This window comes from Mustela erminea, chromosome 18, assembly GCF_009829155.1.
Source record: "Mustela erminea isolate mMusErm1 chromosome 18, mMusErm1.Pri, whole genome shotgun sequence".
Taxonomy (NCBI): Eukaryota; Metazoa; Chordata; class Mammalia; order Carnivora; family Mustelidae; genus Mustela; species Mustela erminea.
This window is the reverse complement of record NC_045631.1, coordinates 33,308,021-33,380,109: the sequence shown is the minus strand read 5'-3', so window position 1 is coordinate 33,380,109 and position 72,089 is coordinate 33,308,021. Positions and strand designations below refer to the sequence as shown.

At 39.2% G+C, this 72,089-nt stretch overlaps 1 protein-coding gene across 1 annotated transcript; it reads left to right on the top strand.

Moving 5' to 3' along the window:
• The first annotated feature begins 49,706 nt into the window (after positions 1-49,706).
• Positions 49,707-52,083, top strand: KIF2B (kinesin family member 2B). Its single transcript, XM_032321441.1, has one exon. It carries the CDS (start codon positions 49,716-49,718, stop codon positions 51,903-51,905), a length of 2,190 nt encoding a protein of 729 aa, XP_032177332.1. The 5' UTR covers positions 49,707-49,715; the 3' UTR covers positions 51,906-52,083.
• Positions 52,084-72,089: the final 20,006 nt, after the last annotated feature.

Genomic DNA, 72,089 nt, shown 5'->3' with positions numbered 1-72,089 from the left:
CTCCTGGCCAGAATCATCAAAAAGAAAAGAGAAAGGACCCAAATTAATAAAATCATGAATGAAAGGGGACAAATCCCAACCAACACCAAAGAAATACAAACAATTATAAGAACATTATGAGCCACTATATGCCAGATAATTTCACAATCGGAAGAAATGGATGAATTCTTAGAAACATATAAACTACCAAAACTGAATCAGGAAGAAATAGAAAACCTGAACAGACCCATAACCAATAAGGATATTAAAGCAGACATCAAAAATCTCCCAACAAACAAGAGCCCAGGGCCAGACGGCTTCCCAGGGGAATTCTACCAAACATTTAAAAAAGGATTAATACCTATTCTCCTGAAACTGTTCCAAAAAATAGAAATGGAAGGAAAACTTCAAACTCATTTTATGTGGCCAGCATTACCTTGATCCCAAAAGCAGAGAAAGACCCATGCAGAAAGGAGAATTACAGACCAATATCCTTGATGAACACGGATATGAAAATTCTCACCAAAATACTAGCCAATAGGATCCAACAGTACATTAAAAGGATCATTCACCACAATCAAGTGGGATTTATTCCAGGGAAGCAAGGTTAGTTCAACATCTGCAAATCAATCAATGTGATACAATACATTAATAAAAGATAGAACAAGAAACATATGACACTCTCAGTAGATGCTGAAAAAGCATTTGACAAAGTACAGCATCCTTTCTTGATCAAAACTCTTCAGAGTGTAGGGATAGAGGGTATATACCTCAATATTATCAAAGCCATCTATGAAAAACCCACAGCAAATATCATTCTCAATGGAGAAAAACTGAGAGCTTTTCCACTAAGGTCAGGAACATGGCTGGGATGTCCATTATCACCTCAGCTATTCAACATAGTACTAGATGTCCTAGCCTTAGCAATCAGACATCAAAAAGAAATTAAAGGCATTCGAATCAGCAAAGAAGGAGTCAAACTATCACTCTTTGCAGATGATATGATACTTTATATGGAAAACTCGAAAGACTCCACTCCATATCTGCTAGAACTTGTACAGGAATTCAGTAAAGTGTCAGGATATAAAATCAATGCACAGAAATCAGATGCACTTCTATACCAACAACAAGACAGAAGAAAGAGAAATTAAGGAGTTGATCCCACTTACAATTGCACCCAAAACCATATGATACCTAGGAATAAACCTAACCAAAGAGGCAAAGAATCTGTGCTCAGAAAACAATAAAGTACTCATGAAATAAATTGAGGAAGACACAAGGAAATGGAGAAATGGAGAAATGTTCCATGCACATGGATTGAAAGAACAGCTATTGTGAAAATGTCTATGCTACCTTAAGCAATCTACATGTTTAATGCAATCCATATCAAAATACCATCAATTTTTTTCAAAGAAATGGAACAAATAATTCTAAAATTTATATGGAACCAGAAAAGACCTTGAATAGCCTGAGGAGTGTTGAAAAAGAAAGTCAAATTTGGGGGCACCTCAATTTCAGACTTCAAAAAGCTGTCATCATCAAGACAGTATGGTCCCGGCACAAAAACAGATACATAGATCAATGGAACAGAAGAGAGAACCCAGACATAGACCCTCAACTCTATGGTCAACTAATCTTTGACAAAGCAGGAAAGAATGTCCAATGGAAAAAAGACAGTCTCTTTAAAAAATGGTGTTGGGAAAATTGGACAGCCATAGGCAGAAAAATGAACCTGAACCATTTCCCTACACCACATACAAATATAGACTACAAATGGATTAAAGACCTCAATATGAGTAAGGAATCCATCAAAATCCTTGAAAAGAACACAGGCAGCAATCTTTTCGACCTCAGTCACAGTAACTTCTTCCTAGAAACATTGCCAAAGCCAAGGGAAGTAAGGGCAAAAATGAACTTGACTTCGTCAAGATCAAAAGCTTTAGCACACTAAAGGAAACAGTCAACAAAACCAAAAGACAGCTGACAGAATAGGAGAAGATATTTTTAAATGACATATCAGATGAAGGGCTATTATCCAAAATCTACAAAGAACTTATCAAACTCAATACCCAAAGAACAAATAATCCAATCAAAAAAATTGGGCAGAGGACATGAACAGACATTTCTGCAAAGAAGACATCCAGATGGCCAACAGACACATGAAAAAGTGCTCCACATCACTTGGCATCAGGGAAATACATATCAAAACCACAGTGAGATACCACTTTACAACAGTCAGCATGGTTAAAATTAACAAGTCAGGAAACAACAGATGCTGGCAAGGATGTGGAGAAAGGGGAACCCTCCTACACTGTTGGTGGGAATGCAAGCTGGTGTAGCCATTCTGGAGAACATTATGGAGGTTCCTCAAAAAGTTGAAAATAGAGCTACCTTACGACCCAGCAATCACACTACAGGGTATTTACCCTAAAGATACAAATGTAGTGATTCAAAGGTGCAAGTGCACCCGAATGTTTACAGCAGCAATGTCCACAATAGCTAAACTATGGATAGAACCTTGATGTCCATCAACAGATGAATGGATAAAAAAGGTGTGGTATATATTTAAAATGGAATACTATACAGCTATCAAATGAAATGAAATCTTGCCATTTGTAACAACAGGGAGGGAACTAGAGGGTTTTATGCTGAGCAAAATAAGTCAATCAGAGAAAGATAATTATCGTATGATCTCCCTGATATGAGGAATTTTAGAGGCAGGGTGGGGGGTTTGTGGGGTAAGGAAGGGAAAAATGAAACAAGATGGGATTGGGAGGAAGACAAACCATAAGAGACTCTTTATCTCACAAAACAAACAGTGTTGAGGGGTGGAGGGAGGACGGGGTAGTGGAGAGGGTGGTGGGGTTATGGACATTGGGGAGGGTATGTGCTATGGTGAGTGCTGTGAAGTGTAAGCCTGATGACTCACAGACCTGTATCCTTGGGGCTAATAATATAAAAATAAATAAATAAATAGAACAAAAGATGCTCCTAGTGCTCTCATAACTTAGGAATTAATCAGGGCTTTAGGGGCCCTGTATGTGATGGAGTCAAATATCAAATATTAGACAAGAGATGTCCCTAGCATTCTTATTTCTTACAAATACTCTTCAAATACTTACAAAGGTTTTTTCTACTATCCTAAAGTAAAGCATTCTTAAGTGACCTTTCCTAAGCCAAAATGGTGTAAGGTGAAAAGCAGTTAGCATTAATTTATGTGAAAAAAAATTTTAAATGCTCCCAAACCCTCTTTTAGGCTTTTTTGATAGTTGAGGACAAAGCTTGCTAACAGATCACAAAATAAATCAAGATAAAACAGATGTTCGCAGACATTCCAAAGCCATGGAGGCTTGATGCTGAGATGCTGAGCCTAGGTTCAGGGGAAGGAACTCGACAGAGCCACTCTTCCTGCTTGGGTACACATACCTGCAACATAACAATGAGAGCTATTTTCACTTTCTGCCCTTTTTTCATAAAAGCAAAAATCTTCAAATTTCTTTAGGTTGGTGAAACAGGTACTAACATTTTTTGCAAAAGTGAAGTGGTGTAATACAAATGTTCAACAATTGAGGAATACCTATATAAGTGTTTTAGACTTCTGTGCCAGGAATGAGGGCCAGAGACATTATATATATATATATATATATATATATATATATATATTCCCCCCCCCAATATCCCATATTCACCCTTCTACCAGAGCGATAATTTTAGTATGAAAATCTAATCACATCGTCTCCTTCCTTAAAACTTTTCAAATACTTACACATATGCTTCTTTACTATCTCGTTTAGGACTCTGTAGACACAGGTCTTTATTTATCTAGTCTCATCTCCTACCACACTCTTGCTCATACTAGCTACAGTAAACTTTTAACCATTCATTCTTACTATGTTTCCTTTGTACGTGCTGTTCCTGCCTAGAATACTGTTCCCTTCCCTGTTCACAAAATAAACCACTCTCATCCTTCAGGGATCATCTTCACCGTTACCTCATTTGGGTTAGTGGTGTGTTGGGATGAGGGCCTCTGTAACTAAAAAACAGTTTGGAAATGAGAGACTAATTCATGATTTGAACAGTTACTAAAATAAACTTGGGACAGCATCATGACTTCCCAAAGCATCCGTTTTCTCATCTATAAAGTTGGGATAATATCTACTTTACTGGATTGCTTTGAGAGTTAAAAATAATCATTGCTCAGCAGAGTTTCTGACATATGGCATGGCTCAAAAAATGTAGTATATTATTTTTTTATGAGGACTCTAGTCTTGACAACATAATTCAGAACAAACAGGTTATTAAAATTGTAATCCATTGTATTTGTTGATACAGAAGCTGTCCTGCTATAACAAGACAGAAGTCAATTTCTCTCTTAAATCTAATCATCTTGTAAGGCTTTCCAGGGTGTTTGGGAGAGTGTTAGCATGTTGAGAAGGCAGGATTCTTCCATCAGGAATGTTTAGGTATTGTTCTTGTCTGAAAAGTCAAAAAGGACTTGCTACCACACCTATAATGCCACCCATAGGAACACTTCCCATTTAAGGGCATGACTGAGAAGTTGCCATAAAGTATCACTTTATCAATCCACAGACCACAACTGAGACCTTGTTGGATGGCCATGGTCACCAGCAAAGAACTGTGAGAAATATATTCCTTTCGGGAGCAGCCATGTGCCAAACTAAAGTTTTACCATTACAGAAAGCACAAAGGAGAATGAAAAATTAAGGGGACAGACAAGGGTTTTCTATGCACCTTCTGAATTCTAAGGCTTCAAGGTAAAATAATTTCCTCACTGGAATACGAGAGGGGAAGAAAAAAAGATTAAAGTGGGGAGTTTAAGAAATGGGATGAGTACCCCAAAAAATTGTTATTTAAAAATCTGAATACTGATCCCATATTTTTGCCAATACAAAATGAAAGACAATGAAACAACAGGATCCCTTTGAGCTAAAGAAGAAAAGGCTTCTAAGGCTCCTGGTCTCTAATCTCACTCACCCTTGTGGCACCTGAAATCCGGAGATGGTGATCACCACACAAGGCACATAGTGACCTCCTGGCACGGCTGGGGTTAAAGGTCAAGCTGCCTGCCTCTTTGTGCTTCCCACTTTGCCTTAACCAAATATTCAGGAAGGCTGGTTTCTCTCTCTCTCCCCTAGATAAGGTATCCGGTGAAGGACTAAGTGAATAAATGGGATAAATGCATTTGTCTTCATATTTGCCATCACAAATGTCATCATCATCATCATCACCATCCAACATATATGTAGTGAGTGCCTAGTAGGGGTCACACTGTGTTCTAGGGCTTATGGATATAAACAATGATCAAAAACAGACCCACACCCTTGACTATAGGGAACTCACCACCTCCCCATGAGGAGACACAAAACAGCAGAAGTAGTAAGAAATGTGTCCCGGTTAACAGAACAGTAAATAGCGCTGGGAAAAACAAAGCAGATAAAGGGATATAGAACCTTATCAGGAGGAAGCCTGCAACTTTAAATCAAGGGGTCTGGGAAAGCCTCACTGAGGGCTGGTAAGTAAATACCTACCGGAAGTAAGGGAGCACGGCCCCTCAGCTATGTGGGAGCACGGAAACAGCAAACACAGACCTCCTGCCCCAGGAGTGTGTCTGACCTTGAGGGACAGCCAGGAAGCCGACGTGACCAGAGCAGGGAGTGATGCCAGCCTGAGAAGAGATGACTTCGGAGCAAAAAGGAAGGGCGATGGGAGGGGGATGGCCAGAGTGGAAATGGCCTCCTAGACCTTGTCAGGACTTTGGCTCTCTCTCTATGGAAGGGGCACCCTTAGAAGTTTTCAAGCAAGAAGTGGCATGATCTGATGTTCACTTTAGCAGATTAATAATATTAATATTAATGGAGCTTCAGCTTATGGAGTATGGTAGTTTCCTCCTCATCTGCGAGGGATATGTTCCAAGACCCACGCTGCATGCCCGAAACCAAGGACAGTACCGAACTCCATGTACACTGTTTTTCCCTATACATCACATACTTTTGATAAAGTTTAATTTATAAACTAGGCATAGTAAGATATGAACAACAACGAATACTAAGAACAATTATAACTGTAATAAAAGTTATGTGAATACGGTCTCTCTCTTCCTCAAAATACCTTATTGTACCATACATACCCTTCTTCTCGTGATGAAGTGAGATGACAACATACCTCTATGATGAGATGAAGTGAGGTGAGTGACAGAGACACCATGGCACAGTGCTGGGCTGCCATGGAGACTTTCCAACAATGGTCAGGAGGATCATCTGCTCCCAGACGGTGGTTGATCATGGGTAACTGAATCTGTAGAAAGCAAAACCATGGATAAGGAGGGACTACTGTCCTCTGTTCCTGGCAGTCTAATGAGAGCTTTATGTACATCACATCATGTAGTTCTCATGGCCCTGCAAAATAGCTCATAATGTCCCCATTTTTATAGATGGACAAACTGAGTCTCACAAAGGTGGAATGTTTCTCCGCTCATAAATGGCACTCTCAGGAGCTCATCTCAGGTACATCAGCTGCAAGATATTCGTGGTTATTCATATTATTTTATTTTGATCACTACTATGACAGCTCATTTGAAAGGTTTATGTTCTCTTGTCTCTCCATAAAATTGTTCCCTATTATATTCTGTCCATGGATCCCGAAAATGGATATGATATGAGGCATTCTACTGTGTCGTTATGAAGAGTAGTATTACTTATGATAGCAATTATTACTCATTAGCATTTGATGAAAACAAGCTCTGTGCCCCTGCACTCTTAATCTAAACAGTGATCATAAATAACAAACCCTTGCAATTGGAGTAGAACTCCTAAAGGTGTTTCCTTTTTAATACCAGTAATGAGGCATTTAAATTAACAACTTATTTCCATAGTTACATGAGTTTTTCTCAGGTCTCTTGCCTCCCTTTCTTTCAAATCTCATCTTTTTTTTGAAGCCTTCCTCCATAGATGTTGACTTTGCTTATTTGCATTCTGTCTATGCATATGGCCCCTACCCAATGGTCAGGTGTAACATTTCCCATAGATGGGAGTGACAGTCACCAGTGGATATTCCAAATGTTGCTACTTTGTATTACTATCAACTCCCTCCTACCTGCAGATCAACCCCACCTCTGTGGGGCTCAGAGCAAGAGTACAAATGGAGGTTACATATCTTATGTCTACTTAGAAGTTAGAAATCAAGCTAACAAAATGGTTAAATCAAATATGCTCTGTAGGTCTACACTGATAACTATAAAAGTATATTTTTTTCAGTTCTTTAGAAAATTTTTATAAGCCCCCCTTTTTAGATTTTAAGCATGATCTTAATTTATACTCATTCTCAATGTTAGATAAGGAATGAAAAAAGTGAAATCAAATTATATGAAAAAGGTACAAAATTTAATATATGTTATTAAAATGTACATTAAGTAAATGTAAAAATTTTAAAAATTAAAATTATTTTTCATATATATCTTCTAAAAAGCTATTTTATCTAAATAGTCAATGTTTAAATTTAAAAGGCAAAATATAAATTATGTAATTAGGGATATATTCACATGTTAATTATATTATAATACAAACAATGAATATATTAAATTATGTAAATTAGGCTGAATCTATTGTTTCCCTTTTAAAAAAATAATCAACTATAAATATTTTAGGAAACAAACTACTTACAATTCTAGCCCTCGATGTTCATCTAGTTACAAACATAAATATAGTCGATCCTCACTGTTTGCAGATTCCGTATTTGCAGGCTACTTGGTGAAAATTTATTCATGACCTCAAAATCAGTATTGCTGCTATTTCAGTCAGTCCTAGGCAAACATACATATACCACCAAATAGTGATTACTTGAGCTATCTGAGATGCAGGTTCCAAGCTGGCATCCCTTTTGCTGTCTATGGTGATTTTGCCATTTAAAAGGGCCCCCAACCACATTTCTGAAGTGCTGTCCCATGTTTGTAAGTCCAAAGAGGTCATGATTTGGCTACCTAGTCTCATACGTACCAGATGGGTTTTGTTCAGGCATGAGTAACAGTGTGTCTGGCAATGATTTCAATGTTAATGAATCAAGAATGCATATTAAATAAGGTGTCTTTAAACAGAAATATACATAAGCAAGGTTATGTTGATTGGTTGACAGAAATATTCTCAGAGGTTCATGGTAACCTAACACTGTATTTCACATAGGAGTGATGATTCACTATTGGTTATTACAGTGTTCAAGGGAACATCATTACTACAGAAAAATTTTCTAATCTTTTGTCTTACCAGGCAAAAGTATGTAGGTGTTTCATGTGTTAAAGTAGATGTTGAATAAACATCCACCATGGCTTTTATGGAAATGAACTTTGGATTGTTTTAAAAAATTATACTATAAGACTCTTAGTTTGCCTTCCATTTAATTAAAGATAGCAGAATAAAGATTCTAGGTAAAGAGAGAAGAATAGAAATTAATCATTCTGTGATAAAGTAAATAAAAATAGTAAAACTCAACAAAATTTTTTTTATTAGTAGCTGCGAAACAAGAAAAGTAATTCAGCCTCTTTCATAAATTTGAAAGTAGTAGCCAAGGAAAGAAAAAGAAGATTCTGCCAATTTTCTTAATACTAATATTACAGTCCAAAAGAAATACAGGAAACAAAATCTGGAAAAAATCATGAGGATTCCCACTACTTGCCCTTTATTTCAAGGGAAATAGGTCCTAACTATAGAACCCAGGAAGCAGTAGGAAAAATAAGTGCTTACCATTTCCAAGAAACCACTTTAAAGTGGTGCATTATCACAAACCCAGGTATCTCTACCTCCTGAAGTAAGATAAACCCCCAATTGGGGAGTAAGGTGGGACTAAATTGTAGTATACGGTATTTCACAAAGTATCAGTGTCTAGCTTTAATTCTCTTTTTCCATTGACAATACCACCACCTATAGTGTACTTCGGTTATAGGAAAGTGAACAGAGAGCAATATTCAACCTTACAGTTGTAGGTCAGAGGAGAATATAAATAACTGAGTTGAAGTAGAAAAAACTTCAAGGAGGATCCATCAAGAAAACATCAAAGCAGAGTTATTCCGGATAGAGTTGACCACACTGAAGAGAAATGGTTCAGATTTTCAAACATAACTGGGATGTACAGAGAAAATACAGCTTTATTTTTTCTAAAGTATTTTCTTCTTTATTTTTTCTAAAAATTTGTTTCTAAGCTGGTGATTTTTACAATTATTCATGCAATGATTAGCTCAGGGGAAGAGGAATTTAAAGCTTCATCTAAGAGAATAGATCTGAAAAGTTCTCATGGTAAGAAAAAAAAATTGTAATCCTCTATGGTGACTGATTTTTTTGTTTGTTTTGGGTTTTTTTTGTTATTGTTTTTTTTTTTATGATGACTGATCTTAATTAGACTTACTGTGCTGGTCATTTTGCAATATACACAAATATTGAATTATTATGTTGTACACTTGAAACTAATTGAATTTGTATGTCAATTACACCTAAATTTAAAAAACAAAAACAAACAAAACCTTCATCAGATCCAAGATTATAAGAGTCCCTTTCAGATAATGTTCAGTCTCTGTGATAAAAATCTCTCAGGTGGCCTCTCTCTTCCCATAAAAGGAGAAGGATGTGTTTTCTTGAATGTATGATTGTAAAATAGAGTCAAAATCCTCAAGCTTGACATTGTCTTGTGCTCTGGTTTATAGAGAATCTCTCTCATCCACTTTGGTATTGCTTGCCCCGCTGATGCTGGCAACTTCTTGAAGTTTATAGTTGGTGTCACCCATGATTTGGTATCTCTGCACTTCATCAAGGACTAGTACAAACAGATGCCTGATTTGGCAGCTATTTTAATGCCATCAGTGTCATTTCTTGGTCTGTTTCTATTGGTTAATTTTTCTTCTGACTATGGGTCATATTTTCTGCTTCTTTGAATGCTGTGTAATTTTTGACTGGATGCACACATTATGGATTTCACATGTTTGAGTGTTGAACTTCCGAAAATACTATTGGCCTTTTTTCCCTAGGATAAACAAATCTGAAATTCTTTCAAACTAGCTGAATCATGTTGAGATTTTTTTTTACAGATCTGTTATGACAGGTCCAGGGCAAATTTTAGTACATGACTAATTTGATCCATTATGAAGAAATGCTCTTCTGTCTAATCATGAGCTCTTTCTACGCTGGATGAGAACAGGAACCCTTCCAACCCTGTATGATCTTTGAGGGTTGTCCCACCTACATGTGCACATTGGTTCTCAAAGACTCAAGGGCAACCCACTGAAGATCTCTAGCATTTTCTATTCCTCTCTCTCTGTGAAGCTCTCTAGAGCTTTCTTTTCTGGTGACTGTCGACAAATTTTAGCTGCCTTGATCTCCTCAAACACCAAATTCTGTTTTCTTAACTTACCCAGACTACCAGGTTTTGTTCAGCTTCTCCCTCTCTGTGCTGTTGTTTGGGAAAATCCGGGTAACTCGGGCAATCACAGGGCTTAACTTCTTTGTGTCCCTTCTCTCAGGAGTCTCTGTTTCCTGCAATGCCTGTTGTCCAATGTCTGAAAACAATTTCATATATTTTGCCTAGTTTTCTAATTGCTTGAGCAGGAAATGTAAATTTGTTTCCTTGCTCTATCATAGCTAAAAGAGGAATTTAAGTGTTATTTCTAATTGTAGAGTGAAACTTAATGTTCTCTAGAAAATGAATTTCAGGCCTTGGTGGGCAGATGAGAGAAGTAATGTTTGTTTTGTGGTTGTTTTCTCTTCTTTGGTTGGGTTTTCCTACTTCCATAGAAATGGCAGACTATTCTGTTTTCCTATAAGACCCTTCTTGTTGTCACTTGTTTCTACTTCCTACAGTTACTAAAACATTATATATGTATTGCTGATCATACTAGTATCTGAAATCAAATGGCTTACCATTTTTCCTTTAAATAAAAGAGATCTAAATGCTATAATTTGGGTCTATCTGGTCTCTCTCTCTCTCTCGGCAGGGGAGTGATATTTGTTGATTGATAGGCTTCTGAAGTACCTTTGATAACAATTTTAAAAGAAAATGAATATGCCTGCCATTCTGAACATTCTATTTCAGAATAGACTGGGGCAGATAAAGCTTCTAGAAGTTATTCTGATGCAATCCACAGTTGGGAATTATTTATTTTCTTGGTTATCCTTTTAATGTTCTGTTGATCAGTGTTCTATTTTTCAGAACTATCTTTGAGTAGGAATTTCCATAAAATCATAAATGTTGAGATTAATGACTACATAGTCAAAAAAAAGTCCTCTTAGGGATCAAAGCACGATCACTTTTTATGTTTAGATCAAATTTTTTTTTTGTTTTAATTTTGAAAATTAGCATGCCTATTGTAGAATGTTGACTAATTCTTTTTCCTGAATATTTGGGAACTAACCTTTCCCAGAACCGACTGGATAACAGAGTTCCTTTATGAAAATCTAGATTGCTAAACATTCTTCACTTACATAGCAGTTCTTCACTTAAAGAAAAAAAGGAATCATGGAAGCTTCCTTTAGTTGATGACCTCTCACCCAGGTAGTGATTGAGTGATACATTCATTTATTCATATGCAATATTGTAGGCACTGGGTTTGCTGCTGGATACAGATTCGACGGACAGCTAATCCTCTCTAGCAGATAGCCAGCAAATCAAGCAAGATCCAAGAGTTGTTAATGGAAGCTAAGAGAGTTAAACATGGCCCTAGCAAACGATATCATTTCTTATTAAAACAAAAGAAAAGTTCAATTTAAAAAGTCTGCTTTGATTCAACTTTGAATCAACTTTGATTCAGATAACTTTAGTGTAATTTAACACATTTTGGAGTCAAAATAAAGTTCTGTCAGTATGTGTAAATACAGCAATTGTACCTGCATCACCACAGATGTTTACTTTAGATCTTTTACAATACTTCTGGACATGCACTTTTTTTTTCCCCTCAGCAGTCACAGAGATGTAATAATTGGAAGAAAAATATTCTGCAATTACAAGTTTAAGTCCTTCACCTCTGTGGCAGGTATCTGCTGTAGATAGGGTACTTGGAAGGTACAGGGAGATGCCATCTTAAGAATGTAAAACTAAGATTGCTCTCTGTTAAGCAACAGGCAGTCAAAAAGGTAAAGATATTTGGAAAAAAGAAACCTTAAAAAGACAAAAAGACTCACAGTCCAGGGAGTCCTCAATAATGATAGACTGGAGGTGCCTGGGTGGCTCAGTCGTTAAGTGTCTGCTTTCCGCTCAGGTCACGATCCCAGGGTCCTGGGACCGAGCTCCACATTGGGCTCCCTGCTCAGCTGGGAGTCCACTTTTCCCTCTGCTTGCTGCTCTCCCTACTTGTGCACTCTCTCTCTCTGACAAATAAATAAATAAAATCTTAAAAAAAAAAACAAAAAACGGATAGACTCTAATTTGTTTTTCTTCAAATATGTCAATCAGAAAAAGAGGCTAACTTGCCTCAAAGGATCTAATGAAAAATAAAGACCTCAGTGTCTTCGTCAAACCCATCCAGGAAAAGAAAAAACCTTAGATAGCAAGTTTTATAAGTAAGACTATTTTTTAATGAGATGAGTACATTAAGCTAGTAAACAATTTATTTAATTCTTTTTAATCTGGTATGCTTCAAGCAGTACTCTGATCATAATTTAGTTTTACATATAGATGTGTCTACAGTGAGAGAATATGTGAATCATGTGGCCCAAAATATTTCTGATCCTTTGACAGTTTTCCTCATTATGAATGAATACATTAACATTATTTTTCAACAGGTAAGTTTCATGAGCTCAGCTGATATAAAACTTTGCCTGAAAAATGGGTCCATTTTTCATGAGAAGACTAACGGAAGTTCCAGAGCCAAAAAGACTGAGAGGCAGACTTAGTAAATTCACCTAAGTAGATAATACACATCAGTCATTATGGCTTAACAATATTCATCTTTGTACACTCTTGAACTGCCACGTAGAATGGAAAATTTGTCTAACACAAGGGTTGAATTACATATAGCTCAGCCTGCCAGCCAATCTTTTACACCAGGAAATATAGCTAGACTCAGAGAGATGCCATTAATATATGTCACTTAAATGTTAATGGACAAGTACAATGTGGATGAACCTTGAAAACATCATGCTAAGAAAAAGAAGCCAAATATAAAGGTCACATAGTGTATGATTGCACTTATATGAAATGTCCAAAACAGGCAAACACATATTCACAAAAAGTAGATTAGTGTTTGCTAGAGTCTAGAGGAAAAGGGGTAGGGGAGAACAGACTAATAGGTACAGAGTTTTGTGAAGGGTGCTGAAATGTTTTAGAAATATATAGTGTTGATGGTGGCACACCCATATAAATATACTAAAAACCACTGAGTTGAACACCTCAGAAGGGTGAATTTTATGGTGTGTAAATTATGTCTCAATTTAAGAAATATTAATGGAGGTCATATTAAGGTCAATGAATTTCAAGTGACTCTTATTTTTAAAATTTGCATTTCTGTCTGGATTATTTACTTATTTTATAGTGAACAAAATCAGAACTGATAAAGCAGGTTTCATTAGAAAGAGGGAAAAGCTAGTTCAAACCAGGTCCCTTAGAAATTCTGGTATACATATTTGACCAATACCATATACAGCCTGGACAAGTAACTGTCAAAATTCCATTTCAGTTCTCTTCTGCTGGCACTGGTTCTTATCACACTAAGCAGAAAGTTGTCTAAATTTTTGGTCTGCCCCCATATGGAATGGAAGATGCTGATGTAGATATTTATATGGGATTACTAAAATTTAAGGACTAATTTAGTCACTGATTTCTTCAGTAAATATTTTTTGAGCAGCTATTCTGTGACAAGAACTCTGTGAGATACAGAGATTAAAAAACAATATGAGCAACCACTAGGTTCTTCCCCAACATGTTCCTTATATCAGGACTGGATCGGAAACTAGATTGGAAAACCTACTGAATAAACCTGTCACAGTTTTTGATAAAATTTTCTGATTTTAAGGTGAGTGTTAAGGGAGATGATTTCTTTTGTTTTTCTTCTCAACAGCCATCAGTTTATATAGACATTGGAAGTAGATGGGGGAGGTAAACCCATTGGTGACCTATTTATAATGAGAGGAAAATCTTCAGAGATGAATTAGCATGTTCTGTGTTACTCACAGAAATCAAGATAATGATAACGTTAGGAATGAATTAGCCATTTTCTGAACTTCACACACCTTGCCCCACACAGTTACAAGAGGCACCAAAGCAATAATCTTTGGCTGTGATTCTTTATCTACTTGGAGGTGTACAGAAACTCTTTGAAAATCTGATTGCTTTACCACCCACCTTTCTGAAAAATGCATATGGGAACATAAAATATAAAAATTACATACATTTCAAGGAGTGTTATTTTCCTTGAAAACCATCCATGGATTCCAGAAGTATCACAGAGACCTTAAGAATAGCTCACTTATAAAAAGAATATCTTATTAATATAGATTATTCTTAGTTCATCCAATCAAGTAAATAAGTAATCATACATAAAATGCTTAGAATTGTATCTGGCTCATAGTAAGTATCCACTGAGTGTTAAGGAATTTTTAAAAAACTATTGTTCTATGTTGAGTTTCTCATATACTAGGCACTTTCTAAAGTGCTAACTAACATTTTCTGGTTTTATTTTAGGTCAGACACATATTTAATTTAATACTTCTAATTACCTCATGCAGTAGATACTGTAATGCTGACTGCTTTACAGATGAGGAAACTGAATGTATAGAAGTGAAGTGATCTTGCCCAACGTTGGCAGGATTTGTATTCAAAGTTAGTACTTTACTCCTATTACCACTACTTCAATTCATTACCAATATTGTAGTGCTAATATTTGTACTCAAATCTGGTACCTCTGATTCCAGAACCCAGCCTTTTATTTGCTATGATAGGCCACTGTTGGTTGGTTTCATACAATCTATTCAAAACTTGTCTGGGATGATTCACTTAAGATCACCAAGGTGAACACATATATCTTATAGGAATAATTTTAGTTAATATAAACCTAGATCAAAGCTAAAATCAGAGAGAGAGGAAAACTCTCTACTTGAAGTAAATGTCATAAATTTGCATTGGCAGGGCAGTGTGCTCTGACTGCTACCTTTCATAAAGTCAAGGAATAGATAAATTACCATACATTTTCTTTGTCAAATGAACTTTCACCCCTACTCACCTCACTAGAAAGGGCTGAATATTTCAATTTCTATAATTTTAATATGAAGAGTTCTAGGCCACACTGAAAAGGTTATATAGTTTGTGGCTGGAATGAGTCTTTGAACCTTGTTTTGCCTTATTAGGATATAAATCAAAGGTACTATAGTCTAAAACACTCTTAGTTAAATCTCAGAGTTGGGCATTTAAAATCTAGAGAGATGGTTAGCATTCTTCTTTTCCCTAAGAGTCAAGACAAGCTTTTAAAATTTATCTAAGACATTCAGGTTTTGAATACTCCTTAGATGAAAAAGTTCCCGAATCTTAAATGCTGAGATGTAGAAAGAGAGGGCAGGGAGTGGGGTGGGGGGCAGGGAGAGATCTATCTACATTTGAATCTTTAGGAAGGCAGAACAATTTATGGAATTCAGGTCTTTAATCACAGTGCATTTCTGGTCCAGTGATAAAATTAAAATAACAATGAAACGATAACCAGGCTTATCCATCATAATCAACTGAATCTCTAGGAATCTGAAAAGTTAGGAATTTGGGATTTAAAGGGTTAGGTGAGAAAGCAATGGAAGCTTCTATATTAAGTAGGTTTCTGCCTGTAGGATGTTTAGGATTTTTCCCCTACCTCTTCCAGTCAACAGCATCAACAGAATTCCTTTTTTCTTATCCTCTCCTACTCCTCAGAAACCACTTATGATCCCAACTGCCCAACCAACTAAACTGTTATCTTCCCATAATCTGCAGGCATTTCATTTTTAAAGCAGTCCCTGGAACCAATACTTTTGTGGGTGGCTACACGATGTTCAAAAGGGTACAGGAGGTTAAAATACCTAGGAGTGAGTATGGGGGCAGGGAAACTCATGAGAAGGAAAAACAGGAAAGCCTCTCACTGTGGTCCTCCTTGCCAAATACAACTCATCAGTAAGAGAAAGATGCCTGCCCCTGGGGAGGGAGGTACACAAACAGTATGCCCTAAAGCACCGAGTTTCCTGGCATCCTTACTCTTGGTTCTACCCTGAGTTGTGTCTTGGGCAGGGTCTGAGCTGACCAAGAGCCTGGTAGAGAAGAATGGCTATAGCCATTTCTCTGGGCTCTCTCTCAGTTTAATGGGTGTGGAAGCAGGTGAGTTCTCGTACAAGGCTATGCTAGTTGCCAGAGTTCTCAAGAAAAAGAAGCCAGAGGCTTAAGAAAGGGTCTGGAAATGAGGGACTGGACATTTTTGAGTGCCAGAGAGGCAAGTAAAGCCAGCATATAGTACTTCTGTGCCCTTCCCTCCCACCCAGCATGCCCTGGCATTCTGGCGTGACCCATATAGATCACAAATGGGCCCAGATACAGATCCCCCAGCCCATGAGGCAGCTGGATAATGTTTACCCCGTTTTCTATGAGCCCAGTGGTGTGAATTACGTTGGGAAGTACAGCCCCTCTAGCATACGATCCGTACCTCTTTCATGTTGCTAGGCGATTTTTGTCAATCAAGCATATTGGTTGTGTATTCCAGGAACTTAACATATATTCACTCATTTAGCCCTCATGGCAACTTACAAAATACTTATCATCCTTATTTTGTATATGAGGAAAGAGAGGCCCATAAGTATAAATGATGAGGGAGCAGGAGGCTGGCTGAGGACAAAGCAAAAGCTGGCGCCTTGCACCCCCTCTTCACCCGCTCCCCTCCATATGTGTAGCATTCCTCAGGAACCCCTGACTGTCATAAAACAATAAATAGTTAACTTGCAGGGATCGCAATCCTGCAGAACAGGAATCTCCCTTGCTCTACAAGATGTCCTAGAGACCTAAACAGGGAGGTTACCTTATCAATAGCACAAATTTCCAGAGGCAAATAACTCTTGGTTCCTGAAGCCCTAATGTCTCCCTCCCACCATAAACTAGAGGAGACTGAGGTAGAAGGGAATGTGAATGATAGCAGGATCATAATACCCCACCAAGAATCTCCCAATTATCTTGATGTTAATGCCTGACCTAAAGACAACACTGATCAGGCCATAAGGGCAAGGACTCCCCCCGGCACCTTGTAGGCCCTCCCTAACATGTGAAAACTCTGTTGAAATCTCCCGTTCCTTCACCACCTCCCCCCCAACCGTGGGGTATATAACATGCCTACCCTCACAACCTGGGGCAGCAGCTCTTCCTGCCCACAGGTCCTGTCCCCATGCTTTAATAAACCAGCATTTTGCACCAACAACGTCTTAAGAATTCTTTCTTTAGTCGTCAGCTCTGAACCTCCTCACCCCACCGAACCTGACTTAGGTTTGGGACTTCATCATAAAGAAACACACCGAAAGCCATGTAGCTAGTGAAAAGCAGAACGGGCAAGAGGGAAACTCGACTGCACTTCATTGCAGAATCTGTGAACTTCCGACACTCCTCATTGGTCTGACTCAAGCAAACTGCTTCTTAGAATGCTTCCTTTTTGCCTAGACTCGGAGCTTCCTTGGGAGAATGAATGTGTCACCATCATATCTGGCTTGTTAGAGCCTGGCATATATATCCATGTTACTTAAACACTGAAGACTTGCTACATAAAGCCTCCAAGCATGCAAGCGATAAATGGTTTCCTGTAGACAGATCCAATTAGACACTTCCCTACTATACAGGTTGCAGGAATACAAGGGCAGGCACGTTCCTTCTTTTTTCCTGATTTTTTTTCTTTCATCTAAGCTGGTAAAAGCACATATGGCAAACTGCTCTGAGTATTGTTATACCCTGAAATCTGCTGAAAAGGCATCTCTTTCTAGATAGCTACGTGCACGCACACGCGCGCACACACACACACACATACACACACTCAACAGAAGGGAATTATTCCTCTCATCCATCCTGAATTCTACTGTGGCCACTGCCCTGGGATGCAAAACCTTTGGACACCAAACGCAGTAAAGATCCAAGAATATAAGTCTCCTGAAAGACAATTCCATCACACCAAAGCAAAATGAGCCCAAGTAAGAAATACTTCAACGGCCGTACCTTATTTCATCCAGATGATACACACATTGTAAGACTCTAGGACTTATCTACCCACCCTTCTTATAATTAGAATAGAGGAGCGAGGTGGTTGTCAAGGAGATCCCTATTAACACATTTATCTACTTTGAAAAATGAACTCAGATACAGTCAGTCAGAAAATAACTCTGATTTGGCTGAATGGTTGGCCAATGAAGTCTGGCTTCCCTCCACCCCTTGGATTATACAATGAATATTTCCCATAAACTGAAAGAGGGAAATCAACAACTCAAAGTTTTGAGGAAAATGTATGTAACACATGTAAACAGGATGTTGGGAATTATAATTTGCTGTTACTGAAGGTTTAACTAAGGTTTAACTAAGCTACCTCATATTTGTTGCCTCGGCATCAACTTTGTTTGGCTAAGCAGGCTCTGGGGGTCTTCAAATGGCATCAGCCCAACAAGAAGTGCATTCCTTGGAAAACAGCCCACAGAGTTATAAGTAAATAAAAGTTCCCAATACAACTTCCCCAATACCCTTGTGATAAACAGTCTTCCCACCTTCTACTGCAACCCTTAGATAGGACCCTTTGTGGAGCTTACCCAAACCTGAATGTTTTTGATTTGAATTGACCAATCTGCCCTTAGTCCATGAACTCCAAAGCACTCTACCCACAGATCCTAATAAAGGCATGTGCCCCAGTTCCTGCTCCTTCTGCTTGCCCCCTGCCTTGACCTCTCCTTGTGCTCTCTTGAAGCACACTCTGTAATTCCTCTAGGACCTATGAGTAATAAACTCCTCTGTTTCAGTTCCTATGGTCTTGCACTGAAACCTTGCTCATCATCCAACATCCAAGGGCTCTGAGTAAGAAATATTAATTTAATAAAATAACAACAGCAAACATAAAATGAGAAGTCAATTTAAGTGTATAAAAGGGGAAATGTTTATTTAAAGTGTAGTTTCATGAAATCTACAAGCAAAAAAAAAAAAAAAATGTGTAGGCAACTTGCTTAGACCTCCACCAAACCTGCCCTGAGAGTGGAGTGGCACAGCTTAAAAATGAGGCTTATGCCTTTAGGAGAAACGGGTGAAGGTGATCCAAACTTGTATCAAAGGCACTACCTTCCAGTTACAAAATAAATAAGTCATGGGGATATAATCCACAATGTGGTGACTGTAGTTAAATATGCTGGAGTGCATATTTGAAAGTTGCTGGGAAAGTAGATCTTAAAAGTTCTCATCACAACCACCACAAAAAAGTATAACTCTGTAGGTTGATGGATGCTAGCTAGATCTATTGTGGTGATCATTTCATAATTTATACAGAGAGTGAATTATGTTGCACCTGTGGAACTAATGCAATGCTCAATGAGTCAAATACACCTCAATTAAAAAAAAAAAAAGAGGAGGGCATGTGGGTGGCTCAGTCGGCTGAGCATCTGACTCTTGGTTCTGGCTCAAGTCATGATCTCAGGGTCATGGTATCCAGCCCCGAGTCAGGCTCTGCACTCAGCACGGAGTCTCTTTGTCCCTCTCCCTCTGCTCCTGCCTGCTGCTCTCTCTCCCTCTCTCTCAAATAAATGAATTCTTTGAACATAAACATGTTAACAAGTGACTTTTCAGAACAGAGCAGCCCTACATAAACTGAGCAAATGAAGATTGTTCAGCTGTTCAGCCTAAAGAAGAACCAACCCTGATTATTTTAAAAACTATTTTGGGGGACATGGAATTTCCTGCTTCCAAATTTTCTAGGAGACAGAGCTAGAACCATAGGTTAATTACTTCCACAAAATCAGATTTCAGCTCTCTATGAGGTATATCTCCCCAACCATGAGAGCTGTCCAAAAACATTGTGGACTATCCAAAAAATGGAGTGAGTTTCCAGTTCTGGACATGTTTGAACACAGGCTAGAGAAACACCTGGCAGGAGCAGTGTGGTAAGCTAGATCAGGCTAGCCTAGCGTCCAGGCATGAAAAAATGCAGCAAGTACAGTGACTAGCTAGTTATTGAAGCTGGCCTTAAACTCTAAAGAAGGAAAGTAAATCAAACTCTTCTTAATAATGACCAGTGTTTTATCCTTTCCAGATGATCCAGTAGTGAAGAATCAGTGACATCTGTTTTCTTTATTCTATGGCAATGCCTATAGGCAAATGAATTGGGTATTTATGAGGTCCTTGTAGATGCCCCAAAGCAGAGGAGCTTGGAATGCAATCATTCTTCCACTGCAAAGGACCCTCACTATACACATTTCACGGATTCTTCTTCTCTGTCATCAAAGAGATTTTCCAAGTTCAATGTTTTCTGTTTGGGGTATGGGTGTTATTTATTCCGCACACTCAAAACACAACCTCACAGCTAACACCCTCACAAGCAGCCCTTTGTTCACTCCATTTAACTACAAATAACCTCTTCTGTGGGCTGAAAGTCCTCAGCTACCTCCCCTGCACAACCTGTGTTCACTGTCCCCTTCAGTTTCAGGGTCTCGGTTTCTGACTCCTTTGGTGTTTAATTCTCTCAGAAATTATTCCCACCATGTTTGTTTGTTTGTTTTGTTTTGTTTTGTTTTGTTTTTAATTTTTTTTTTAATTTCCAGCATAACAGTATTCATTATTTTTGCACCACACCCCGTGCTCCATGCAATCCGTGCCCTCTATAATACCCACCACCTGGTGTTTGTTTGTTTTTTAAACACACATGAGGAAGGGGAAAGGGTAAGGATGAGTGAGAAAACAGGGGGAGAGAGAAAGAAACTGAAAGTCTCCAAGCTAAGTCCTAAATGTGTGCTCCCAGATGATGTTCTAGCTCTGTTAGATTTCTGAAAATGGAAGAGTGCCTGAATTATGATCTATCCGTATTTCACATCTATTGCTAAGTGCCTAGCTTAGTTGGGTGCGTATCATTTGGTGTTTAAACCACACAGAACGGTGAGAACTGATGGCTACATGTATTAAATCAGTAAACATTCATCAAGTTCCTTGTAGCTGTATTTTAGGTGCTGGTGGTAGGGAAGAGGGAGGTCTCTGTCATCTTAGGGCTTGTTTTCTAATGGGCAGGTGCCCTAAATGGGTTTTATAACACTCAAAGTCAATGTTGAAGTTGGGGGAATGAGGCATAGTAAGATAAGTAACTTCTAGTTCTTTTAAGTTAAATTACTCATCCCCAGTGGCAAGTCAGGGCAAAATACTCACCCGCTCTACTCCTATTATTATTTTATGATCATTTCCTCTCAACTCATGGTGAGGAAATGTTTTGTGCTTGGAAGAAAAGCACTGGAATTAGATGAATGTAAGTGTGAGTTTTATTTATAACACTTTACTGTCCATCCACAGCGGTCTGTTTTCCTCTTCCTTTATGTGCAGATAAGAATAAATACTTCCACAAAGTAATGCAGATTTAGTGAGACAAAATATGCAAAATATATAGAGTGACTTGGACATAGTACGTGGTCAGTAAATCCTGCTTCTGGTTTTCCTTCCTCTTCCTTTTCTTCCTTCCATGGTTCTTTGCTACCATGAAAGACAGACATAGTCAACACTGAAGGTGGGGCAATGCGATTTAGCCTTCTTTCTTCTCCCTCTTTATCAGCCCAATGTGCAGACGATGAAGCACCCAGGAGACATTCCCCACAAAACAATTGTTTCATTTTAAGTATTTCTTCCAAAAGGTTTTTCCCCACCTCAATTTAAAGTTTGTTTCATTTCCAAGTCAGAAGGGCTCTAACATTGACTGAATGCTTATATGTGCCCAATTATTAGCATCACATATGCCTGGTGGAATGGTTAGGTTTGATTTTTTAAAATATTCCTTGGGGCACCTGGGTGGCTCAGTGGGTTGAGCCTCTGTCTTTGGCTCAGATCATGATCTCAGGGTCCTGGGATAAAGCCCCGCATCGGGCTCTCTGCTCACCAGAGAGCCTGCTTCCCCCTCTCTCTCTACCTGCCTCTCTGCCTACTTGTGATCTCTGTCTGTCAAATACATAAATAAAATCTTAAAAAAACATATTCCTTCAACAAGGAGCATAGCTGTTACTCACTGATCAAGTTCTGACACTGTAGGCAGCATAAATCTAATGAGTAGTCAATGTGGGGACAAAGGGGGGCTCCTGGGTGGCTCAGTAGTTAAGTGTCTGCCTTCAGCTCAGGTCAGGATCCCAGGGTCCTGGGATCAAGCCCCACATTGGGCTCCTTGCTTGATAGGAAGCCTGCTTCTCCTCTCCCACTCCCTCTGCCTGTGTTCCCTCTCTCGCTGTCTCTTTCTCTCTCTTTCTGTCAAATAAATAAATAAAATCTTTTTAAAAAAATGTGAGGACAAAGGATTAGCTCCCCTCATGGAAGAAATTAAGACAGGTCTGAAGGACTGTCCCACATGGTGTGGGCTGAGGCCACGCTGTGACCGTTCAACTTCTCTTCTGCCTTATCCTGCTTCCTTCCTTTCTCCTGCAGGCACTGCTTGAGAGAACACACTTCAGTAAACTTCGACACTACTCACCATTTCAGAGGCTGTTCTCCTGAGATACTGACCCTCAATAAAGTGTTGTATCTTCTTCATTCCATTCTCTGACATCACTGTCCTGCTCACATTCCCAATCTGGTGTCAATTTCATGACTCAGAATCGTGTGATGACATCTTCCTACAGTGCAATACTGCACAACAATCAGAGCACACAAATGATTGCTACATTACAACAACCTGCATGCATCCCATGAACCTATTGCTAAGGCACAGAAGCCAGATACAAAAGAGTACATTTATACGACACAGAGTAAAAACTGCATCTTTATACAAAGTTGAGAAAAATAATAATAACAACAAGGATGCTCAGTCCTTGACTCAGTCATTAAGCATCTGCCTTGGCTCAGGTCATGATCCCAGGGTCCTAGGAAGGAACTCCTGCTCAGCAGTAGGCCTGCTTCTCCCTGTCACACTCCCCCTATTTGTGTTCCCTCTGTCCCTCTCTCTCTCTGTCGAATAAAAAAATAAAATCTATTTAAAAAAAAAGTTAAAAAAAAAAAACCAGGAAAAAACTAAAGGGTGAGAACACAGGATAGAAATTACACTTGCAGGAGGAAGTCATGATTAGGAGTGAATATGAGAGGGTTTATGGTTCTGGGAAAGTTCTGCTCTATCTGGGGATTTGGCGGCATCACTGTGTTCACTTTGTGAATATTTCTCAAACTATGCATGTAACGATTTGTGCAGTTTTCAGCAGACAGATTACATTCCAATAAAATGTATTAAAAACAAAACAAAAAATGTACACCTGATAACATAGCCTTTAGGGAAATAAAGTGAGTCTAAAATGTAAAGATAAAGATGCATTTTAAGCAGCTCGGAAATAGAATATTCCTGCTGCTTATCATAAGCCAGGCAATAATCATACCAAACGTGAACAACGGGCAAGCATTCGGTTGTGGATGGTTTTGTATTCTGCAGAATCATTTACATATATTTCCTACAAAAATATTTATTCCCTCTTTCTTCATGATGACAAATTATCATGGCCTGGCAGGTGATCCGCTGCTGAAATATTTAGAAGGCACTTAAGATGGAGAAAAATCCAACAAACACCATTTGAAATCCATTTAAGGAAAATTTCTCTCTGAACAGCAGAAAAGCAAAGAAGGCAATTGATGGCAATTTATGACACGACAAAATCAATTAGCTTGTTATTGGATCAGCCTGCTTTTAGAATGAATGGGCCGGAGATAATAACACACTCAGTTAACTCCCTTCTATCTGTCCAGTATGGCACGTAGAAGTCATGTAATGTCGTGGCTCTGCGAGAATGAAATTTGTAGCTAAGAGCGATCTTCACTAAGATGCTTCTGGGATAGGAAAAATAACCCATTATAAACTAGCTTATGCAAACTGGAAAACTATCTAAAGTATAATGGTATACTCAAGAGATTAAGAAAATATATACTGGTAAACAGTCACAATTTAGGGGAAATGGGAACTAGGTACTCTAACCAAGGTGTGCATGCACTGGCTTGCTCTCTCACTCCCTGTCTACGCTCCCTCTTTCCCCCTTTTCTCTCTCTTCCTCACTTCCTCCTTCCCTCTCTCCATTTCTACCCCCTCTTTCTCCCCCTGACCCCCTATCTTCCTTCTCTTTCTCTTCCCCTGACCCCGCTTTCTCTCTCCTTTTTCTCTTTCCTATAGGAGTCACTTCCATTTTATGCAAGGCAATATTGTAAATTAACATGGTGAATATTCACAGTCAAATGACTGAATAAATGAATGAAATCTAGGACATTCTAAAACACAAAGCTCTGGGCTACCTGGGTGGCTCAGTGGGTTAAGCCTCTGCCTTTGGCTCAGGCTATGATCTCAGGGTGCTGGAATGGAGCCCCACATCATGCTCTCAGCTCAGTAGGGAGCCTCCTTCCCTCCTTCGCTCGGCCTGCCTCTCTGCCTACTTGTGATCTCTCTCTTTGTCAAATAAATAAAATTTTTAAAATAAATAAATAGGGGCACCTGGGTGACTCAGTGGGTTAAGCCTCTGCCGTTGGATCAGGTCATGATCTCAGGGTCCTAGGATCAAGCCCCATATCAGGCTCTCTGCTCAGAGGGGAGCCTGCTTCTCCCTCTATCTGCCTGCCTCTCTGCCTACTTGTGATCCCTCTCTGTCAAATAAACAAATAAAATCTTTAACAAAGGGAGGAGTCAAGATGGCAGAGAAGTAGCAGGCTGAGACTACATCAGGTAGCAGGAGATCAGCTAGATAGCTTATCCAAACATTGCAAACACCTACAAATCCAACGGGAGATTGAAGAGAAGAAGAACAGCAATTCTAGAAACAGAAAATCAACCACATTATGAAAGGTAGGACTGGCGGAGAAGTGAATCCAAAGCGACGGGAAGATAGACCGTGGCGCGGGGCGGGGGGGAGGGGTGGCTCCCGGCAAGTGGCGGAGCAACGGAGCACAAAATCAGGACTTTTAAAAGTCTCTTCCACTGAGGGACATTGCTGCAGTGGCTAAACCGGGTAAAGCCCACACGGGGTCAGTGTGGTCCCAGGTCCCGCAGGGTCACAGAAAGATCAAGGGTGTCTGAGTGTTACAGAGCTTGCAGGTATTAGAACAGAGAAGCCGGCTACAGAGACAGAGCTGAGGAGTGAGCTCCCAGCTTGGGGTTACCTTGAACTGCTCGCAGCCTGGGTGAGCTAGGAGCGCGGCCTGAGGCCAGGGAGGCGGGAGTTATTGGACACTATTCTCTGAGGGTGCACTGAGGAGTAGGGCCCCAAGCTCTCGGCTCCTCTGGGCCGGAGACTGGGAGGCTGCCATTTTTATTCCCGTCCTCCGGAACTCTACAGAAAGCATTCAGGGAACTAAAGCTCCCGAAAGTGAACGGGAGCAGATTACTCAGCCCAGCCCCTGGCAAGGGTGATACAATTCTGCCTGGGGCAAAGACACTTCAGAATCACTACAACAGGCCCCTCCCCCAAAAGATCAACAAGAAATCCAGCCAGGACCAAGTTCACCTACCAAGGAGTGCAGGTTCAATACCAAGGAGAGCAGCAGAATTCCAGAGGAAGAGAAAGCAAAGCACTGAACTCATGGCTTTCTCTCCATGATTCTTTAGTCTTGAAGTTCATTTAATTTTTTTTTTCAATTTTTTTTCTTCTTCTGCTAAATTTTTATAATTTTTCTTTATTTGTTTTCTTTTTTTAATTGTTTCTTTTTTTTTTTTTTTTCTGAACCTCTTTATACCCCCTTTCTCTCCCCCCATGATTTGGGGTCTCTTCTAATTTGGTTAAGCATATTTTCCTGGGGTCTTTGCCATCCTTTTAGTATTTTACTTGCTCCTTCATATACTCTTATCTGGACAAAATGACAAGGTGGAAAAATTCATCACAAAAAAAAAGAACAAGAGGCAGTACCAAAGGCTAGGGACGTAATCAATACAGACACTGGTAATATGTCAGATCCAGAGTTCAGAATGACAATTCTCAAGGTTCTAGCCAGGCTCGAAAAAGGCATAGAAGATATTAGAGAAACACTCTTGGAAGATATAAAAGCCCTTTCTGGAGAAATAAAAGAACTAAAATCTAACCAATTTGAAATTTTAAAAAGCTATTAATGAGGTTCAATAAAAAATGGAGGCTCTCACTGCTAGGATAAATGAGGTAGAAGAAAGAATTAGTGATATAGAAGACCAAATGACAGAGAATAAAAAAGCTGAGCAAAAGAGGGACAAACAGCTACTGGACCATGAGGGGAGAATCCGAGAGATAAGTGACAGAATAAAATGAAACAACATTAAAATAATTGGGATTCCAGAAGAAGAAGAAAGAGAGAGGGGAACAGAAGGCATATTGGAGAGAAATATTGGAGAGAATTTCTCTAATATGGCAAAGGGAACAAGCATCAAAATTCAGGAGGCACAAAGAACCCCCCAAAAATCAACAAGAATAGGTCCACACCCCATCACCTAATAGTGAAATTTACAAGTCTTAGTGACAAAGAGAAAATCCTGAAAGCATCCCGGGAAAAGAAGTCTGTAATATACAATGGTAAAAATATTAGATTGGCACCAGACTTATCCACAGGGACCTGGCAGGCCAGAAAGAGCTGGCATGATGTATTCAGAGCACTAAAAGAGAAAAACATGCAGCCAAGAATACTATATCCAGCTAGGCTATCATTGAAAATAGAAGGAGAGATAAAAAGCTTCAAGGACAAACAAAAACTGAAAGAATTTGAAACCCAAACCAGCTCTACAGGAAATATTGAAAGGGGTCCTCTAAGCAAAAAGAGAGCCTAGAAGTAGTAGATTAGAAAGGAACAGAGACAATATAGAGTAACAGTCGCCTTACAGGCAATACTATGGCACTAAATTAATAACTCTTAATACTTACCCTCAATGTTAACGGGCTAAATGCCCCAATCAAAAAACACAGGGTATCAGAATAGATAAAAAAACAAAACCTAACTATATGTTGCCTCCAAGAAACTCATTTTAGACCCAAAGACACCTCCAGATTTAAAGTGAGGGGGTAGAAAAGAATTTACCATGCTAATGGACATCAGAAGAAAGCAGGGGTGGCAATCCTTATATCAGATCAAATAGATTTTAAGTCAAAGACTATAATAAGAGATGAGGAAGGACACTATATCATACTCAAAGGGTCTGTCCAACAAGAAGATCTAACAGCTTTAAATATCTATGTCCCTAACATGGGAGCAGCCAACTACATAAACCAATTATTAACAAAATCAAAGAAACACATCAACAATAATACAATAATAGTAGGAGACTTTAACACTCCCCTCACTGAAATGGGCAGATCATCTAAGCAAAAGATCAACAAGGAAATAAAGGCCTTAAATGACACACTGGACCAGAAGGACATCACAGATATATTCACAATATTTCATCCCAAAATAACAGATTGGGATTCTTCTCTAGTGCACATGGACCATTCTTCTCTAGTGCACATGGGCCATTCTCCAGAATAGACCACATCCTGGGTCCTAAATCAGGTCTCAAATGGTATCAAAAGATTGGGATCATTCCCTGCATATTTTCAGACCACAATGCTCTCAAGCTAGAACTCAATAACAAAGGGGAAATTTGGAAAAAATCCAAATACATGGAGACTAAACAGCATCCTTCTAAAGAATGAATGGGTCAACCAGAAAATTATAGTAGACTTGAAAAAAATTCATGGAAACAAATGAATGAAAACACAATGTTTCAAATTCTGTGGGACACAGCAAAGAGAGTCCTGAGAGGAAAATATATAGCAGTATAAGCCTTTCTCAAGAAACAAGAAAAGTCTCAAGTACACAACCTAAACCTATACCTAAAGGATCTGGAGAAAGAACAAGAAAGAAACCCTAAACCCAGCAGGAGAAGAGAAATCATAAGGATCAGAGCAGAAATAATGAAATAGAAACAACAACAACAACAAAAATAGAACAAATCAACAAAACTAGGAGCCGGTTCTTTGAAAATATTAATAATATTGAAAAACACCTGGCCAGACTTATCAAAAAGAAAAGAGAAAGGACCCAAATAAAATCATGAATGAAAGAGGAGAGATCACAACTAACACCAAAGAAATACAGACAATTATAAGAACATACTATGAGCAACTATACGCCAATAAATTTGACAATCTGGAAGAAATGGATGCATTCCTAGAAACATATAAACTACCACAACTGAACCAGGAAGAAATAGAAAACCTGAACAGACCCATAACCAGTAAGGAGATTGAAACAGTCATCAAAAATCTCCAAACAAACAAAAGCCCAGGGCCAGACAGCTTCCCAGGGGCATTCTACCAAACAATTAAATAAGAACTAATTCCTATTCTCCTGAAACTGTTCCAAAAAATAGAAATGGAAGGAAAACTTCCAAACTCATTTTTTGAGGTCAGCATCACCTTGATCCCAAAACCAGACAAGGATCCTATCAAAAAAGAGAACTACAGACCAATATCCTTGATGAACACAGATGCAAAAATTCTCACCAAAATAGTAGCCAATGGGATTCAACAGTATATTAAAAGGATTATTCACCACGACCAAGTGGGATTTATTCCAGGGCTGCAAGGTTGATTCAACATCTGCAAATCAATCAAAGTGATACAACACATTAATAAAAGAAAGAACAAGAACCATATCATACTCTCAATAGATGCTGAAAAAGCATTTGACAAAGTACAGCATACCTTCCTGATCAAAACTCTTCAAAGTGTAGGAATAGAGGGCACATACCTCAATATTATCAAAGCCATCTATGAAAAACCCACCACAAATATCATTCTCAATGGAGAAAAGCTGAAAGTTTTTCTGCTAAGGTCAGGAACACGGCAGGGATGTCCATTATCACCACTGCTATTCAACACAGTACTAGAAGTCCTAGCCTCAGCAATCAGACAACGAAAGGAAATTAAAGACATCCAAATCAGCAAAAAAAAAGTCAAACTATCACTCTTCACAGATGATATGATACTATATGTGGAAAACCTAAAAGACTCCACTCCAAAACTGCTAGAACTTGTACAGGAATTCAGTAAAGTGTCAGAAAAAGAAAGTGTCAGAAAAAGAAATCCAAAGTTGGTGGCATCACAATTCCAGACTTCAAGCTCTATTACAGAGCTCTCATCATCAAGACAGCGTGGTACTGGCACAAAAACAGACACATAGATCAATGGAACAGAATAGAGAGCCCAGAAATAGACCCTCAACTCTATGGTCAACTAATCTTCGACAAAGCAGGAAAGAATGTCCAGTGGAAAAAAGACAGCCTCTTCAATAAATGGTGTCGGGAAAACTGGACAGCCACATGCAGAAAAATGAAATTGGACCATTTCCTTACATCACATACAAAAATAGACTCAAAACGGATGAAGGACCTCAGTGTGAGAAAGGAATCCATCGAAATCCTTGAGGAGAACCCAGGCAGCAACCTCTTCGACCACAGCCACAGGAATGAACGTCTTCCTAAGAACATTGCCAAAGGCAAGGGAAGCAAGGGCAAAAATGAACTATTGAGATTTCATCAAGATCAAAAGCTTTTGCACAGCAAAGGAAACAGTTAATAAAACCAAAAGACTACTGACAGAATGGGAGAAGATATTTGCAAATGACATATCAGATGAAGGGCTAGTGTCCAAAATCTATAAAGAACTTAGCAAACTCAACACCCAAAGAACAAATAATCCAATCAAGAAATGGGCAGAAGACATGAACAGACATTTCTGCAAAGAAGACATCCAGATGGCCAACAGACACAAGAAAAAGTGCTCCACATCACTCGGCATCAGGGAAATACAAATCAAAACCACAATGAGATATCACCTCACACCAGTCAGAATGGCTAAAATGAACAAGTCAGGGAATGACAGATGCTGGCGAGGATGCGGAGAAAGGAGAACCCTCCTACACTGTTGGTGGGAATGCAAGCTGGTGCAACCACTCTGGAAAACAGCATGGAGGTTCCTCAAAATGTTGAAAATAGAACTACCCTATGACCCAGCAATTGCACTACTGGGTATTTCCTAAAGATACAAACGTAGTGATCCGAAGGGGCACTTGCACCCGAATGTTTATAGCAGCAATGTCTACAATAACCAAACTATGGAAAGAACCTAGATGTCCATCAACAGATGAATGGATAAAGAAGCTGTGGTATATATACACAATGGAATACTATGCAGCCATTAAAAGAAATGAAATCTTGCCATTTGCGATGACGTGGATGGAACTAGAGGGTATCATGCTCAGCAAAATAAGTCAATCGGAGAAAGACAACTATCATATGATCTCCCTGATATGAGGAAGTGGAGATGCCACATGGGGGGTTGGTTAAGGGGGTAGGAGAAGAATAAATGATACAAGATGGGATTGGGAGGGAAACAAACCATAAGCGACTCTTAATCTCACAAAACAAACTGAGGGTTGCTGGGGGGAGGGGGGGTTGAAAGAGGGGGGTGGGGTTATGGACATTAGGGAGGGTATGTGCTTTGGTGAGTGCTGTGAAGTGTGTAAACCTGGCAATTCACAGGTGTACCCCTGGGTTGATAATAATACATTATATTTTTATATATATATGTATGTATTTTTATATATATATGTATGTATTTATATATATATGTATGTATTTATATATATATATTTATAAAAAATAAAAAAAATTAAAATTTAAAAAAACTTTAAAAAATAAATAAATAAATAAATAAAATACAGAGCTTTACTCTCACTTATTCCCACAGAAATTGGTAATAAAATAAACTATATAAAACCCATTATGGCTTCTATACATACACCAAAATTATTTAGATAATGAGTTATAATGATATTTTTGTTTCTTTAGAATCATTCCGATGCACAGTACCATATTCAATGAAATTTTCTTTCAAATTTTGAGATAGAGTCAATACCTAGATGGTGCAAATCTAATGTTCTTCTACTTCATAGAATGTATTAAAATACATGGCTAGAAGTTTGGGACATTTTTCTACTCTACCAAACACCCACACTGATCCTTCCAAAAATGTACATTAAATAATCTCATTCACTCTTCTCTCCTTAGAATTCACAGCAAAATCCAAGACCCTATAATGGCCTAGAAAGCCAGTCTTTCTCTGAAATGAATTGAAGCATCGTCTGAATGAACTGAGCCTTGATGTTCTAAGGCATGCATTGCACATCATGAATTTAGTTATTTTGTATGCAACTTTCTCACGGTACCAGATCTGTCCAACGGTAGAAAGAGCTGATGAGTAAAAGTCACTCAAATCATTTTCCAATGTGAGTTAATTCTCATGTACAGTTGAGAAAGTTCCAGACTATATACCCTCCAACCATGCTCTCTTCTTCCTCTCCTAACTTAACCTATTGTTTTGTTTTATTTATTTTTTCCCCTCCTTTATTCTAGTCCAGTCTTAACAGCTGTCTTGAGATTCTCCAGACACGTTTGACATACTCTGACCTTAGGTTATTTTCAACTGCTGTTCCGTCTACTTGGCACAGTCTCCCCCCTAGATGTCCTCCTGGTCTGCTCCCTCCCTGCTGCATGTGTATAAGGACATAGTCTCAGCAAGGCACACCCTACTGCTCCTACTTCCACTGTCCCACACACAGGCACTGTAATGCCTTTTCCGTTATTATTTTCTTAGTTTTACATATGACACATAGTATGTATTCTATTTTTTGTATTGTCTGTCTCTTCTCCTACATCAGAACAAAAGCCTAATGAAAGCAGGTCTTTATAGTAAACTGTTTACTCTTCTTTGTCTCCTAAAACTGCCTCAGTTCTCCAGAAATATTTGTTGGATGAATAAATGTATTATGATGGAAACAGTCTTAATGATAACATTTTTTCAGCATGCTGAAATAGAAAAAACATATTATCCAGAAATTATGATCAACCTGATAGCTCAAGATCTGGAACATCAGGTTCTCCATTCTCAGTAATAAGAACAACTCTGCTTCGAGAGAGACAGAAATGGCTCTAAGAAAAATGGCTTTTCTTAGGCATTTATAACCATGAGTTTTCTACAAAGGAGTAAGTTACCTCTCTGTATAAATCCCTAGTTGTTAGGCAAAGCGTCCAGCATCCCTTCACCAAGACTGCAAGCCAAGAGGCACCTGGATGGCTTAGTTGATTAAGCATCTGCCTTTGGCTCAGGACATGATCCCAGAGTCCTGGGATCAAGCCCTGCATGGGGCTCCTCACTCAAACAGGAGTCTGCTTCTCCCTCTCCAGCCACACACCCCCCGCCGCTTGTGTGTGTTCCCTCTCTCTCTCTTTCTCCATGTGTCAAATAAATAAAATCTAAAAGAAAGAAAGAAAGAAAGAAAGAAAGAAAGAAAGAAAGAAAGAAAGAAAGAAAGAAAGAAAGAAAGAAAAAGGAGAGACTGCAAAACTCTCCCAGTTCATTGACTGCCTTTGAGGGCAAACTCAGGCTTTCTCTCGGGTCCATTTACCTTGTAAATCAATAGAGCTACATTGTACATTCCCTCACTGTGAGATTTCAGGGGAAAGGGTAGGCCACCTACCTACCAGAAAGGGTAGGCCACCTACCTACCAGAAAGGTGGCCTTTCTGGTCTCAGATCTATAAACATAAAGTGGTTTTCCACTCTCATGGTAGTGACCTTTTGGACTTGATCCCTAATATCCTTTAGAATCTGTGTCCCTATGGAAGTCCCCACCAAAGCTGAATCCGTGCAGGGAATGTAACAAAGGTTTCACTGTGAAGGTTTGGGGCTAAGCCTTAAGCAGCATTGGAAGCCTCTACCTTTGTCCTCCTGGGAACCTTGAGTTGCAATGTTAGATGCCCAACTAACATGCTGGAGAAAACATATTGTGGGAGCATGAAGAGGAAGAGGGCCAGAAACTACCTGGAGAGACAGAGAGAGACACCTAGCGATCCTATGCCCTTGCCATGCTCAATCCTGTCTTCAGGCTGTCATCACCACCTGCATCATGTGAGTGAGGCATCTTGGAGATTTCAGCTCGGCTGAACCCCTAAATACCTGTAGTCCCATTATAATCCTATGGAACATCAAATGTGTCAGCTGTGTTAGGCTGCTGATTTGAGGTGTAATTAAGCTACAACTACTTGTACCTCACATACTTAACTGGGTGAGGACGGTGAGATATAGGACCCTCCTTAAAGAACATACAGGATTGTAAGACTTCAGTCTCTATCTCTGTTCCTGCTTTTCAACTGATAAGGGGTGGAAGTAGCCAAAGACAGGGCTGGGATGGCTACCTCGGCAGTAATTCTTTCTGAGTTGTTCTTTCATCGCCATGACGGTTCTGAATTGTAAAACATGATTTTTTTTCTCAGATTTTGGGATTATAGTTATTTTTGCTGGTGATGGAGAAATGCAGGCTTCCTATGTCATATCTCAGATGGGGAAGGAAGACAGTAAAACTTTTACAGTCTGGGTGTGGCAGGCAACATTGTAACACTTTATAGATCATCCCACATCTCTTTAGATCAGACACGTCAAACCGAATCCTCTTAGCCTGACAAACCCTTCCAACACAGAATGCTGCCCCTGTCCTTACATCCTAGAGTTGACCCAATATTTGGGTCATCCTATCAAATATCTATGAGATTATATTATCAAGCACAGACAGCATGTATACCTTAAGGAAGCTATAAAATAAAGTATAAAAAACTTTAAAACAAGATTTTTTTCTTGATGAAATTTTTTTCTTGATTAAAATAAAGTAACTGAAAATTTTCATTAGTAGAGTCTTTATTCCTTAAGATTCCTAAACCAAGATAATTAAAGTTGAGTCCAAATAAACAATCAGGAAGTCAGAAGTAGAATTCTTATTTTCCTCAAATTTGTATTTGCTCTCCTTTGTTTCATTTCTAGCCTATAGGCTCTGAAATAGCTCTTCCAGTTGATTTTGTCTTGAAGGAAATAAATGTAACAATCTAATCTACTTACATTCAAACCTGAATGCATGAAGTACTTTATAAAAAGATGTGTTAAATAATTCAATGAGCATATTATTATTACAGTGAATTCAATAAATGGACGTGGTACATCTCTAATACCCTAGTGCAAATCCCGTTTTAATTCTATAATCCCAACTGGATATAACATACTTAAATGAGCACTATTAACTTGTATTTTTTTCTATTCTGTTTAGAAACATGGTAACAGTTGAGAGACATTTATTAAGAAAACATCAACTCTATTTGCACATTCTTAAAGAGAATATTAGAAAACCAGAATTTTAATTTTCATGTGTATAATTTAATATAATTAGAATGGAATACAATTAGGTACTTTCAGATCTTTCAGTGTTAATTAAAAAGCTAATAACTTGAATAGCTATAAATACTGAATTAGTGGGACTAATGCTCCAGGCAGTTAATCCTTTATTTGTCATTTACTGAAGATCACTTAACTGGGATGCCATCTTTATGTCAGGGATCCCCTACCAATGATACTTCATGAACTGTGAGGTCCCTAAGTCCTAGACTGTTCTCTCTTCCAACTGTTTGCTAGTATACTACATCTACCCTAGGGATTTTCTAACAGCCAAAGACCCCTGCCTTTGACTCAGTCCATTAAGGAATCTTACCATCAGCAATTTTCCTTCTTCCATAAATCTTAGAAGTGATTTTTAGGTTTTAGAGAAAGGAAAGGTAGTTCCATTCAAAAAATGAAAGTGAAAGCCTCAAGCTCTATAGTTTAAGAAACTTATTAATATTGGATTTAATTAGAAATAACATGTTAGGGGCGCCTGGCTGGCTCAGTGGGTTGGAGCCTCTGCCTTCAGCTCAGGTCATGATCCCAGGGTCCTGGGATCAAGCACCACATCAGGCTCTCTGCTCTGTGGGGAGCCTTCATCTCCCCACTCTCTGCCTGCCTCTCTGCCTATTTCTGATCTCTCTCTGCCAAATCAATAAATAAAATATTTTTTAAAAAATGACATGTTAAAAGTAGACAAGAGGAGCATTAAAGAATTAATATCAGCAATTGGTGAAAATATATCACGCAGTGTTTATTTTTTATAGTGATGAGATACATACGTACATCATACTTAAACAACAGAACAAATTCCATCCTTTGGAGGATACTAGAGAACCAGTTCAATATTCTTTTTTTTTTTTTTTTTAAGGTTTTATTTATTTATTTGCCAGAGAGAGAGCATGAGAGAAAGAGCAAAAGCAGGGGGAGCAGGAGGCAGAGGGAGAGGGAGAAGCAACCCCCGCCCCCAAGCAGGGAGCCTGATGCAGGACTCAATTCCAGGGGTCTGGGATCATGACCCGAGCTGAAGGTAGAGGAGTAGGGAGGAATACAGATGAAATAGATTCTTAGGGATGAAGAGCATATAGTACATTATCCTATTCTCTCTACTCTTGGAGCTATTTTACTTTTTCCATAACAACAAAGAAGCAAACAAAAGCAAAGTAAGAGACAGAGGAAAGGAGAGGGCCAGAGATGAGGAGAGGAGAGAGACTTTTTCCTACTCAGCAGAGGTATATGTGGTTAAGAACATGTGGTCCTTTGCTTGATTGACTCTCCTAACTTATGCCCTGTGCACAAGTCAATTTTTTTTTTTTATCTCACTGTGATAACTCAGTGCCAAAAACTAATGTCTTTTAGTGTGCAATTCACAGATTAAAATGTGTAAATTATAAAACTTTCTTTTTCCTAAAAAATAAACAATAAATTCTAAGAACCTCTTCCCCTCCAAAATAGCAAAAGAAGACTCCAAAACCAGATGTATTTATATTCTTCTAAAGAATGCCTCTTAATAAGCATAAAACTAGCCAATGTGAGCAAGGCACTTAGTTGTTAGGTGGGATGTTCCTTGGTAAAGGAAATCTCTAATCCTGTGGTAACTACAAACTATTTTGTTTCAGTTACTCAAGGAAAGGAAGCCACCGGGTAGATCAGTTCTATTCATGTTTGCATAAGGGAAGGTACTCACTTTGTTGAGGAAATACCAATTTCATTTGAAATTATAATCAACTGACAACAGTTCAAGAAGCCACAAAGAAAATGGAATTTCAAGAGAACCAGCATTTTAAAAGAACAGCATGTTAACAGGGAGCTCGCATTATCTTCTCCCCCAAGAAAATGGGCAATGGTTACTTTGGTGTGGCATTTCAATCCACTGTGATTTACCTGCAGGAAATCATTAATTCTTCCCAGCATTTTGAAATAATAGCCTGATGATGAGACACCTAAAAAGCACTCAGAGGAAACACTGGTGGCAAGTGCCTGCCCAAACTGCTTAATGTTTGTCAAACTTGAATTGCATTTGAAAGGGACATCACTAGTTATGGATTGCCAGTTCTATTTCCACATGGGCAAGGCTTTGCAGCCATTACAAGCTGTAGTTTATTACCGTGCATTATGTATGAGATGATTTTTGTGAGCAGGTACACAAACACAAAAGGGAAAAATACAAGAAAGCAATTTCTTTTATTGCTCAATATACAGCAGTTAGAAATAATTTGGAAATTTTTCAAATAGCTCATTTTGGGAAATTCTTAGATTGACTCAGGAGTGATTATTTTCAGCAGTTTACTAAATAATTTGGCTGTAGCTAAAATTTGCATTAATTTCTAAGGGAGTTATGTCTAGTAGTAGAATAGAGACAAAAGGTCACAAAACCGGTATCAAATTTGGAATAAAGATCTTCAAGCCCTGTTTCTAACAGTGATGAGCTGTGTGTGCATTTGTCATATAACTTAACTTCTCTGGGTCTCAGTTTCCTCTTCTCAGGACAAGATGTAATACAGCCTGGGGCACCTGGGTGGCTCAGTGGGTTAAAGCCTCAGCCTTCCGCTCAGGTCATGATCCCAGGGTTCTGGGATGGAGCCCTGCATCGGGCTCTCTGCTCATTGAGGATCCTGCTTCCTCCTCTCTCTCTGCCTGCCTCTCCACCTACTTGTGATCTCTGTCTGTCAAATAAATAAATAAAATCTTAAGAAAAGAAAGAAAAAAAATGTAATACAGTCTGCCTCACATAATTATAGTAAAGACCGTGTGAGCCTAGTTCAATGACTACTAAAAAATAGATACTCAAAAATTTTTACCTAATCCAAATTGTTAAGCAAGAGCTAATAACTGAATTTTGTAAATCAGATGGCACTATATAAGTACCACACAAAAGAGGGGTACCTGGGTGGCTCAATGGATTAAGTGTCAGATCCTTGGCTTCGGCCTAGGTGGTGGTCTCAGGGTCCTGAGATCCAGGCCCCCACTGGGCTCTGCACTCAGCACAGAGTATGCTAAGACTCTCTGTTCCTCTGTTCCTCCTTACTACCCCCCCACCATCTGTTTCTAAAATAAATAAATATAATATATAATACACACACACATAGATAGATATAACAGAAAAGAACAATAGGATTATTTTGTTTTGTAAAATCTGTTTTCACATATCTTGTGTTGGCGTCGATTCCACGTTAAAACATGTTAAACCCCTAGGGCCTGCCTGGGCCTACTTAGCCATAGAGACTCCATGTTGCCTAGGTAGACATTTTGTTGTTTAATAAATGCCTCAACAGTTATTGATATCAGTTCTAGGTAGCTGTTGCTAAAACACACACCTAAAACAAGGCCATTTTGTTTATATCAGTTCCAGGTAACTATTACTGAAACACATACCTAAAACAAGGCCATTTTGTTGTTTAATAAACGCCTCAACAGTTACTAGTATCGGTTCCAGGTAACCGTTACTAAAACACACAGGTAGGAGACATCCAATCAGCCAAAGCCACATATGTAGATGTCTGCGATTGTGCCCTATAAAAACTAGCCTGTAAGACCAAGGGGTGTCACTCTCTTCGGAGGCGGCCCTGGCCGGTCAGTCTGACTTGTAATGCTTGGCATAGAATAAAGCTTTACATAACTTTCACTTTGTCTCAGTCTCATTTCCCTGGCCGGTCAGTCTAACTTCTAATGCTTGGCATAGAATAAGGCTTTGCGTAACCTTGTCTCAGTCTCGTTCCTTTGATAACACTTGATAGTGGTTTTTTTCAAAGACCGTTATTTTTTTCCCTACTAATGAAAAGGGGGACTTTTCTTATTAGTGAAAATACTGTGTTACAACTGAAACTGTTCTGACTTTTTACCTCAATAAAGGATCAATCAGTTCATGGAATCTTATTACGGGAGCTTAAGCACCCAGTGTAAGAGAAAAAGAACTATTATTTGTGATGATATGGAATGGCTTCAAAACGGTGGCATGTTCTGACATGCAAAATGCTGTAGATAAATTGCAAAACAGGAAGGGGATTTCTTATGTATAAAACCCAGCTGCCAGGAAACGAGCAACGAGTCTCATCCAAAGTGTGAGAGAAGCTGAGCCTTACTTCCTTCTATACAACTGATTCACAGACACAGGATCACCAATTTACGCACACACGCGTAGAAGCAGAGGGGATGCGTATGTTCTTTATGATTTTGGCATGCAGTTGCCACTTTGAATCCAAAACGTTCTCAAATCTGGCCAATTTTTCTCCACACTTTGGAAGAAACATTTTCTTTTGGCCGGAGACTCGTTGTTAAAAAAAAAAAAAAAATCAGGCCTAGAGAGGAGGTTTTGTTTACCAATTCAGAAGGGGGAACGATCAAAATCTAGGCAAGAACAGAGGCCGCCTTGCAACCTCCGTTCCACACGGGCGTCCAGCTTCAGAATGAGAGTTGGCTGCACTCGCCACAAAAAGGTTAATTTTGTTTCAGATGACTGATATACCCCACAGCTGGAGAACACACTTCCAGCACCAGCGCCTGGGTTCGTCAGCCTTGTTTTGCTCAGAGACCTCTGTGAAATCTCCGTGAGAGGATACGTGAAATCACATTAGCTGCAAGCAAGAAAAGAGTGGGAGGGACCTTGGAGAGTACGGAAGGATGAAGACCAAACAGCCAAGTTTGCCCCATGCGATCCTGTCTCAGAACTGCAAAACCCAAAGTCAAACAACGCACAAGGCACACCTGCTTTTCATTTCTATGAATTAAAAATACCACACACTGACAGGGAGAAAAACGGTTGAGATCCCCGTGAAACATCATTCTGCGGGGACCTTCTCAACGTGACGGGGTAGACCTCGTTCTCTTTTCTCCCATTCCTTTTCATGGCAGAAATCTCTTTCACAACAACACTTAAGGCTGTGAACTGGAGTCGGTATGGTCTGGCTCAATCGCATGGATTTTGGAGACTATAAGCCCAAATTCCAGCCACTCTCTATTCTGCAGTGAACACTTACTGTCTCTGAGGCTCAAGTTTCTCATCATTAAGTGAAAATAGGAATGCCTCAGTTATAAAGTTGTTGAATGAAACAAATATATAGAGATACACATAATCTATGATATCTACAAAATTTTATATAAAATATGTATGCATCATACACACATATTTATGTGTGTATGTACACATATATACATGCAAAAATATATGTATGTAGGAACATGGGCCCTGATGTCTACACCAGCATGATCCACTGTAGGCAAATTGGGGAAACAGCCCAAGTGTCCATCCACTGATGCATGGATAAAGATGTGGTATATATCGAAACTGAATATTACTCAGACATAAAAAACAACAAAATCTTGCCATGTGCAAAAAACAAACACCATTTGATTTCACTCAGATGTGGAATTTAAGAAACAAAACAAACCAAAGGAAAAAAGAGAGAGAGCCAAACCAAGAAACTCAGCACTAGAGAATAAAGTGATGGTTATCAGAAGGGAGGTGGTTGGAGGGATGGGTGAAATAAGGAATCGTGATTAAGAAGTGCCCTTGTAATGGGGCACCTGGGTGGCTCAGTTTGTTAGGCGGCTGCCTTTGGCTCAGGTCATGATCCCAGGGTTCTGGCATCGAGTCCCATATCGGGCTCCTTGCTCATCCTGCTTCTCCCTCTGCCTCTGCCTGCTGCTCCCCCTGCTTGTGTGCTCTCTCTCTCTGTGTCAAATAAATAAATCTTAAAAAAAAAAAAAGTACCCTTGTTGTGATGAGTACTAGGTGATGTATGGAAGTGTTGAATCACTATATTGTACACTTGAAACTAATACTACACTGTATGCTTAGTAACTGGAATGTAAATTAATATATACACAAATTATTTTTAATACATTTCATACAAGCACTTTTTCCAGGCAAAGTGCATATAACATTAATGGTATGCCAAGTCTGTGCCTGGCATACAAAATCTACTCAGGAAATGATAGCTCTGAGTACTACTGACCAGGGAGGATCTCAAAATCCATCTGCTTCCAACCAGAAAAGTCTAACTGATTGGCTACATGTCTGTAGAGTATTTAAAAACAGGACAAAGTAAAAGACAGTATGAACCATTAAGTTCTCTCAAACCTAACATTCTGTAATTCCACTACGAGGAGTATCAAGAATCATGTGTCTCTCTGGACATATAACACCGCAAATTCATTTTTTCATTAGTGAACCTGGAAAGAAGGAAACTATAAAGACACTCTGTAGATAAAGCCTAAAGACATCTTACACATAAATCACAAGTCGTGGGTCCTATAAAGCAGAAAGACTCAAAATCCTCCTCAACAAATTCACCTTTTTATCAGTACTCAACATCTTTCATTAAGATATGGCTTATTGAATTCTTACTGTTAGATGGGTCCTCTGCTAAGAGACTCACATGCACACTGTCTTCACCGTAGCATGACTGACATCAGCTGCTACCCGTATTTGACATACCAACAAAATAAAAGCAAATATCTCAGAGTCAGACAGATAATAACTTTCCCAGTGTTATTTGAGAACTAGGGTTCTTGTATTTCTTCTAATTTAATTTTATACTTATTTCAGTGTTCCAAGATTCATGTTTATGCACCACACCAAGTATTTTTTTTAATATGCTCTGATATCTATTAAAAAAATTATCTGTGCTCTTGTTCCAATTCAGATCACTTTTTTATAAATGTCCATTTGTAAATATTTTCTCTGAGTTCCAGCTTTCTTGTTTGTAAGGTGCAACAGATCATATCTACCCTGTTTACTTCAAAAGTCTGCTAGGGGATCAAAAACAATAGGGTATCTCAGTACTTGGTTGATAATAAATACTTACATATGGATGGAGCTGTGATAGTGTTATTAGCTCACAGACTGAAGTTAACACTGAACTATAATCTGAATTAATAGAATATCTGCATGATTAAGAATTAGTAGAAGTAATATTAAATACAAGCTTTCTCCTAGTAATATTTTAACACTTTTCATACGAATAAAGTTAATAAAAATTGATTGTGCCCCATTAAAGCATCAAATAGACAATATAGTACTTTCAGTATTTTTTGGTAAATCATTATAATGGCTAATTTTTATTGGTCTGATAAAATTTATCTCCTTAATTAATGAGACCAGTAATTATAACTCAAAATAAAACCTGACAAGATTGATAATGTTTTCTCTCATTCTATTTGATAGCTCTTTTATATACTATTATGTTTTAATGAAGTAGGAAACAAGGCCCATCTCAAAGGTCCCATTCACAATGTAGAAATATTCTACGACAACTTTCTGCCAGCCTATGCATGTTTCACTTTCCAATATTCTCTTTCCCAGAAGGTACCTCTTCAAAAAAATGGCATCAGAATTCTCTAGAAACATTTAATGAATCATGTACTATGTTTCTCTAATTGTTGTGACCATATACCACGCTACTTATCCTTAAATGAAAGAAGACTATGAGAATAAACTCACTCCAAAACCCTCAGTTTGTGTCTGAGTTCGCCGTCTCTCATGGTTGGTCTTCCACTCCGATTTCCCCCAGCCACTTCTCCTCTCCATCTCCCAATGTCTTCCATGTTATTCCTTATGATCCACATTTTATTTATTTATTATTTTCAAAGATTTTATTTATTTATTTGACAGAGATCACAAGTAGACAGAGAGGCAGGCAGAGAGAGGGTGGGAGGGGGGAAGCAGGCTCCCTGCTGAGCAGAGAGCCCGATGTGGGGCTCCATCCCAGGACCCTGGATCATGACCTGAGCCAAAGGCAGAGGCTTTAACCTACTGAGCCACCCAGGTGCCCTGTGCTCCACATTTTAAAAAGGGGGTTGGAATGAAACAGATAGCGGGGCAAAGACTGGCAAAGGGCAAAGTATACAGGGTCTTAAATGCCAGGAAAAAAAAGGCTGAGTTTTTAAGCAGTGAAATGGAAAGCCATTGATGAGTTTTTTAAAATAGTGTTGTAACATAATCTGAATTACATCTGTTCACTCTGGCTGAAAAATCCATGTTTGTTGAGTTTTGACAATCGTCTTCACTTACGTATCTATCCATTCATTTACTTAACAACTAGTTGCTAAGGGCTGATTTTAGTGCACAGCCTTAACCAACATTTGCTATGCAAGCAATATCCCTTATTTACCAAATTAAATATATATTCACTAAGAGCAAATGCTTCTAGCCAGAGGTTTCCCAAAAATTGCTGAATCTTAGCAGCTTGTATAATACGAGATATATGTACTCAACATACAAAGCAATCCATTGGTTATCTCTGTTAAATCAAACAGTTGCCTAAGGGAAGTGTTGTTTGTTTTTTTTTTTCTGAATCAACTGGTTATTTTGACATCATGTCCTATTCCATAGAATCTTAATGTTCTTTTTTATTTCCGGATATGAATATAAGAAAGTATTGCAAAATGGCAAACATATGTTACTCTGACAGGCAGATACCAGGCTCCCACAATGATAAGTAGTGCTTATAATACTACCCACAGAAATCATACTGAGACATAGTATGAAGCTAAGGGTTTTCAATCTTGGTGTAACTTTCACCTGACATACTTGGTGAAAAGGCAAAAGCAATCGAAAAGCATGGGTAAATCATATATTTATCTCATGCTATGCAATGGTTCCATTTAACATTCATTAAATATCTGCTATGTACTAGGTGCTATTCTAAAGCACTGTAGGAGATACAAAAATAAATGGTATGCCTTCATGCTTATAAATCTTCTTTGATGACATGAGGTCTTGTTACCATGCAATTTTATTCATGTTGTTAGACAATAATACCAAAGATTCGACTTTGCAATAAGCCTTTTGCAGAAACCTAAAAGTCGTTTTCCCAGTAAAACTTCATTGTGTCCTATTTGTTGAAGCAGGGGTATCTTCAAACATTAAAAATACTAAAAAAAAAAAAGAAAAAAAAATCAGTTGTCACTACCACAGGTATATCAAAGCATCATTCTTTTTTTTTTTTTTTTTTCTTTTCCACCCCACAGAACCATGAGATCATAAAATCTCTGAACAGAAAGAGACCTAAGAAAGCATGCAGTCCAATGCTTTCTGGGTTCACAGTATTTTAAGAATCACCTGTGGGGATTTTTAGTGAAATGGATTCCTAGGCTTTGGCTGCTAGAGTTTGATTCAGCAGGCCTGGGGGGAGCCAGGCAGTCTGTACTTTGTCAGACATTCCCAGATGATTCTGATATATATAGACCGATTTGAAAACACAAATATAGCCCAACTCCTGGGTCTCTTATTTAAATCTGGTCTGCACTATTTTTCCAAACAAATTGTCATTTATCATTTACTTTCTGATTGGATATATACTAGCATGGGACCTTAACCCTTACACAGCTCTATTAGAATCTTATCCATTTATCTGCAATATGTATATATTACACACACACACACACATATGTACACGCACCTGGTTATCTGTTAATATATGTCTCCCAAAATGGGACTGTAAGCCCCATGAGGACAGTGTCTAGGAGAGTTTTCTTCACTACCTCATATCTAGCACTTAGCTTAGACCTTGACATTTAAAAGATAGCCATATCTTTCGTTTGTTGAATGCATACCCACTGAATGAGGTAATTCATTAGTTTGACCCAAAGTCTCCCCTCTGAAAACATCTACTTACTGAGCTGCTTTTTACAGTTTTAGGAAATTGGACAAGTCCCTATTCCAGATACCAGGTATAGAAACACGAGTAAAGTATTTTCCTCCCTTCTCTCAAGTGTCTTAGTTATTTACCTAGAGAGAAAGAGGCAGATACTTTTAATCAAAAATGGTCAGTGCAGGGACGCCTGGGTGGCTCAGTCGGTTAAGCTGATGCCTTTGGCTCAGATCATGATCCCAGGATCCTGGGATCGAGTCCCGCATTGGGCTCCTTGCTCAGCGGGGAGCCTGCTTCTCTCTCTGCCTCTGCCTGCCACTCTGCCTCCTTGTGCGCGCTCTCTCTCTCTCTGACAAATACATAAAATCTTTTAAAAAAATGACAAGTACAATGTCAAAAATAAGTGTGGGATAAAGGTGAGAATAGACAGGAAGGCAAGTCATCTAGTTGTGATGGAGGAAGAGGAGAGGAAGCAGTGGGTGTCAAGAAATGCTTTTCAAGAAAGGTGATGCTAGGTCTGGACGGTTTAGCACTTCCATAAGTGAATGTCCGCATACCTTATCTCAAAAAACACACACTAGGGGCGCCTGGGTGGCTCAGTGGGTTAAAGCCTCTGCCTTCGGCTCAGGTCATGATCCCAGGGTCCTGGGATGGAGCCCCGCATCGGGCTCTCTGCTCAGCGGGGAGCCTGCTTCCTCCCCCTGCCCTCTGCCTGCCTCTCTGCCTACTTGTGATGTCTGTCTGCCAAATAAATAAATAATATCTTTTAAAAAGCACACATTATGCACCTCTTCTTTTTAAGTAGATATAGATAGGTCTATTCTCAAACTTCCTGTAGGACAAATATCCAAGTTCCTACAATTATTTCTTACAAAAGTATTATGTCTCCCTTATAGCTTTATGTTTGTTCCATAGCAAAAAAATTAACCTAAATACTCTGAATTGCGTGATCTAAAGAAGTCTCTACGGGCAAGGAACACAGCACATGGCTTTCAAGTGAAAGGACCATAGCCGAGCTACAAAGACATCTACTTTGTTCATGGGTAGCATGATTTCTGTCCTTGCAGTGGGAGTTATAAGCAAATAATACTGATATATACATACACTATGAGCAAAACCCAAGCCTCTCCCCTCAGCGTGCTGGGTAAAACTGAAAAATGAAAGCTGACCAACAAGTGGATTTAAAGTGAGCCACCAACCATGGTTAGTCTTACCACCTTGGCAAACATCACAAGACTAACTTCCACAATCAACAGATAGGTAGGAATCACGTAAATATCCCCAGGTAAGCAGTGCTGTTTAATAAGCTGGGGAAAGGTGGCTCTGAGCTGATGTTGTTGTCATAGAAACAATTGCCTATTAAATCAGTAAGAGGGCTAGAGAAATGTGGACTTATCAGTTCTGGTTAAGTGTGGTGCATGTGGAAAATGTTGAAATGTCAAAAGACAGAGATACCTGCTGTAATAGTAAAATACTATTCTTCTAAAAGTTAATATCCCCCTTGTTATCTAAAGGCATACACCTAGTAAGTTACCTGTTTACTCTCAAAACAAAACAAAACATAACTTTAAAGCTGGAAATGATTAATTCCATTTCTTCAAAGAGATTTGGGAAAATTTATTGAGGTCCTCTGAAGAACTAAATCAACCTTAGGTTGCATCCATATACTGGAAAAGTACAGACCCCCAAGGTGATCAAACACGTTGAACAGCTGCTAGATGTCCATACAAACAGTCCTAGAAAGGTGATTATTTGATGCGTTTCTCCCGGGAGGTTTGCATCTAAAATGAAACTAGAAATCACATTCTGTCCTGTAAAGTAACTCTGACGGGCCCAACCTGGGAGCAGGTACGTAATTAATAAATGAAAATTACTAAGCTCATTTCCTGTGCTTACTTCTTCCTACACTATCCTCTCTTAAGGAGTCAACACCTGATACTTGTTCAGCTTCTAAAAAAAAGGGGGGGATTTGAAATAAAGAGGACATAACAGTTGGTTTCAAACAGGTACAGAGAATAATATAAATAATAGTATAATAGGGAATAATACTAATAGCATAAATGGGCGGCTCCTTGAGGGTAGTATGCCTTTGGCCTAGGAAGCAGCATGTGGTTAAGAATGTCACAGAAATAGATTGCTTGGTTATATTGAGTTAAAGAATGCATGTCTCCAATCTTCAGGGTCTAACCTGGAGAAACTGCTCATCTACCAAATGGCCATTTACGTCTTGGACCAGAAAAATACCATAACTTCTATCTAGGCCTTCACACTTTGACAAATGCTACATTGATCTCATTAATAAAGATTCACAGTGTTTTCTGAGATGGACTGTTCCCACAAAAGGAGGAGGTTATGTTAATGGTAACTGAATTCTGAATTTTGTATCATTAAATTAAAAAAAAAATCATTGCTGCAAGTGTAGTTCCAGATTATCAAAATTGTGAAAGCACTCAAGTGACTCTCTACAGATTATTATATTTACCCATGGGAATTTTTCTTTTTTTAGTTGCTCCTAAAAATGAAGCTTTGGAGTCCCTCCTGATCAAACAAACCCAACCGGTACCCGATGCTATTTCTTAGGAAGGCATATGCCCATTTCATGCTATTTTGCCTGAGTATTCTCAACAAGGTCAGAGAAGCATTTCCAGAGGTAGTGATATTTAAGATAGATATTAAAGAGGCCAAGGGAAGGAAGGGATACAGAGAAGCTTTTCTGTTCCAAGAGCTAAAACAGGGATTCCCAAGGAACTGTGTGCCTGGAACCAGCTGCATCAGCATCACTTGGGAACTTGTTAGACATGCAAATTCTCAACCCCACATTTCCTGCATCAGAATCATTAGGGTGAGGACCTGCGATCTGTTTAAACAAGCTCTGTAGGTGAATTTCATGTACCCTAATACAGAGAATCCCTGAGCTAGAAATTAGTAATTTGAAAAAAAAAAATTGATGGAAGGAACTCAAATTCTTCAGTATGGTTCAATTTTAGACTAAGTGCGGGCAGTGGTAAAGCTTGAGGATAAGAAGGCAGGCAAGACGTTAATGTGTACCATGTGCTCTGGAATGGGATTTTTACTGTAACAATTAGGATGATGGAGAGCTATGGAAATGTTTGTGAGCAGCCATGGACTGTAGAATTAGCCGTCAGAGTAACTCCAGGAGCGGCATGAGAAATAGACGGAATCTCTGTCTGGACGAGGATGGCCAAGGAAGCAGGGTTGTAATTGGTTGGGAGATGAAAGGATGTCACTGTTCCAAAAAGACTTCTAGGGGTGGGGAAAAGACTATCTCACTCCAAATTAGGATGGGCTGAGGAGGAGAGAGAAGTCAGTGGGTAGAGGTAGGAACTACTAAGAATACTTAAAAATACCTGCGTGCACTCTCTCACTCTCCCTTTCTCCAAATATATATATAAAAATATAATATATATAATAATATAAATATAATATATATAAATAAATATAATAATATAAATATATTTATATATTTATAGAAATATAAATATGCATATATGTAATATATAATAATATAAATATAAATATATATGTATATATATTATATAAATATGATAATATAAATATAAATATATGTGTATATACATACACACATATGTGATAATAAATCATGGAAATACATGAGATAGTCAAGGGAAAATATATATAAAGAAAAGAACTAAAGCGTGGGGGAAGAAAGGCTCTGAAATAGCTGAAAAGGCATTTATGGGTATGCTGGACAGCAAAATAAACTTTAGTCTCTTTTTCCTTGACCACCCGGGACTTTGCCATCTATTATCTACTTATTTATTTTTTTTTAAAGATTTTATTTATTTAATTTGACAGACAGAGATCACAAGTAGGCAGAGAGGCAGGCAGAGAGAGAGGGGGAAGCAGGCTCCACGCTGAGCAGAGAGCCCGATGCGGGGCTCAATCCCAGGACCCTGGGATCATGACCTGGGCCCAAAGGCAGAGGCTTAACCCACTAGACCATCCTGAAGCCCCTCCATTGTCTATTTATAAAGAAAAAAAAAAAAAATCACTGGCTTAGGTATAAAAACGTGCCTAACCTGGAAGAGATAGAGTTTGAGTAATTTTGAGAGAGATTGCACTTTAATTTTGAGAGATAAAGGCTAATATACATAGGTATATATATATATTTATGTGTGTAATATATAAATATAAAATATCTACAGATATATAAGTAAGTATATATATATATAAAATCTATATCAAAAACTCGAAAGCAGCAAATTTTTTTAAAACTTAATTTAACTTCATGAAAAAAAGGAATTAAGGACATCCTCATAACGTCCTTGACAAAAGGAAAACAAAAACTGATTTCCGGCACACTTTAAATATTCAGAAGTTGGCAAATCAAGAAATTAATAATCCTAAAAAGACAGGTAGCTACAGTCCTTTCTCTCCTCCGTCCACTAGCACGAGCACCACACCCTGACCCAGCTTATCCAACACTCTCCCACATCCCTTCTTTTCAAAATTTAAGCTTGACTACATTTACTGAAGAGAGGAACTCTCCATGAAAAAGAAGTCAGTTTAGAACAAGAATTTGTTTCCATATTGCCCCCTGGGTCCTCAGGAGGGTTGTAAGGACACCAGGCCACTTCATGCTACTTTGAGGCTGTCACGGAAATTACCGTCAGACTTACCAAAAGCCAGTGTGATATGTGGGAAGAAAAGAAAATGTCACCTCAGTCTTCATGTTGGCCTATCTAGCAGCTGAGGTCAATTTTTGTTTTGCAAGTAAATCATCCCGGGGGGGGGGGGGGGGTGGAGAATCTGCAATTATATGGGGGGGTGGAGAATCCAAATTATATGGTTGCCTCTGGTCATCTTAGGTACCTTTCCGTTTCCCCTGACCATCCCACCAGCCCCATCTTAACAGCTTCTAAAGGAAACACACACACACACACACACACACACACACGTATTTTGGGATGAGAAGGTGGTACAAGATGAATTCTCTGTTTTCACCAACCGTCCCTCCTTTCTCTCCAAATTACGGATAATGAGGCCAGTCGTGTAATTACGGAAGGAATTTAGAAAGGTAATTACTGAAAGAATCTCAAAAATGGCGGTGTCTGCAATGCAACAAAACTCCCTTTCTAGCTATCAGAACCACCTGGAATGTGATAAACACTTTGAGTTTGCAACCCCAGAGGCTACACCAAAGGACGTGCCCTACTAGCAAATTACCACAAGAACCCACTACATTCCCCTCATTTTGATTTTGTAATGAGAAATCCCATTAAGCAGGAATAATTTTTAAGTTGTGACTGTTCAAGTCAAGAGTTTCAACGGGGTGCGGGCCGGAAGAAGGATGCCTGGTTTGAAGAACGTTCTGTGGGATCCTGTCCTTAGAAGCCTGTGATTTGCGGACAGCTCCGCCTTTACTTGCTCCTGCTGGTCACTGGAGGACTGAACTGGTTCAGCCTGGTTCTCGAATTGAAGCGCTTAGCTTTGATGCGGCAGGTCAAGACTGCAGGGGCGAATGGCTAGTCCCAAAGCTGGAGCACACATGTTCGCGGAACATACACCCTACTCCTAACTCCGACCCCTCCGTATTCGGTGGCAGAGAACAATTCTTCCAGCCCTGCGGTCTGTACCTAGAATCAGGAACGTGCCGACCCCACTCCTCCGCCCCCCTTTCACCTAGCGACCCCCCCAGACTCCGCTGCCTCTTGTCTCCATCCCATTGTGACGCCAGTGGCTCAGGCGGAGCCCGTATGGGACTCACAAAGGCAGGTGCAAACTACAAGCACCTCAGTGCCCTCGGCGCTTCAGGCTGGCTTGGGCTCCGGTCCTGCTGCTCCAACCCCAAGGGCCCCCGAAAACGAGCCCCGACACCTCCATCCTTCACCATGGCCAGCCAGTTATGCCTCCCTGCCGCCCCTCGCCTTGCATCCTTGAAACCCTTGAAGCCGCCCTTGGGAGATGTCCAAGTGGGCATCTGCGTGGCGATCCAACGCAGCGACGGGCGGATCCATCTTGCTGTGGTCACAGAGATCAAAAGAGAAAACTCTTGGGTCACAGTGGAGTGGATTGAGAAAGGAGTCAAAAAGGGTAAGAAGGTTGATCTAGAGACCATATTCCTGCTGAATCCCGCGCTGGCCTCGGCTGAACACCCCACAGCGTCCTCCCTGCTGCCCTTGTCTCTGGGGCCCTCCTCGGCCATCGGGGACCAGTGCAGCGGCGCGCGGTGGATTGCTGCAATCCCGCAGAAAAACGAAACGCCCTCGGGGGACAGCCTGGCTCTGAGAGTCCCCAGCAATCCTTGCCTGATGAAGCGCAAAAAGTCTCCCTGCCTACGGGAAATTGAGAAATTGCAAAAGCAGCGGGAGAAGCGCAGGCGGCTGCAACTGGAGATCCGAGCCCAGCGCGCCCTCAATGTCAACACGGGAAACCCCAACTACGAGATCATGCGCATGATCGAAGAGTACCGCAGGCACCTGGACTGCAGCAAGGTGTCCAGCCTGGAGCCCCGGGAAGACCATCGGATCTGCGTCTGCGTAAGGAAGCGTCCTCTCAACCAGCGAGAGACCACCATGAAGGACCTGGACATCATCACCATCCCCTCAGACAACGTGGTCATGGTACATGAGTCCAAGCAAAAGGTAGACCTCACTCGCTACCTGGAGAACCAGACCTTCTGCTTCGACCATGCCTTCGATGACACGGCCTCCAATGAGTTAGTGTACCAGTTCACTGCCCAGCCGCTGGTGGAATCCATCTTCCGCAAGGGCATGGCCACCTGCTTTGCCTACGGGCAGACAGGCAGTGGGAAAACGCACACCATGGGCGGAGCCTTTTCGGGAAGGGACCAAGATTGTTCTAAAGGCATTTATGCCCTGGTGGCGCAGGATGTCTTCCTCCTGCTCAGAACCACAGCTTACGAGAAGCTGGACCTCAAAGTCTATGGGACATTTTTTGAAATTTACGGGGGCAAGGTATATGACTTGTTGAACTGGAAGAAGAAGCTGCAAGTCCTTGAGGATGGCAATCAGCAGATCCAGGTGGTCGGACTGCAGGAGCAGGAGGTGTGTAGTGTGGAGGATGTGCTGAACCTCGTGGAACTAGGAAACAGCTGTCGGACTTCTGGACAGACATCAGTCAATGCCCACTCTTCCAGGAGCCACGCTGTGTTCCAGATCATCCTAAAGTCAGGAGGGAACCTGCATGGCAAGTTCTCCCTCGTTGACTTAGCTGGGAACGAAAGGGGAGCAGATACTGCCAAAGCCAACAGGAAAAGGCAGCTGGAAGGGGCAGAGATTAATAAAAGTCTGCTGGCGCTCAAAGAATGCATCCGGGCTTTGGGTCAGAACAAGTCTCACACCCCATTCAGAGCCAGCAAACTGACGCAGGTGCTCCGGGACTCCTTTATAGGCCAGAATTCCTCCACTTGTATGATTGCTACGATTTCTCCAGGGATGGCCTCTTGTGAAAACACCCTCAACACTTTAAGATATGCAAACAGAGTGAAAGAATTGACTCTGGATTTCAGGCCCCACCATCGCTGTCTCTATCCGGTTGGACCTGAGGTGCCAAGGATGTTGGAAAATCACATTACAGATTCAAAAACATCCCTTCAGGGGGATGGATTTATTAAAATTTCTGGTGATATTCAGAGTGAGAAGGAAAAACAGGTTAAAGACATTGAAACGTTACCCACTCCATTAGCAGAGGATACAAGGACTTCATGGAAGGGATCAAGCCAAGGGCCAGGGAAAAACATACAGGAGACAGCTGGTGGGGTAAACTGTGATGTTGATTTTTGCATTGCCCAGTTATTGTCCATTTTGGATCAGAAAATAGGAATTCTGACTGAGATTCAAAAGAAACTGAAATTATTACGAGCTGACCTCCAAAAGAAGACCAAGTATGGTGGAGCCAGTGGCAAGAGGACAGATCTGAAATGATGGATACACTGCTGTGGCCCCTACCTCTCTTATTATAAAAGAAAATGTCCAAATTATCTAGATATAAAGATCCTCCTGGAAAGCTTAGAACATCTTAAAATATGCTTGTCAGAAGTGTCCTCTTGCTTCTTCCTCTGTATTTTTCTGTGGTTTGTTTTCATTTTCTAGGACATACGTGCTCAACTGGGAACCATTTACCTCCCAGGGACATTTGACAATGTCTGGAGACATTTTCCATTGTCAAAACTGAGTTTGGCAGTGGGGGGCAGTTATACTGGCATCTATCGGGTAGAAGGCCAGAGAGGCTATGAAACACCCTCTGATATACCAGACAGACTCCCACAACAAACAACTATCTGGTTGAAAATATCAGTTGTACTGAGGCTGAGAAATCCTGCTATGTAGAAAGAGCCTCGCTGTGATGAAACCAGACACCTCAAATCTGTGACTAAGAAGGCATCACATTGCAGATCAAAGGGACTGGAATTAGAATACACCTCAGGGTACACAATGGCATAAATCTAATGATACCCACACTCACCAATCTCTTTCTGTGGCGTGGATGTGTAGATTCAAATGGTTTCTAAGCTCTAGTCATAATGAGGGATGGGGAAGGGAGGAATTTTATTTCAGGGGCTCTGTGTGAGAACCTAAAATTGAGAGAGATTTTTATTTTTAATCTTTGAGTTAAAATTGGCAAAGTATTGTGCTTCCTGAGAATGATTGTGTGTGTATGTGTGTGTGTGTGTGTGTGTATGTGTGTTTTGAGTAAGCACTGGCTTTGTTGACTATGGTGTCTTTAAGCTTTTTTTTCCCCTCTCATTTTCTTGCCAAATTTTGTGCTTACATAATTCACATAAAAAGCTTTCCTCCATCAAATTAAGGTAGGGAGCCAGTCAGCAAAGTAGTAGAAATGTTCTGGCCTGAAACAGGGCACATCCCATAAAGGCCTCACAAGGAATGTGGGAGATATCAGTGCCTTAAATCACTTCAGTAAGGAGAAAAAAAAAATCCTGATTCAAAGATCACAAAGTCCATCATTTTGGGGGGGAGGGGGAGGAGTTAGAAGCTAATATAATTTTCAAATATAAATATGATTAATACACATTTACCTTATCAAACATATTGATAAAATGCTATAATGAAACAATTAAAGATCTTTTGCTTTCAACTCCACCAGTTCCAAACTCCTTTTTTAAGGAATAAAATGGAATGATTGGCAAAGAAAGTACTTGGCCGACTGGGAAATGTGGGGGACACAGAAAATGAGTATCTAAATTCTGTTACTACCTTGGCAGACATGACCTATTGTTTTCAAAAAATTTCCTCTAAGTTGCAAAGACCTCCCTGGCACTAAAGAAAACGTACATGTAACTACTAGAGAATAGAATAGTGATGTCCTAGCAAACAGCTATCAGTATAAAATAATTAGCATCATCGGGACGCCTGGGTGGCTCAGTTGGTTAAGCAGCTGCCTTCGGCTCAGGTCATGATCCCGCCGTCCTGGGATCGAGTCCCACATCGGGCTCCTTGCTCAGCGGGGAGCTTGCTTCTCCCTCTGCCTCTGCCTGCCATTCTGTCTGCCTGTGCTCGCTCTCTCTCCCTCTCTCTCTCTAATAAATAAATAAAATCTTTAAAAAAATAATTAGTATCATCAAGAACACCTGGTCTTTAGTAACTAGGCAAGATTATGGCCTCTACATTATTATCCCCCTTTGCTGCTTTATCCGTGCTGGTTAAGTTACATACTTTTTTTCTTTAGATTTTATTTATTTATCTGACAGACAGAGATCACAAGTAGGCAGAGAGGCAGGCAGAGAGAGAGAGAGGGAAGAGGCTCCCTGCTGAGCAGAGAGCCGGATGCTGGGCTCTATCCCAGGACCCTGAGATCATGACCTGAGCCAAAGGCAGAGGCTTGACCCACTGAGCCACCCAGGTGCCCCCATTTTTAAATCAAATAAAACTTTGGAGATCTGTCTTCCCTTAGGACTAGGTCATCTTCCTTCAAAATGAGATTTTTTAATCTAAATTATTTTTGTATGCAAAGAAAAAGCATGGGGTTAAGAATCTTGCCTGGGTTCCCGTCTAGTTCTAGTATAGTAAATATCTGTAATTTTTGGCAAGTAACTTTGTCCCTTTGAATTGCTTTTTTTCTATATAAAGTAGGGTAATTAGAGAACCTGCTTCAAAAGATTGGAGGGTGGTTTTATTGTCTGCCACTCTCTCCCCATCTTTTATGCCAATGACTAGTGCCTGTTATTGTTCTTGTTACTGTCATTGCCCTTGTTGTTCTACACCACACTAATCTCCCCTCTCTCTCCCTGCCACACAATTTTGGGGCAGCCTACTAGGAGTTTCAATATTTTGATACCAGTGACATCCATTTTTTTAATTTTATTTTTTATGACCTGCAACCTACACAAATCTTCCCTATATAGTTCCGCGAATGTTAACAAAGTCAATAACCCTCCGCGAATGTTAACAAAGTCAATACCCCTATATCACACCACCTATAGCAACATATAGAACATAATGTCCCGGAAACCTCATTCCTGCATCACTTCACTCACTACACCCTGCATCAAAGGTAAGGACTATTCTGACAAAAATCATCCCAGATACGTTTGCCTCTCTTTCAGATTTATGGGATCATACGCTAGATACACTTGCATCTCCTCTTTCTTTCAATCAAAATCATCTATGGCCTGTCCTTTTTACATGGTTCTATAGTGTTTCGATGCACAAGTAGTTCATATTTGTAAATTTTACTCTTGATGGAAAACTGAGTTCTGTTTTAAAGAATTACTAACGATGCTATGAACATTCTCGCGCATGTCATTTGGTGCACATGTGTATGTCCAGAATGGAATTCCTAGAGCCACAGTATGCTTCTATTCAGCATCATAGGTCATGCCAGGGAATTTTGTGAAGAATCTGGACCAATTTTACACAACCATCATTTTAAAAGCATTAGGGGTCCTCCATATGTCTGCCTATACTTCATATTGTTATTTTGTAAAATTCTATTTTTACACTTTCTCATGTGTGCGGGAAACCTATCTCATTATGCTTCTTTCCCCTGATAAAGTTCAAGGTCATTATACAAGTGTACTGGCCATTGAGTCACTCTCTCTTGTGCATTAAATGCATTCTGGATGCAAGTTCTTCTTTAGATACATGTATTGCAAATACCTCCTACCAGTCTGCAGAATGTCTACTCACTCTCTTAATGGCATCTTTAAATGATGAGAAGCTTATAGACTTAATGAAGTTCAATTTACCCATTTTTAAAGAAATATTGGTTAGGCCCCATTTCGTAAGTCTTTATCTACCCCAAATCATGAAGGCATTTTCTTTTGCCATCTTCTAAGAATGACTGTTTCGGCTCTGACTGGAGCCAGCGCCTGCTCATCTGTGTGCCTCCAAGTCAGCAGCAGAAGGAGCTGGCTGCAGGACGCAGAGCCAAGTGAGACTCAGTCCACAGGGTTTGCAGCTTCTCTGAGTCTGCAAGTGGGACCATGTGGGTAAACCTGCCATGAAGATGAGGTCCCACTTCCTACAAGCAGCTCTCCTCAGTCTTAGGCTTTGCTGAAATTTCACAGCCTCCCACCTGGATCCCCAAGCTCCCAAAAAGACATTTTTGTCTGTGGATGGTCACATCATTGTTTATTGACAAGGACAGGAGCTGGGGACTTCCTATTCTACCATTTGCTCACCCTACGGGTCTTATCTCACCCCAAGTTCTCTTCCTGGGAAGATTTTACTGATTCAGTGTATGTAATGGATATAAGATGATTTAGAGTTAATATTTTTTTTCTTATACAGTTTTAATAACTTGTCTTAATTTATTATCATAGAACTACAGTACACCCATCATCAGTAATGGTCATATTACTGGTTTCTAACTTTTCATTCCTGATATTGTACCTTTTTTTTCCCCTTAATCAGATTTGTAATATGTTTATAAATTATACTAGTCTTGTCAAAGAAACAACGCCTGGCCATTTATTTTCTCCATTGTATATTTCTTGCCATTTCATTAATTTCATTTTTCTCCTTTGTATAATTTCCACTTTTTTTCAACTTTTTGAGCTCAATACTTCGATCATGAATTTGTCAGCTTTTTAAGGCTTTCAATATTATAAATTTTCTCCTACACACTGACTTACCTACATAGAGTCAGGGCTTATCACATTGAGTCATAGTTCTGATTTAGCCTTAGAGTATAGCATGTATGACATCTTCACTGAAATTCCCTCCTTCGTGGAAACTTGCCTTCCCAAAACTGTGAGCTTACTAAATTATTTGCTAAGTTTTTAAGTCACTTTTCAACTGCTTTCTGTATTTTTTCCCTTTTGAATATTGTTCTATGCACTTAGAGCTGTAGATTCAGCAAATAGCTGAGAAAAATTTGTGTACTGAAGGTATGTCTCATTCCTCAATGGTCCTCTTTTCTCCAAAATCATTCCTGTTGGCTTGGAGGCCTGGACTTCAATCTTGGACTCCTACGAGACCAGGTCCGTGTGAAGCTACAGCAATATTTACTTGGCTACTGCTCATTTGAGCTTACTGCTTACATTCGAGATCAGCAAATGCCTCAAGGGGAAAAGGCAATGACAGAGAATGTAATGACCATTTTAATGTAGCTCTCTTTTCTCTGTGATTTTTTTTAATAGCTTTGACTTTTAGTATATTTGCAGAGCTGTATATCCATCATCACAATCAAATTAAAAATGTTTCATCACCCCCCAACGGAAACCCCGTACCCCTCATGCCTCCTCCCTTAACTCCCCTACCCCTAGCCCTAGTTGATCACTCATCTACTTTGTAGTCCTACAGCTCTCTGCAGTCTGACTCCTTAAGTCCCTGACTGCCTTGTTCTTTGATGCCTGCCTAACCCGCTCTATTTTGATATTTTATTTAACTTTATTGTGCCCTTGGTAAGATAGCTTGGATCTATCTTGCTGACACTATATTTACTGACATAAATCTTATGCATTTTATACCCGACTTTGTAGACAAACTACACATCAATAGTATTTCTTGTAATAAGTTCTAATCACTCTCAACATAATGAAGATTTTCGTTCTATGTTGAAATCTAGCAAGTAAGAGAGAGCAGCATATCAACATAGGTAACTAACAGTACCCATTGTTGGAAAATGGAAACAGGACAATGGTGAATGCGTCATTTGTCACCTAGAGAGATATATGTTAATTATTACTGGGCTTTTATCTAGATTTTTGCTTATTGGTTGTAAGTTTGGAAATGGAGGGAAAAAATGGAAGAAAGTCCCGAGAGTGCCATTCACCTACAGATCTTAACCATCCTTCCGAAGAGCTGTGTACACAAACCTATTGATGTATGTGTTTGTATTCCCAGAGAGTTTTACATATATTGTTACATATCTTTCCCACAGATTGTTACATTCACATCTGTAGAACACAACTTAAAAGCTTTCTATCAGTAAAAAATTGCTCTCACTAACTAGTCTTCATGCAGTTGTTTCTGTGGAGTCGCCATTCATACTGAACCAGGGCTCATTAATGTTGCCACCAATGTTAATGTTTGCCTGAGAATACACATGGTCCTTGACATGATCTCACAACACGCAGCATGGAATTTATCATGAACATCGGGAAGTTAGATATTATTGGGGCAGCTGGGTGGCTGAGTCCGTTAAATGGCAGAGTCTTTGCTTCAGCTCAGGTGGTGATGTGAGAGTCCTGAGATCAAGTCCTACCTCAAACCCTCCATCAGGCTCCATTCTCAGCACAGAACACACTTAAGATTATCCTTTTCCCTGTGCCACGTGCACATGTGCTCTCTCTCCTTTCTCTCTTTTTCTAAAATGAATACTTTAAAAAAAATAAGATATTACGTAGATGAAAAAACCCAGAGAAGTAATTGGGGTCCACTCAAAGAGAACTGTCAGCAGTTCACGCAGATGTCCTGAAGTTAAAGAGGAGGGTTGTAAAGTAAATTAATGCTTTAACAAGATTGTTTGGAAGATGGCAGAGCAACTAATGTGAGAAAAGGAAAGTCCTTTCAGTACTTTGGAAACATCCATTTGTGCACAAAAAGTTGACACGCTAATTACGAGCGTGGATCTGTTAATTAAAGTAGCTTTTCTTCACTCCTTTAGTGGACAAACTTATTTTGAATTGCTGCATGAGCTTGCAATTAATAGCTTCTTTTAAAACACTGAATTAAGACTTCATAATTTCAGGTCCTCCTTCCCACATTTAATCTGTGACAGTAGGTTTTTACACAGTCATCCTATGAGTTTTTCTCAGTGACATTATTTTCAGCAATCAACATAATAAAACAGTAGGAGAGTCCCAGATAAATATTTATGTGTTGGTTCAATGAATGAGTGCATTATTCTTTCTTTGAAGTTCGATTACTGATTTAAAATATCATTCTAATAGCAGAAACACAGTTTCTAGTATGTGTTGCTTTAAAAAATGTCAAAACTGTCTGTTAGTCGAAGTGTAGAATATTATCTTCAAAGCAAACCTGTCATTGATGAAGTATTTGTGCAATTCCTTTTATTCTCCAAAGGAGCAACTGCTGATACAAAACCTTAAGGTATCATCTTTCTGAAATGTGATTGTTTTTCCTATTTAAGGCACTTCCTTTCTAATCTTTAATAAAAGTAATCTCAGTAATTAAGGAGAAAAAAATACCCAGAGAATTTTAATGGCCTAAAGAAGATTATTTTTAAAAGATTATATTTATTTATTTATTTGACAGAGAGAGAGAGATCACAAGTAGGCAGAGAGGCAGGCAGAGAGAGAGGGGGAAGCAGGCTCCCTTCTGAGCAGAGAGCCCAACACGGGGCTTGATCCCAGGACCCTGAGACCATGACCTGAGCCGAAGGCAAAGGCTTTAACCCAGTGAGCCACCCAGGTGCCCCTTAAAGAAGATATTGAACCAAATCCATGACTGAGGATAAAAATCAGACAGCCTTCTGTATTTGTGTGTTTGAGGTAATTCTCAACCTGAAGGAATCTGTCTACCAGTCAGACCTAGAAGACACAGCTTGCATGGGAACAGGGGAAACACGTGGAATAATCAGGAGGAAGAAAAATGGGAGAAATCATCAAAGCAACAAGTACAAAGGGTTTCACCCTGAAATAATTGAGAATAAAAGTTAATGACATGGTACCAGTTAATATACCGTTTTCAGGCTTAGGTTTGTCATGAGGTCTGTGAGGACAAGAAAGAGAAGGCAATAATGGACCACAGCGAATCCCAACCACTAGTCTTAAACTGACTCTCATGGCACAATTCTAAATGCTGAGACTGAAACCAAATGAGCTAAATGAGGAGCAATGCCAGATTTAGAGTCAGAGACTTTGCATTTGGTTTCAAGCTTTGCCACCTAAGTAGCTGTGTGGTTTCAAAGTTATTTGGCCACCCATATCCTTCATTATTTGTGAATCTGTTTTTTAAAAAAGTCTAAAAATGTAACAATTGGGTGTCTGGGTGGCTCAGTCAGTAAGCCCCTGCCTTCACCTCCGGTCATGGTCCCAGGGTCCTGGCATCAAGCCCCACATCGGGCTCCCTGCTTTGTGGGAAGCCTGCTTCTCCCTCTCTCACTCCCCTTTTGTGTTCCCTCTCCCGCTATCTCTATCAAATAAATAAATAAAATCTTTATTTAAAAAATGCAACACTAATTTCACAGAATGATTTTGGAAAATCAACATAAAAATGTTCCATAAAATAAGATTTTATTGATAATCTTCTATGTCCTGGATGCTAAAGACAGAAACTTGGGCATATAATTGTCTCTGCCTTTAAGGAGGTTATCATTTAAGTGAGGAGGCAAAGCCTCATACAGATGAGAAATATGTTAAAAAATACGTTATCTTCATATGAAAGTGGTATGGAAATATAGAAGTTGGTGGTTAATTTAGCCAAAGAGTCTGGGGAAAACTTCCAAAATGATCCACCGTGAAGTCTGAAATGATGAAGAAGGAAACTGGTAGAGATAAGGACAGAATGGACATTCCAAGTGGTCAGTAGGCTGAATTCTGAGGTGGAAAGAAAGGAAAACCAGCCAGAAGTTCAGCACCGTCTTTCTCAATAAAATGTAAGCTCTTTGAGAGCAGGACAATGTCTTCTTTGGTTTATATCATTAGCATCTCACATGATCCCTGACACTCTAGGAATTCAACCCTTTGGGGATATTTCTATTTTTTATCAGTTTCACCTAGCTAGAGTTGGTGAAAATGAATAGCTCTTGGTTTAAAAAAAAAAAAAAAAATCAATATATTTTGAGAAATCATTCTGCCCAGTGGCAGAAAGTAATCCAGTTTTCACAAGGGCAGTTGCGACAATTGGATGTCTAGTATTTAGCATTTGCCTAGGCTGACAAACAGTCCAAAGAAGGAGTCCTATCTTCACATTGGCCCCTACCTGGCCTCAGCTCTCCGAACCGACATCTAGCAAAGAACTCCTTGGCACACCTGCTAATGTCATTCATCTGTCTTAACCACAGGGCTCCTCCAGGTCCTTTGGCATCGACTGTCACATCTCTGCCACAGTCAGCCCTACAAGGAAAACACTGGGTTCTTAGCTGCCATTTACCAGAGACGTGCCCTAGGGCGTTGTAGGCTTGGGTTCAGTCATTGCTTGGCTACATGCACCTCTCTCTACACTTGCAAAGGACTCAAACATCTTGAAACCCAACCAAGAATCTGACCATGTGACTCCTTGGGTCCTTAAATCAATCATGGTAAAGTTTGGCCACCACCCTTGAGTATATTTTTCAAAGGGAAAAAGATACACATCATACTTGTCCCTCTATTATCCCTCTCATGTTCTCTACCATTCAATACCCCCTTGGTATCTAATTTGGGCAAGCAGGCAGGAAAAATCCCGTTGTTTAAAGAATGAATTTTATAGCATAAGTTCTATACTTATGGAAAACCATACTTTGGAAAACCAAAAATTCTCCCCCTTGCACTTCTGAAAGTCTTTTCTTGCAAGACCATAGTGTCTAATGTCCATCCTAAAAGTCTACTTTAATATAGTCTCTAATGTCCATTCTAAAAGTCCATTTTAATATCCCAAAATGGAATATTGACCAATTTCCCTGAATTTCTATGTTAACAACTCTCTTCTAAAAGGTGTAATCCCATAAATTCCTAGCTGCTAGAGTCAGGGCTAAGAGTTTAAGAAGGTATGTCTCAAAGATGAGGGCAAATTTGCAACGACATGGATGGAACTAGAGGGTATTATGCTGAGCGAAATAAGTCAGTCAGAGAAAGACAATTATCATATGATCTCCCTGATATGAAGAATTTGAGAGGCAACTGTTGGGTCCGTTATCAAAGGAACAAGACTGAGACAAAGTGAAAGTTATGCAAAGCCTTATTCTACTCCAAGCATTAGAAGTTAGACTGGCAGGCCAGAGGAACGAGGCTGAGACAAAGTGAAAGTTATGTATGCCAAGCATTAGAAGTCAGACTGACCAGTGAAACTTTCACCACAAAGTGAAAGTTATGTATGCCAAGCATTAGAAGTCAGACTAACCAGCCAGGGCCGCCTCTGAAGAGAGCGACCCTCTCTTGGTCTTACAGGTTAGTTTTATAGGGCACAACCGTAGACCTTTACGTATGTGGCTTTGGCTGATTGGATGTCTCCTACCTGTGTGTTTTAGTAATGGTTACCTGGAACCGATACTAGCAACTGCTGAGGTGTTTATTAAACAACAAAATGGCCTTGTTTTAGGTATGTGTTTTAGCAAGGGTTACCTGGAACTGGTATCAGTAACTGCTGAGGCATTTATTAAACAATAAAATGGCTACCTAGGCAATATGGAGTCACTATGGCTAAGTAGGTCCTGGCAGGCTCTAGGGGTTTAACAGGTTTTAAAGTGGAATTGGCCCCAACAACAATGTGGGGAGTTTGGGGGGTAGGGAAGGAAAAAAATGAAACAAGATGGGATCAGGAGGGAGACAAACCATAAGAGACTCTTAATCTCACAAAACAAACTGAGGGTTGCTGGGGGCAAGAGGGTAGGGAGAGGGTGGTTGGGTTATGGCCACTGGGGAGGGTATGTGCTATGGTGAGTGCTGAGAAGTGTGTAAACCTGGTGATTCACAGACCTGTACCCCTGGGGCTAATAATACATTACATGTTAATAAAAAAAAAATTAAAATGAGGGCAATGAAGGAAAAGGTATAGATTGATACATCAGTCAATAATTCATCATATTCACACACATGCCCTTTTCCTTAGAAGATCCAAAGCACCAAGGGAAGACAAGGTGTTATTCTTAGTGACTCCTGTGTCCTCAGCACGTAAAACAGTACCTGGCACATAAACGAAAATAAATATTTTTAAGTGATGAATTGTACATAGGTAGCTCAACAACTTCCCACCAACACAGTCATTCAGAAAAATATTCAGGGATAAAAGGGCAAGAGCAAGAAATCTGAGAACATGGATATTTAAAAGAATATTTAAAAGGGCAGTGGAAAATTGTCAGTGATGGAGGATGAGAAGGAGAGGTCAGAAAAGTAGAAGAAAAACCTGGCGGGGCGGGGTGGGGGGAGTGTCACAAGAAACATTAGAGGAGAGAACTTAAACAACAGAGGATAGTTTATGAGGTTAAACAAAAATCAAAATGAAACAAAACAACAAACAAAAAAAAAACAGTGATTGAATAAAGTCTTAAGTTTAGGTGGGTAGATCCTGACAATTAGTAGTTCATTAGTAACATCTAAGAGATCAGCCCGAGTGAAATTGTGGGTCCAGAAGTCATTCTGCAATGGGCTGAAGACTCAGAGAATAGCCTAGATAATAAATGTGAAAGTGCTTCATGAATTCTAAACCACTTTACAAATAAAATTAGATGCACAGCCTGTTAGATACGGATCTGGCTGTTGCTCATTCATCAAACTTTCTGAATTCAGCTTTTTTTTTTTTTTTTTTGAATTCAGCTTTTTAAACCTATTTTTATTTATTTCTTTTTGTCATCGGGTACACACTTCCTAGGGCTTTAGCAGACGGTGTTGCAGTCAATGGGGAACTTAGGTAAGGAAGCAGGCGGCCTTAAGCTTTAACAGCCTTCTTGTCCCTTAACCTAATCTTCCATAGATGTCCCAGGTGTGAAAAAAAAAAAAAAAACCACGATTATTAAACAATCTCCAAGTATTCCCCACTGTTTCCCCCGAGTCATCTCTCTTTTGCCAACAGTTTAGCAGCTTGAAAACTTCTGATTTGCTCAGGCAAAATTCATATAAACTTAAATATGGCCTTGACTCTAGCCATGAGATTTGGAACACAGTCCGCCATGTGGCCATCTCTTAGAACTGCACCCGACTGCATTACTTCCAATACCTCTTCTTTCTTGACTTCTCTCTCCTGATTTCCATTTTGTATAGATCCCCTATCATGCCAGCTTGTGACACAGGACATGGACTTAAACTATTATTAATCATACTCTGGGAGGTTTCTTTCTTTGACCCGAGCCCGTGCTCCTCAAACAACCTTCTTCTTATTCTCCTTGTAATGACACCTAATTGTCAAAATGTTAATATAAGGCAAAAAATGAGCATTAGTTATATATTAGATTAGTTATATATAAATGATTCAGAAAGTAATGCATTGAGTATATTAATTTGTTTTTTTTAGAGACAACACTAGCAGATATTAATATTTAAAAGATGCTGCCACTGTTTGAGATTTTTCTATCAGAACCCTGTAACATATCTCTTTAGCTCAAGAATTGTTTATGAAGAAGAGTAATCAAATGAAGTAATTTCGTATTTATTTTTATTGGCAAAACAGTGACATCTATTGTTCGATGGTATATAAAATAGAATTTAAAAACTAAAAGCAAGGCAACTTTTTACAGGATTCATTTTGGAGTAAGTCTCTCAAGTGGATTGTTTCAAAAAACGAATAGGTGGTATCTAAAAATTCATTTTTAATATAAAATCAAATCTATCTGCTTATTTTAGGAGTATGAACATTTACTCATGATGCAAAAGGCCCAGGATCTGTCTAGTTGTTGAAAATAGGGAGGGAGAAATAAGTATAAAAATATGAGATGTAATTCTGAAAGTTAGCTCCATGTTATAAAAGATGTAACTTTCTCCTCACAAGTCCCTCAAATATATATAAATGAAATCTGTGAAAACACAACCTAAATTCTGAGTTCAAGGCCAAATTCTGTTCTCATCTTGCCCCTGTTGTTAATTTATGAACTAGAAAAGTTGTTTACTGTTTTGGCTACAGTTTTTTTGTTTGTTTGTTTCTGAAAGTATGGGGCTTGACCAGAAGGTGATCAATTTCCTTCTAACTCTTGCTTTTCTCTAAAATGTCATTCCCCACCATTCAATTAAGCAAAACATTTAAAAGTTGACAATAGCAAGTGTCCATGAGGAATTGGAATTCTCCAGCACTACTTGTAGGAGTATAAATCACTACACTCCCTTCTTAAAGTAATTTGACAACAAGGTAAATTTTAAGATGGACATTTCCCATCATCTAGCATTTCCACATAGTAAATCCTCTAGAGAGAATTCTCACACATGTATGCAAGGAAATATTTTCAAGAACTACATCACTCTAGGGATGCCCGTGTGAGGCAGTCGGTTAAGTGTCCAATCCTGGTTTCAGCTCAGGTTGTGATCTCAGGTCATGAGATAGAGCCCCTCATGGATTCCATGCTCAACAGGAAGTCTGCTTGAGAATCTCTCTACCTCGCCCTTTGCCCCTCCTGCTCTCTCTCTCTAAAACAAATAAGCAAAATTTTAAAAAGATTTTATTTATTTATTTGACAGACAGAGATCACAAGTAGGCAGAGAGGCAGGCAGAGAGAGAGAGGAAGGGAAGCAGGCTCCCCACTGAGCAGAGAGTCCAATGTGGGGCTCAATCCCAGGACCCTGGGACCACAACCTCAGCCAAAGGCAGAGGTTTCAACCCACTGAGCCATCCAGGCGCCTCAGCAAATATTTTTTTTTTTTAAAGATTTTAAGAACTTTATCACTGTAACTTTGAAAATGTTATAATAAATTATCTATTGCAGGAGAACAGATAAAATCTTTCATATATATCTAGTGATACACTTTAAAACATAGGATGGAATCAGAGTAGAATTTATCAACATGGGTAAATCTGAATCAAGCAACATTAATAAAAGAAACAATTTCCAGAATGATATGTGCCAAGTGATTTCTTATGTATCATGTAATAAAAGCTGACTAACAACTCTATTCATTCATACAGACCCCTCAGTATAAAAAAGTATACAACAATCATGAAGATAATAAATATCACTTTGAGGAGAATGTTTACCTCGGGAAATTAAAGGGAGTAAATGTAATCAAATATGGACTCTTAATTACATAGAATTTGAACTGAATCTGAAATGTTTCCCTTCCTGAAAAATAAAAAGCAAACCTGAAACAAAATACGGCAAAATTAGGAGTTGTTATAAATGAATGGTGGGTACATTGGTTCTTATTTAAAAAATTGTATTTTTCACATGTTTGAAACATTTCATGATTTTGTCACAAAGGACATTAAAATATTAGGTTAAATCTTATAGAAAAGTGAGTCTCTAGCTAAATGAGTCTCTTTCTGAAGAAAGCCGAAATAGATAATTGAGATGATATGGGGGGGGTGAGTTTATTTCTATGAGAAAACATGTAATAAACATGATATGATTAAAAAAAATCAGACAATTCAATGAAAATGATTATATCTGTGGTCATGTATAGATATAACATTGATGCTAAGCTAATTTATCATCAACCAGCAACAAAAGAAATAAGAATCCCAACATATGGCCCTTTAAAGAAACCTGAACATCGTATTATAAGCATTTTTCAGTGTATGATAGGGTGGATAATGTTTCAAAACACTGGAAACCAAAACCTTAATGGGACTTCAAAGAGCTTCTGAGCAGGGGTTCACTCTAGATTTGTGGGACGCGCCATTTGCCAGAAGCTCTACAGACTGCTAATGGGGAGGAAGAAATTGGGGGCTGCCCACTGCTACCTGGAATCTCGCCCTTGAAAACCTTATTTCCTTCTACTATCAGAATATTTTACTTTTATTTATTTATTTGACTATTTTATCCCTAAGTAAACTTCTAAAATAATAAAAATGATCAAACCTGGGTGACTCAGTGGGTTAAAGCCTCTGCCTTCGGCTGGGGTCATGATCCCGGGGTTCTGGGATCCAGCCCTGCGTCGGGCTTTCCGCTCAGCGGGGAGCCTGCTTCCCTCCTCTCTCTCTCTGCCTGCCTCTCTGCCTACTTGTGGTCTCTGTCTGTCAAATAAATAAACAAAATCTAAAAAAAAAAAATGATCAAACCAATAATCATATTTTTTAAATCAGCCTTTGAAAATGTAAGACTTAATAGAGTCATTCTGGAGAATGACATTAAAGCCAGCTTTCGTTTAAACTCTAAGGAGTCTTAAAGCTGTTTCCTGTAAATCAAAATAGATGCCACCTCTATATTCCTTGCTTTCAATGAATATTTTTGAGCTTATATCACTTGACACCACATAGTTGAGTGTTCATTGACCTCTCATAGCCTTCTTAAGCAGATGTCATAGAAGTCTTTAAGGTTTATTTATATGGGGCATGAAGTTGGAAGGATCAAGAGAGGACATACAACCTAAGCGATGTCCCAACAGAACAGGACAAGGGGCACATATGTAGCTTCCGGCGGGGCTCTCCTCCCAGCTCCCATGGACCCTTCATTTCAAGTCCCTCAGTGTCGCATTGCTCTCTCCAGCCTTGCCCTCAAGTAAGAAGTCTGGTTGTTACTTTCCACTCATGTACAAATTTGAAAGCATATGCCACGGGTACTATTTACTGGTCTGGGATCACCCGGAGGAAGCATGTCACAATCTCATGTCATCTCCTCACCCTCCACTGAAGCAGTGTGTCATGGAATCGACAGACAGAAGAGAGGGAGACTCAACCGTCAAAGGTCAAGTCCCCATCGACATCCTTGAGGTCAGAAGTTGGATCATGTAAAGCACAGGATGTATGTAGTGGAGGGTCACTTATCCTGTTGTCACCAAATATCTCCTTGTCCCCAATTTTTAAAAAGTTACTATTCACTTTTATTCATCTAAAACATGTTAACTAGATTAATATTAATAAAATATATGTATATACATATACATATATATGTATACATACATATCTGTGTGTGTATGTATGTGTGTGTGTGTATATATATATACATATATATATATATATATATATATAGTTTCTCTTGCTGCCATAAAGAATTACTGTCAACTTAGTGGCCTAAAAGGACGCAGACATTTATTATCTCTCAGTCCTGTAGGTTGGAAGTAGTCCACTATCTCCGCGCTAAAATAAAAAGGTTGGCAGGGCTGTGTTTCTTTCTGAAGGATCTAAAAGAAAATCCACTCCATTGCCTTTCCCAGCTCGTGGAGTCTGGCTGCCTTCCTTGGGTCCTGGCTCCTTTCCTCCATCCTGAAAGCCAGCAAGGTTGCCTCTCTCTGATCTTTCCTTCATCATCACCCTCTCTCTCTATGCTTTTGTATGCTTTTAAGGATTCCAGCAGTTACATTGGACCAACCCAGAGAACCCAGGATCATATTTCCATCTCAGAGTCCTCACCCTGAATCACATCTGCAAAGTCTCTCCATAAGCCGTGGCCTAATCTACATATTTGAGCGATCGAGTTGTACACATCTTTTCGGGTGGATTTAAAAACAGGAAGAACATAAAGTGAACATAAGATCTGAGAAGTAACTGTTACTTGCTTACTTGTCTGGTCCTTTACATACATTATCTTATGGAATTTTCAAAACAGCTCAGCAAGTTAGATGATAATATCCAAAGAAAGCAGATTTAAAAAAAAAATTAAAGAAGAAGGTTATTAATTTACCCTATGTTACATAGTTTAGAAGCATCCATTCCAGGAACTGAAATGAACACTGTCTACATTCTGCTATTAAGGAACAGATCACTCTAGAATTAAGAGGTCTTAGAGGAAGACATATTGCCAACATGCAAAGTTGAAAATCACACCTTTTTAGTGTAAATAATTTATTTGAAAATCTGACCGTTAATTGAAACCTGGCATCTTAATGTCTGCTGCTCCTAGAAACATGCTCTCAGTAAAAGACACTAGGGTGCGGTGTCATAATTGCCTTGTGGGAAAACCCATTGCCTTTTTGCTGTTCTCTCCCATTTACACTGCCACTATTCACGGTGAAGACACCACCAGCTCCTCCTGTCTCTTCCTCGTACCCATCTCTCAGACTCATCTATTCCCACTGCCACTCCTTTGGTTCCCATAAAAATCACGACTCTCATGTCTGACTGAAATCGCCTTCTGGCTGCTTCTCCTGCCTCCTGTCTTGCCTGCCCCACACCTACCACTCATTGTCCCTTACGACAACCAGAGTGAAGTCTTTAAAATGTTGATCTCAGCCTGAAAGTCTCTTGCTTGAAGCCTTTGGAAGGTTCCCCATTTCCCTCATCTCTTCTGAGACCAAGGACAAACTCTTGATTCTAATAGACCTGCCTAGTTGGCCTCTGCTTTCCTTTTCCATATAATTTATCCCATAACCACCTTATACTTCTTCCTTCCCTCCTTCACACAATTGCATGTTCTACTGACTTTCTTTTCACTTCCGAAATACTTTGACTCCCTCCCTTTCCCTCCATTCCTCTCCCTCTCTTCCCTTTTCCTCACCCTCCTTCTCGTTACCTCCCCTTCCTTCTCCTACCTTTCCTCTCTCCCTTCCTCGCTCTCCCTGTCTCCCTCTCTCTCACAGCTGCATACACACACCTCACCTGGACTTTCCCACATCTGTTCTCCTAGAAAATTCTCAGGTAAAATGTCCCCAGGTAGGACTTCTGCACGTTCTCTACAAAGCATTCTCTGAGTTCCCAAGTCTGACTTAGTTACCCTCAGATGCCTTCTTACAACATCAGGCACATCAAGACACTACTCTGTAATTTTCTTTTGTGTTTATAGCCTCACCACCAAGCGAGACCCTACATCAAGTATGGCAGCCATGTCTTCAAATATTTGCAAATTTTGATTGCACATTTGCTTTTTTCTGAAGGCATAAATACTTACACACTCATCGTACATGATTAGGGTTTCTACATATAGTCTTCAATTCAAAGCTAGAAGGATACAAGTATTTAACATTTCCATAGCTACTGGCAAGAAAAGAAGACACTGAATTTCTATAATAGTTTATAGTACTTCAGGTTATGGTAGATGTTTCGATTGAGCATAACTGTTAGAGTTTCTGCCATAAATTTTCATATTCTGATATCCGTGTCCATGTAATCACCTAGATAACTCCCAAAGCATTGTATAAATTAACCTTCCCATAAATAAGTGTGAAGATATGTATGCTTGCCTTCCAAAAAGATGAAAAACTGGGAGTGGTTTTTATTCATAAGCACATCAAGTCTTAGACTAAAATAATTTAAAAAATAAAATTTTTGGTTTAAGCCAATCACCTTCTGGAGCTAGTACAAAAACATGTTAAACATGATGGCTATAGTATTTCTTTCCAGGTTGTTCCCTTTTGTGTATAAAATAGAGGAAGGGAAATGTTTCAAACCAGTCTTTTATACTGAAATTATGTTCCTAAACCAAGTAACTCATTTAAAGGACTAAAAAAAAAAAAAACCTCATTTAGTGTGAAAACAAATGGTTTTTCAACTGAATGCTTTATATTTTAATTGTTTGTTTTTGAGTGATTTAACACATGCTGTTTGACCATCATCACAATCAAATGAATAGAACAGCTGCAAATGTTAGTTTAGGCTTAATGCATCTCTTTTTGGCCCACTTACATTTGGCCCCTACTGGAGAACTGAAAGTTTAGTTCTCAGATGTTGTCAATGAAAGTGGATTCTAACTTTGAGGATAGTTGGATATCGCCATGAAACAAAGTAATTATCATGGGATAATAGTAAGAGTATCATAAGAAGACAATATTGGGTATATAGAATATATAATCAAAATTATAGAATGCATCTATTTGGCAAACCTATTTGGTACAGTTACTACCTGCTGCTACAACTTCTACCACCGATGCAAGAAAAAAGTGTCCTCATGCTTTCTGTCTGCCTGGTTGTGGCAACCAAGACTGAATGGGAGAATGCAGTAAAAATCATGCTTAATACAGAGAAAAATATGGAGAGATAATTTTTGCAACTCAGAAATAATGTTCTAAATAGTGATACAGTGAAGAGCCTCTTTTACTCCAAAAAATAATATAAAACTTGAGTTAAAATTATATATCTATATATATTTCATATATGTATATGAAAAAGAAAACCATGTCTGTTATTCCTCATTGCTGCTATAAGTCAAAAAGAACTGGTTACAGAAGTGATGTATCCATCATTAAAACATTACTTCTTCACTCCTACTGAGTTTCATTATGTAAAAGATATGGCCTAGACTGGATAGATTATTCACATATGTGCGCTAGGTTAATTTTTCATTTAGTCCTGTGCATGGGAAAAGACAGTTTTTGCCTTGAAAATTCTACCAGAATTTTTAAGAAAATCATTTTAGATTTTTATATTCCATTGTCATACAACACATTATTTTTTTAAGACCTTATTTATTTATTTATTTGATAGATCACAAGTAGGCAGAGAGGCAGGCAGAGAGAGAGGGGGAAGCAGGCTCCCTGCTGAGCAGAGAACTATCCCAGGACCCTGAGATCATGACCTGAGCCAAAGGCAGAGGCTTTAACCCACTGAGCCACCCAGGGGCCCCTGTCACACAACACATTATATCTCACACGAGTACTATGAAGTTTGCTAGTAAGTGTTTTAGTTGTAATTCCTCCAGAATCAGACCTTGAGGAGGTTTTATATGCAAAAGATAGAGTAAGGAAAAGATCCCAAGGAATTGAAGGAATCTGGAGTTAACGATGCCCTTTTATCAGAAAGAACAGAGGGTAACTTAATATCATCTGCATGGAAATTTCAGAGTATAAGTTATGTCTCAGAATTCTACTGATCTGAGATAGGGATTCTAGCTTCCATATGTCCACTGCCTTCAGACATTGGCTATGCCTTTCCAAGGCAGACATGATTTTCTAGGTAACACTGTCTCATCCCATTTGTAGGCAAAATAAGTTTCAAAAGCCCAAGGGTGCTCCTTTGCTTGCTATCGGAAGCAAAAGCACACAGAAGTTAGGAGTAGGGAGGGATACGTCAAACATATTTTTAAAAAGTGATCCAAAGGAATATGAGTGGAACACAAACACTGCATACCACAGTAGCTCACATTAAAAGATGAAAAAACTAATGTTTAGAAAGGAAATATGATTTATATGTCACCATCTACAGGTAAAAGTATGAACAGATGATATAAGACCCCGGCTATAAATCCTGTTTGGCTTGGGCTGGATCCCCCCCCATATCATATTATACAGTAATATTATTTAGTTTTATAATTAACATATAACCTTATAATAAAATATGACCTGGCATTTTATAGCACTCTACATATTTCAGATTACTTGGAATATTTTATTTTTCTTCGTGTGTGTAGTTTTACATCCAATTAAGCCAGAGGTCACAAACATTAAGGTTGTGGCAGATAATATAAATCAGTGAATCAGGACAAATGAGAGAGAAGGTAAGGTACTCTGCCTGTCCAACCCCCCTCCCAGAGAGTTGCTGCCTATCTAAAGGAGACAGCCTCTTCTCAGTCCCAGATTATTGTTGCTTTAGGGGAATAAAAATCCAGTGTTGCTAGATCATCCATGTTTCTAAGCTTGGCCAGAAATCAACATATTTCCCATATAGTCTCCTAATTTCTAAATACTGACAACTTCTTCTTTTTTTTTTTTTTTTTTTGGTGACAAACTAACATACCCCTGTGCAGGTGAGTTGCCATTTTGTTCCTCTTGTATATACCAGCAGATTTGGGGCAGCTTAAAGCATATGCCTCATCTAAAGTCAATTCACAGGAAATGTTTTTGAGCTATAATGCTGGCCAAACCAAAATATACAGAGAAAATGGTTTAATTTGTGTGCTTGAGTTCAGGATCCCTAAATTAAGCGAATGCTTCCATGAACTTTAAATCTTATGTAGTTCAATCACACACCCACAAAAAAAAAACAACTTTTCACATGGGTTATTTTTGGCTTTTTAGTCTTGGTGTGAATCACAAA

What these genes read in the sequence shown, in the direction of transcription:
- KIF2B (XM_032321441.1), top strand. Translation starts at nt 49,716, where the DNA reads ATGGGACTCACAAAGGCAGGTGCAAACTACAAGCACCTCAGTGCCCTC.